Here is a 72089-nt window from a genome sequence, read left to right on the forward strand (position 1 = left end):
TTAGGGCGATTTAGAGTTGGATTTTGAATATGCTGAAGTTGAAGAAAAGATAGACGAGGGTAAGATCTATCCATTTTTGTTGGTTTCGTTTGCATGCATGAAGTTTGTACTCTTTTTGTTTAGTTCGTAACTATGTGTTCTCTGTTGTGTTAGGTATTATTTCTTCACTTTTTGGAGTCATTTAGAGCTTCAGGAGTAGGATTTGTGTAGCGAAGTGAACTACGAAGTTGAAGATCAAGGTATGAGCTTCGCAATACATTGATTTTTTTGTGCATGCAGAGTGGTAATTAGTTCATCTTTTAGCTCTTCATTAGCTATGTGATGTTAGTGCTTAGAGGTTAGAAATAATTTCGGACGGCAGATGTAGCATTTATACTATTTTCTTAGAAGAGTGGGTTGAAGATGTTGTATCAATGTTGGGTGCGTCCATTAGTATTGACATGCGGAAATCTAATTACGGTAATTAACAAAAAAAATGTACTGTAATTGTTCATTGCATGTGGTATGTTATTTCATGTGGTATGTGTATTAATAAGTCTATAGTTAGGAAATCGTAGGTCTTCTTTTTTATGTCGCAATAATATAAATTTTGTATGTTAAGATTATGTGCTAATGTACTTAATGATGTATGTAATTAGGTAAAATAATTCATCTTAGTAGCAAACAAGGAGGAGATGACGTGATTGAAGAAATTGTGTTTGCACCTTCGCTGTCCCTTTTGAGGTGATGACCACATACATGCAAGTGCTATTTTCATATTTTTGATAGCAGAAAGAAAAATCCGTGTGTAATATTGATGTTCATGTGATAATAGGTTGACTCCGTTCATATAGTACTGGTGACGAAAATTTATTCGAACTATTTGAACTCTTAATTGCATTCGGAAGCACTATATTGGAGCTAAGGTATAAAATGACACCGTAATTTTGTTAATATTTTTTTATATTGATGTACTGTTGTGAATAATGTGCATGCCGCTGCAAATATTATTATTTGTAAATAAATGATTGCTATCGTATGATATGAAAAAAATTATATAAAGCCGAAAGAAATTAAATGTTTCACTCATATGATATTAAAATGTTATTATCGTACTATTATGTTTAGTGGTTGTTTGGATAGCGAGTAATTACCATCGGTTTTGTCATAACCTGTTGTAAGAAAATTAGTTTTTACTAATAGTTGTTTTTACTCTCTTAGACGAGTTTGAGAAAAAATAGATCTTTAAATACCTGTTAACCAAACAACCCCTTAAAGTCTAAGCAAATGATTAGAGAAAAAACCGAATATTTGTAACGAAAATATGGTTATTATTTTAGTCGTATGATATGTAAATGTTGTCATCATTACTAAATGTTCAGTTACTAATTATTTGAAATGTAAACATGTATGTTGGTTAGGTACTATGGAAAATTTAGTAGTGTACTATGGGAACGTCTTACGCGACGGTCCATTCGGGGTGAATGTGTCCTTGTGCGAGTCGACTACAGTTGTAGTGAGAGACATGGTCAACGTGGGTTACACAACAGTTAGAAGGTGCATCCGAGCGGTGTTTGGCCCTGGGATGTAGGGGGGAAAATGACAATGGAGGCCTTCGTCGTTGACGGAGGAAATGATGGGACAGTTGCCCGTTAGGGTTTGCGGCCGGTCACAGGTGATCGGTCATGGGGGTCGTACATGAGGTTTGCAAGCAATCCCAATAACTCAATGTATGGTCAGCCGATGGTGTATGTGGAGTTCATTTCAGTCACTGATGTTGCTGGATGCAGTAGCAGGGGTGGTGAGGTCGAGTTGGCCATCACATCAGCCCCTAGCGTCGGCCCATCGGAACCGACGGGCGGCCAGCCTGTGTATGACACAGGATATTGGTCTGCGGCCGTTGACATGAGCAAACACGTGGAGGGATTGCCGGAGGCGCTAGATGATGATGATCATTCTTCTACGTCTTCGGAGTCAAGCGAAGAAGAAGATGTTCCTCCTCAGAGGGCGGTCGCGGCGGCACTGCAACCTGGGTTTTTACAAGATATGAGCATCACCAACGAATTTCACTCTGTTTCCAGCCTAGGAGCGGGGAGCCTGGAGGTTGGGCAAGTTTTCCTAGACAAGAAGTGTGCTTACCAGGCAATGGGTAGCTATGCAATCGGTATCCACCGCCAGCATAGAGTGAAGCAGTCTGATAAAAAAGAGTTGAAGGTCATATGCATCCACACCGCGAAAGGTTGCCGCGGAAGAGTTCTCGCTAGACTGAAGCCTGGGGTATGTCAGTCATGGCATATCAAAAAAATAGTGGAGCATAACTGTGAGCAAACCGAGACTTTCAAATCACTGCAATGTGACAGCAAAATATGTGGCACAGACGATGGAAATGATTGTGCAGGGAAGTCTAAACATTAGTGTTAGGGCTCTGCAAAAAGATGCAGAGGATCTAATTGGCTTCCCTGTTAGCTACAGCAAGGCTAGGCGTGCGAAGGAAAATATATTCAAGAACTTGTATGGTACCTATGAAGAAGCCTATTCTTATGCCTCTAGAATGCTTAATCAAATAGCAAGTGCTAATAGGGGGACTCAAGTTTGGCGGAGAGAACGTCCAAACCCAATAAATTCGGGTGAGCTAATCCTGGACCGCTTATTCTGGGCATTTGCCCAGACTATACAAGCCTTCAGGCACTGTCGCCCGGTATTAACAGTTGATGGTACCTTTCTCACTGGAAAGTATAAGGGCACACTATTGGTGGCAATTGCAGCGGATGCAAATAATCAGCTTCTTTCTATTGCATATGCATTGGTCGAGAGTGAGAACAAAGGTAGCTGGTTGTGGTTCCTGAGCTGTGTGAAGATAGGTGTCGTGAAAGAGCGTAAAGGTGTTTGCATCATCTCTGATCGCAACACTGGATTATTAAGCGCTCTTGAAAAAATTAAGGCGTCGGAAGAAGAGTGGGGCTGGCCCGATCTAGAGGGAAGATGGTGCATGAGGCATTTGGCAGCAAACTTTTACTCCAAATTCAAAAACAAGGATTGGTTCAAGTTATTCAAGAGGATGTGCATGCAAAAAACTGAAGCCAAAATGAATGCGATCTGGGCAGGTATCAATGGTGAGATCGACCGCGCGGCCTTGTCGCAGAGAGAAGACCGGAGGGGTCGTAGGACGCCCATAAATTTGAGCCAGTGGATCATCGAGAATTGCCCTCATTTGGACAAGTGGGCGCAGGCTCACGACACCGGGGCTCGGTATGGAATAATGACCAGCAACATGTCAGAGGTGTACAATGGTGTTCTTAAAGGGGTGCGAGCACTGCCTATCACAGCCCTAATTGAAGAAACTTGAAACCGGACCCTGTCATACTTTGCAGACAGGGTCACCGTCGCCAAAGCACAAGTTGAATTGAACAAGCCATGGTCCAAGAAGATGTAAAGACATCTGGACAAGAAAGCAAAGAAGTCCCAAAGTCATGGCTGCAGGAAAGTGGACGTACTTAGGAATAAGTGGGAGGTCAATGTGCGAGCCAAGTATGTTAAGGGTCACCATAGAGGATCAAAAAAGCAAGTTGTCACCCTTGGCTCAACCTCCTGTGAGTGCACTTGTAACAAGCCCAAGCTTGAGGGCTACCCTTGCAGTCATGTGCTCCAGGCGGCTGCTGGTAAAAAAATCAGCGTCGAGCCATACATATCGCCGTACTTCAACATGTACAATCTGTACAACACTTGGAACGGTGAGTTCTGGGCTTGGGGCATAGATATGAACTACAAAATATTGTGGCTAGATGGGCCGAAATGGGTTCCGAACGCCGACTTGATGAGAACCGCAAAGGGACGACGTCAGTCTAGGCGTCATCGCAATGACATGGACCATAGCCAGATGGGAGAACCAAGGTGATGCCCCGTTTGCAGGTGTCCTGGACATTCACGCAGAGAATGCCCGTATCGAGCCAACAACAACGCATGATGTTGATATATATGTACTCGCTATGTCTATTTATATTTGTACTCATTATGTGTACTTATATTAAATTTAAATTGAATCTCTTTGTATTATTGTATCGTGATGTTAACTTCAGATAATTCATGTAAATCGTATATCTTTGTATTTTTTAAGTTAATTTTGATTTGTATTTGTATTTGTGTCTTCCTTGTAATTTATATTTGTATGTTTGTGTGCAGGTTATGGGTGAAGTGCCAGTGCTTTTGCAGGGGCCACATGACGCCGGCCACCGTTGCCACCTATTTTTGAACCCAAATATTAAGCATGATTATCGGCCTTTCAGACTTTGAACCATAAAAAAAACATGGCCAATACACAATGCTTTCCTTACTCACCTTGACGCTTATGGACTACAAGGTTTTGCTAAGCTCACATCATGCCACGACCAAGTACGTTCGGACGCATCCCTTTTGACATCCCTCGTTGACCGGTGGAGACCTGAAACCCACACCTTTCACTTTCGTTTTGGGGAGCTTGCACCTACACTGAAAGATGTTTCTATGATCACTGCTCTACCAATTAGAGGTGAGCCATTAGTCTCTCCATGAGTGTCTCCATCTTGGGCATTAGATATAGCAACCTATCTTGGGATGGAAATGCCAGAATCACAACGTTCTGGTGGCCCTCGGGGCATCCCACTCGTCTGGCTTCGTGATAACTTTCGTATTTTATCTAGCTTCGCTAATGAGGAGACGAGAAAACGACATCTGTTTGTGTATTTGTTGTGGCTCCTCGGGACTCTGTTTCCAAATTCACATGGGGACGTTGTTGTCCCTGGTCTCATCTACATTGCAGAGAATATGGTAGATGAACCTTTACCTGAGCAGCCAAAATACAGCTTCGGTTCTGCCATGCTATCTCATACATACAGAGGCTTGTGTGATGCCACGCTAAAAACCTCTTTCGCACAAAAAACTCCATTACTTTGTGTTGCCTATGAGTTTCTACAGTTGTGGTCCTGGGAATACCTCCCTGTAAGACGACCTCGTATAGTACAACATGTACACCCATACGACTTTAGCGAGGGTGGCAGCGCAACTATGGCCACCAGGTGGACAAAGGCACGGAAACATTGGTCTCCAGATATTGCAAAAAATTGTTGCCCTATGTACCACCAGCAGTTTGAGATACTTGATGAGGCAGAAGCCACATGGAACCCGTGGACTCAGGACCAGCTACAAATGGTCTTTGATGCTCGACCCTTCACACCAGGCATGTTGACTGATAGTGCATTCTGGCTGACTCGCTGCAACTTATTGTTCCTGTGGTGTGTTGAGTCTTACAACCCAGAGCGTGTAATGAGACAGTTCAGTCTCTATCAAGAAATTCCACCACCTTTTCCAAGACGTATCGATGAGGAAACCCATAAGTAAGATGTGACCTCCCTAAATAGCTAGTGTCTATTTTAATTTACTAAACTCACACTTTGTTACATAATTTGCAGGCTAACCAATATGGGCAAGGGTTGGAGTTTATACGATTGGAGTGAGCAGAACATTGAATGGATACACAAGTGGGAAAATGAAGCGCTAGCAGATATAGTGCATCAACTTAGGTATATTTTATTTACATTATTTTGTTACGATGATCATACGATGCGTGAAGATGCTTTGCTTTCATCACAACGGTTTATGTAATTATTTAATTTTGCAGACCGTACGATAGAAGTACAGATCAAGCGTACAAGCAGTAGTACTGCATGAGCACACGTGCTAGCCTGGCCAGTCAGCCAGCTACTATACCAACACATCTCACACAGGAGAAGCAGGCGCGGGGACATATTGAGCTGCATGCAGCTTACTATTGTGACCAGATGATAATCACTTGTAACTTTTTTAGGTCCATCATTCCATAATCATTTGAACTAAATAACATCCAAATATTGTTCAGCTTGAAAGTTGCAACGAAGTAGGGCAGATGGCTACGGATAGCATGCCGGCCCAGGGCCCAGCTCGCCCATCATTCCAGAAACGTTTTCAATAATACATGACAACAAAGTTCAGATGCGGTAGAGGCGACGACGTTGTCACTGGAGCGTACAATATGCCGGTAGCGAGGTCAGCTAGACCAAGTGCGGCGCCGTCATCCAGACCGAGCGAGGCGCGTACGAGCCATGGGCAGTGGGGGGAGGGTCCGCGTACTAGAACGACATTTCCACGACATGACTCATCTCTGCCACTTCATCGCTCTTCTTCGGTGCAGCTTCGTCAGGGGTAGACATCTCAGGACCATGGCACGGGCTTGGATTCGATGCCCGAGCAGACTCTTTCCCCTAACCCATATGCGTACACAGGATATGATGCATACACTCAAGGTGAGGGATCTCAGTCGTATCTCTCCACGCGAGGGATCTTCATGCCCGAGGAGACTTGTGTACCAGATTTAAACCAGCACCACGTACCATGGCCAGACAGTACAGGCGAGGGATCTGATCAGGTAGTCATGTTTACATTTTAATGCATTTACAATGTTATCATATATTATCCTCTAACAGTTTGTTTACAATGTTTCTATGTGCAGGACATACCTGATGTTAATTGGGGCGATGAGAACACCAAACGTGGCGTCAACACAGGCGTCCTGGGAGCATCATATGATCATGGCGACCCGGTTACATCATTAGTTACATAGTTTTTCGGAGGGGATGTTATTGGCCCATCTTTTATCCCAGGGGCGGCGGTAGGGGTATTTTTGGGTCCTCATGTGAATACCCATGATTTTTACAAAATAGTGTTGATTTTGGCAAAACAATGACAATTTTCAAAAAACAGCAATGATTTTGGCAAAATGAATACACATGAATACCCGGTTGCAAATTTCTGGAGCCGCCACTGTTTTATCCCCGCGGAGTCACAACCATACGCCTACAATTACGCTTTAGGTTCGCAACAAGGATTCGCGACTCCACCACATACGCAGGACTCGCAGACCAAGCTTCAAAATATCGGATATCGGGTTCGTATCGGTATGGCTCTGACATATCGGATGTCGGATATCGGGTGATATATCGGACGATATGTAGATATATCGGTGAACACCTGTCTAGTTTTTTTCATTATTCTTGTTCAAAACATTTACTTTTAGTAAAAGAAATTGTATGATGTCATTACTTTAACATAACATTTTTAGGTTCCTAGTTTACTAACTTGTTGATTAAGAAACAATTAAGGAAAGATTCACAAAATCGTTACTCTATGATTAAAAAAATATGATATATATGCATTTGTACGAAACATTATGAATGACTTTGATAATATATAATGACGTTGTAAATTCATAATCTTATTTCACTGTTATCCAATAAAGAATTGTTGTCATCTATGTATCGTTCTATATTGGTGGACATATCGGGCTAGATATCGGCCATATCGGTCGATATTTCGGTCGATATCGGATGATATGTTGGGAAATGATATTTGCAAAATGATATGTTATGTTTATATCGGTGGAGCCCCAAAAGTGATATGTCGGCCTAGATATCGGTTGTATCAACGTAGATTTAAAAGCTTGTCGCAGACACATGAAGCCGAATTGGAGTACAGCCGCGGTCTTCGTGTAACTCGGTCACCTAATCGTTTGTCGCCTTCCGGTCGTAAGGAAAGACCAGGTGGTCGTCGTAAAGTAGGGTGATTCATCTATCCACGTGCGCGACCCATTGTATCACATATGTCAGTATCATACTTTTCGATTTGAACATCTATGTATGCTGAAATATAAATGCACCAGTCAGGAACAATTTTTCCCGCCTATATCTCCGGTCATACTATTCCGCTCCACTCTTCGGCTTATGTTAGGCCGAAATGAATTTTTTTAAAAAAAATTGGCTGATGAATACTGTGCAACCATTGCCCATCTTAAACATTGAAAAAATATATTTTCAGGCAACCCTTTCCCCTCAATATTTTCCCGTCAACGCTTTCCCTTCATATGTTCCCGCCACCCGTTTCCCGCCAACCCCTTCCCGCCATATCTTCCTGCCACCCATTTCCCGCCAACCCCTTCCCACCATATGTTCCCGCCAACCCTTTCCCGCCATACTGCAGTCGTTCTTTCCCGCCATTTTCTCCTCTCTACCTATAAAACCCCCTTCAGACGGAGGTGGATAAGCATTCAAGTGTAGTGTAGTCGAGATGTCCCATTATCCTTTCGATCGTAGTTTTCACCCTGAGATGAGCAGGACTCTTCTTAGGCTAGCTACCGATTTCAGGATGGACAATAGGATAGTTCCATGGGACGAACTCACCAGTAGTGACACCATAATGAATGAGTTGGCTCACCAATTACGTAGATCTAGGTGGCCTGAAAGGACCTATGAGGAGGTACGTAAAGAACTTCTTAGGTTGAATGGAAGGTGGAAGAAGGTAGTGGAGCCGAAGAGCGAAACTTTTAGAAGGACTGCAGAAAAGCATCCATTTTTATGGACTGAGGAGAGCGAGGACGAAGATGATATCTTCATGTCGCCGCTTCCCGGTTCTGCATCGTCAAAGGGCAAGAGTTCTGCATCGTCTAAGGGCAAGAGTATTGCATCCTCGAAGGGCAAGATTTCTGCATCGTCGTCCAAGGGTAAGAGTTCTGCATCCTCAAAGGACAAGAGTTCTGCATCCACGGAGGATGACGATGATGCCTTCATGTAGTTTTTAAGCTGTATTCCAGTTCTACCGTTTAATTCAGATGTACTTGCATTATTAGTTTGTACTCTCTTATTGTAGGACATTATGTTCTATCTTAATTTCATTCTGTAGTTGTTGCACGATGTTTGATATTAGTGGAGGGCAAGAAAATGCCACTACTTTTATTCTAAAACTTTATGTTTTTCCATTACGACACGGTACAACTGAAAATAAGATACACCGTAAAATTGAAATAAAGCTACATTTAACTACTGAAATAAAGCTACATTAAACTGCAGAAATAAAGATACAAATGATTGCGAAATTTAAAATACTACCACAGGAATCTACTGAGTCCAGCGTAGCTTTTTCTGTTGCCTTGGCCTCACGAGCCCTTTCTTTCTTTCTCTGCCTCTCCGCCTCACGAGCCTCCTTTCACTGCCGTTCCTGCTCCTCCATGCGACGAGCCTCTTCCCTATTTTTCTTTCCTTAATCCTGAAAAAAACGGTGTTGCTCTGCATAATATTCTTTTAACTCTCTCTCTTGCTCTGCTTTCTCCTCAATTTCCGCCTTCTCGCGTCGCTCTTCCGCATAGAAACTATTCCACGCACGGCGACTTCTTTCATGAATCTCAGTCACTGCCCAAGCCGGCATCTCCGTGTCAATCCAACGATAGTACATACACAGAGGCGGAGGAGACTACAACAAGAAACAAGAATGTTATTAAAGAATCTATCAAAATACCAACAATATCTATTTGTGATGGTTAAAGCATACCGGAGGCTTGTCGTACTCTGAAATAGCTATGGGTGGATCTTCCTCATAATTGACGCACATGAAAAACTTCATGCCTAACCAATCTGAAAAATCCGTAACCTCCTTCACCTTACAAAGATCGCCACACCAACACCGCAGGACTGCCACCCCCGGAGGCAAACTTGCGTTCTTCATTTTCCTCGGCCTAATGCTTTGATCCGAGCAAGGCAAACTCATACCGACTGAAAAAATGTGTTATACACTTTGCGCAGTGGCGATTTTAAGGATGGCTGGACGAGAGCCTCGGTGTCTCCTTTTATAAGCTCAGACGATAAATAATGGCGAGAAAATTAAGCGGTAAATTTTAGGATCCGTGTAGTGTCGGCATAACAGCTTCCCGCAGCATTGGATTCCCGCAGCGAGTGACTGATGCCGTCGCATCCGCTCAAGCAATAGCCAGAGCGATTCTCACAGTGCTGTCCCATCCGCTGAGGCAAAAGAAGCTAAAGCAGGACTGATTCCCGGGCGAAAGAACCTAAAGCAGGGCATCAGCGTGCATTTTCCCGCTCGTGGGAATCACCGCCGTCAATGTCGCTGTTGCACATGGGAATCAGCGCCATCTGCAACAGGAAATGTGTCGGGCGTGCGAAGGAAGAAAGATGCCGCCTCCTCCGATGGCGGCCTGGCCCACGCCTCGGCCCGCGCGCAGCAGAGGCTGTCGGACGGGGAGCGACAGCGGCAGCGCTCGCCGCCTCACCTAGTGGCGGCCGGGCCCACCGCTCCTGGCCCGTTCCGTCCCAGCTGCTGCACTGTGCAAGAACCCGTTGTGCCCCGCGCGGCTGCCTCCTGCGGTGGCGGCCGGGCCCGCCGCCTCCTGGCGTGGCGGCAGGTGCCACGTGTCGCCTGCCGCGCCTGCCGCCACTAGTGAAGGAGTCCTTTTTAACGTTTTTATCTGCAGATAATCCTTTTTGACAATAGCATTCGGCAGGGGTCTTTTTGGATAAAAAGTCGATCGAGTGCACCATCAGACTGCTTTAGCCCTTGGGTCGACTCAACCTATGTGCCACAGATATCTTCAGTGGTCATTTTGAACTCATCGAGTTTTCTTGGCGATGCAGATTCCGTCTTGCCGGCTCTTGATGCTTTGTTAATTACTGCCGCTCGCGTATCTTTGTAGCTGGATTAGCCGGCCATTGTATAAAAACTTCAGTGGCATTCCTCACACTTTGCATCACATGACCGAGCACGTGCTTAGTACAGCATTCTGGTATTATGTAGTACTTCCTTCATTTCAAAATAAGTGTCTCAACTTTGTATAATTGAAACTCGTAAACTGAAGCTCAAGTCAAATCCTTACTTTTCCTGTCGTCTTCAAGTACAGTACATGCTCAGCTATAGAGAGTACGAGATAGGTCAGCCAATTTTGCCTTGTACTGTCTGTAACTCTGCATGATTGCAACTTGCAAGCCGCCGGCTGCTAGTGATTTCTTTCTTTTGCAGGGTATCTTCTCTAAGGAAACAGCTGGGATTTATCTGGGCCGGATGGAAAGAATCCGGTTCGATTCGGCGGCCACTTGGGCAACGAAGTCCATTGATCAGAATGACGCTCGTTCTAGGTTCGTTTTCTATTTTACGCCTATTCGACCGTTCTAATAAGTTCCGGTTTCGCTCTCTCTTTTTTTTCCTTCTAAAAGGACTTGCCATTGGACGAGATCATATCACAAATGAGCAGGTCAGAACTCAGAATCGAGTCGGAGGGTCTAGCGAATAAGAGAAACAAAAGAAAAGAAGTGGCAACCGGCAGATGAGTGGTCCCACATGAAAGTAGAATTTTAGAGTTGCATTTTAGTATATCTGACTTTTAGAAAGAACAGTGTTGCTAGGTTGTTAATTAACTACCCGCAAAAAAAAGTTGTTAATTAACTGCAACATCTAGCCGCACAAGAGGTACATAAGTGCACAGAAGCGCCGATAAAAACTAGCACGACATCCTAAAAGGTCTAGCCAAGTCTGAGCAGGTTGGGTTCAAGAACTAACACAAATATCATAAAAAAAAGATACACGGCATCCTGTTCATAAAAAAGGTACATGACATTCTGTTGGCAAAAAAACAAATACACAGTTGTGAATTAGCACTACATAATCAAGATTCCTAGGTCCCATCAGCCAATGAATGTGAGAACAAAGGGACATACGAAAGATAAGGACTCTTGCAGTCACATCCAAGATCACCATAGAATGCAGCTCCCTAGAATCCATGTCGTATGACATCATTTTCGTAAATGATATGTGTCTCGATATTCTTCTCGTAAATAGTATGAATATAACCTTGTATTCTGGGTGGATGATAATATCGTAGTCCTGCCCATAAGATGAATCCTCTGCTCCAAACAATTGCAAATGGCTGACATTATGCTTCAAGGTCCAATTTTCAGTACTAGAATTTTCAAGAGCCCACATTGACAGTTCAGAATTATTAGAGTATATATTCGGTTTGTATATTTGGTAGTTCAAGTTGTAATCTATCTCTATTATCCTTGGCCCTCAAGTTTTATATCCTATATAAACAGCCCTTCAAGGCCCTAATATATATTCAAAATTCAATAATCTTCATGGTATCCGTCGCCTAGGTTATCTCCTCGACATGGCCTCTCCGCCGGCCCCTCCACCTCTCCCAGCGCGGCCTCTCCGCCGGCCCCTCCACCTCTCCCGGCGCGGCCTCTCTTTACCGTGGCTGAGTTCAACGCTGCCAGATCGCCATCCGTCTTTTCTTCCTCCTCCAACCCTAGTTCTCTTACCCACCACCAATACACCCTTTCGCCACCACAAATCTCCCTAGCAGATACAATTGCCGATGTTGCGCCGTTCATACCCATCTCGCTTGATCTCGCTGCCCACAATTACTACCACTGGCGCCATCTCTTCCACATCCACCTTGGTCGCTGCGGTCTACGCCACCATATACATCCATCCTCTGTCCCGCAGCCTGCCAATCCTCGTTGGGTGAAGGACGATCTCACGATCATCCAATGGATTTATACTCGGATCTCAACCGAGCTCTTCAATCTTGTCTCCAACGACGACGCCACCGCAGCCGAGCTTTGGGCCTCTCTTCAACAGTTGTTTCAAGACAACTCCGACGCCCGCATCAACGCTCTCCACACCGAGCTCCGCACCATCACCCAAGGAGACTCCCCGGTCACCGTCTTCTACCAGCGGATCAAGTCGATCGGTGATGAACTCCGGCAACTTGGTGATGACGTCGACGACCGCGTCCTCATAAACGCTCTTCTCATCGGCCTCGATGAGCAGTTTGAGAAACAGGTGGCCTTCATCCCCATGTTGCGGCCCTACCCTTCCTTCGGCGAGGTCCGCTCTCTCCTTCAGCTCGAGGCTCAGAACCAAGCTCGCAAGGCCACTCGCCCGCAAGTGTTTCACGCCACCACCAAGTCTTCGGCACCAGCTCCATCCACTCCGTCGCCGGCACCTGCCCAGCCACCTCCAGGCTGGCGCCCGAGCCCTAACTACCGCAGGAAGAATCCCGTCTATCGGCCGCCCCAGCCTCGCTCCGCCAGCTCTTCAGCGTCATCATCATCGTCTACACCGGCATCTACTCCACCGGCATGGCACCCGCAGCAAGATCCCTGGACCGGTCTGGTTCAGGCATGGCCCATGCCTTGGTCTGCTCCGTCTCCTTACGACGCTCCTCCAGCATACACGGGATCCTGGAGCCCGGGTCATCGTCCTGCCACCGGCTCTCCTGGTCTCCTCGGACCCCGACCGCCGGCTCACGTCTACACAGCCACCACTACATCGACCCCGCCCGGTGCCCCCGTGCTTCCGCCCGGCTACGCCCTAGTTCCCTATGCGCCCGGTGCTCCTTCGGCCCCGTCAACGTACGCATACGGTCAGCATGCACCAATGAACGTGCCTTCCCCCTCTCCTTCGACAACATCGCCAAGCTGGGATCAGGCTGCCTTCATCGCTGCCATGAACAATTTCACCCTCAACAACGAAGGTACAGATTGAATTTTCGATTCTGGTGCATCCACGCATATGTCTTCAAATATGAATTTTTTGTCAGCTTGTTTTCCTTCTTCTTTTTCTTCCATTACCATCGGTGATGGTTCCACTATTCCTGTCTCTTGCACCGGTGACTCTTACATCCCTTATTATTCTAACAATTTTCTTTTACGTAATATTCTTGTAGTCCCATCTTTAATTGCTAATCTTATCTCCGTTCGTCAGTTTACCATCGATAATCAAGTTATTCTTGCCTTTGACCCCTTTGGTTTATCTGTGAAGGATCTGAAAACGGGGGAGGTTCTAGCTCGGTACAATAGCACAGGCGATCTTTATCCGCTTCATGGCGCCCCCACTTCCACTCCTCGCGCCATGCTTGCATCAGTTGATCTATGGCATCGTCGGCTTGGTCATCCTAATAAAGCTACACTATCATCATTATTACAGGAATTTTGTATCCCTAGTTCTAGTGTCTCTCATGATTCCTCTCTTTGTAATGCCTGTCAATGCGGCAAACATGTTAGATTACCTTTTGGAACCTCCACTACCATTAGTACTTTTCCTTTTGAATTACTACATTGTGATCTATGGACCTCTCCAATTCCTAGTGTTTCTGGTTATAAATACTATCTTGTAATTCTTGATGATTATTCCCATTATGTTTGGACCTTTCCTCTCCGAGCCAAGTCCGACGTACACCCAATTTTTCTCAATTTTCGTCAATATGTTCTAACCCACTTTGGTCTTCCAATACGCTTTATTCAATGTGACAATGGACGTGAATTTGATAATACTCACAATCGCACTTTCTTTCTTTCTCACGGCATACTCCTTCGCTTTTCTTGCCCCTATACACCCCCTCAAAATGGTAAAGCAGAACGCTCTCTTCGCTCCATCAATGATATTCTTCGCACCTTGCTTATTCAAGCTTCTCTTCCTCCCTGTTTTTGGGTTGAAGCACTACGTACTGCCACACTTTTTCTAAATATTAGACCAACCAAAACATGTCCTCTCTACACTTCTTTTCAATCCCTCTTTCTTTCACATCCCGACTATCTCTCTCTCCGCGTTTTTGGTTGTCTCTGTTTTCCCAACATCACTTCTACGACCTCTCATAAACTAGAACCTCGATCTTTACCCTGCATCTATCTTGGTCTCTCCGATGATCATAAGGGATCTCGCTGCTTCGATCCCTCATCCGGTCGTGTCATTATTTCCCGTCACGTCGTCTTTGACGAACACACTTTTCCCTACGCTGCCACAAAAACATCACCTCCGCACCAACCATCCCCTGTCCGTTCTTCATCTTCTCTCCTCCCTCGTCTAGCTCCTACCTCCATTGCCGCGGAGCAACAGCCACCACAGCAGCCTCCCATAACTCCACAGCAGCCTTCCGCGCCGCCCACTCCTCCTTCACCACAGCCTTCCGCGCCCCCCACTCCTCCCTTGATGGCAGCTACCTCTCCTCCCATGCCTATCTCCCCTGTTGTCACTTCTCCTTCTTCCTCTTCTTCCTCCACACCGCCTCTTCCGTCCAATGCTGTTCCTATAATACCTACGGCCAACGATCATGTCATGTTCACTCGTGGTAAGCGTGGTTTTCACCTCCCTACACGACATCTTAATCTCACGGCCATTCCCACTGTCTCCCCTATTCCTACCTCTTATAAACGTGCTCTTCTCGATCCTCTCTGGCATTCTGCTATGCGTGATGAGTTTCATGCTCTTCAGCAAAATAACACCTGGACTCTCGTTCCCAAACCACCCGGTGTCAATGTTGTTTCCGGAAAATGGGTTTTCCGTCACAATTTTCATGTTGATGGTACTCTTGCTCGTTATAAAGCTCGTTGGGTATGTCATGGGTTTTCTCAGCAACACGGTGTTGATTTTGATGAGACCTTTTCTCCGGTTGTAAAACCTAGTACCATTCGTGTTGTTCTCAGTCTTGCTGTCTCCTCCTCTTGGCCGATTCATCAATTAGATGTTAAAAATGCTTTCCTACATGGCACTCTCAATGAAATTGTCTATTGTCAACAACCTTCGGGTTTTGAGAACTCCTCTTCTCCTGATTTTGTTTGTCTTCTTCACAAATCTCTGTACGGTCTTAAACAAGCTCCTCGTGCTTGGTTTCATCGCTTCACAACCTTTATTCACACATTAGGTTTTACCTCATCTAAATCCGATTCATCTCTCTTTATTTTTCGTTCCTCCTCTCATACTGCATATCTTCTCCTCTATGTTGATGATATAATTCTCACTGCCTCTTCTGATTCTTTTTTACAACATATTATCTCTTCTCTTAATCGTGAATTTTCCATGACTGATCTTGGTCCTCTTCATCACTTTCTTGGGATCACTGTCTCCCGTACTTCATCTACACTCTTTCTCTCTCAACGCCAGTACCTTCTTGACTTGCTCTCTCGTGCAGGGATGACTGACTGTCAACCCTGTCGTACGCCGGTCGACGTTGGTACCAAGTTGTCGGCCGACGGTGAACCTTTTTCTGACCCTACCCTATATCGCAGTATCACTGGTGCTCTCCAATATGCCACTCTCACTCGTCCTGATATATCTTATTCTGTTCAACAAGCGTGCTTATATATGCATGATCCCCGTGTTCCTCATTATTCTCATGTCAAGAGAATACTTCGGTATCTCAAAGGTACTATTGATCATGGTCTTCTTCTTAACTCTTCCTCTCCAACAAGCTTGACAGTTTATTCTGATGCAGACTGGGCGGGTTGTCCAGATACTCGACGATCTATATCCGGCTTTTGTGTTTATTTGGGTGACAATCTTGTTTCTTGGTCTTCTAAAAGGCAGGTTACAGTTTCCAAATCTTCTGCAGAAGCTGAATATAGGTCTGTTGCTCATTCTGTGGCCGAGGCGGTGTGGCTCCGTCAGCTTCTGGTTGAGCTCCATCGACCAATCGAGCGTGCAACTATTGTTTATTGTGACAATATTTCTGCAGTCTACATGGCGTCCAATCCTGTTCAGCATCGCCGCACAAAACACATCGAGATTGATATTCATTTTGTTCGTGAAAAAGTGGCTCTTGGCGAGGTCCGTGTGCTTCATGTTCCTACCACTGCGCAATTTGCTGATATTTTCACCAAGGGGCTCCCCACTGCAGCATTCACTAGCATTCGCTCCAGTCTCAACATCGTTACACCTGATGTTGACACTGCGGGGGGGTATTAGAGTATATATTCGGTTTGTATATTTGGTAGTTCAAGTTGTAATCTATCTCTACTATCCTTGGCCCCCAAGTTTTGTATCCTATATAAACAGCCCTTCGAGGCCCTAATACATATTCAGAATTCAATAATCTTCAAGAATCACTTGAAATTACAAAATACAATTGTCCCTGTGATACATAAACCTCATGAGCAAAACAAGAATCATGTGACTTAGGAATATGGATGACCCGACAACTTCCCTCCATGTCGACGGCTACGGCCTTTTTCCGAAAAGGGGCGCTTTATTACTTAAAAGATTTAAGCATTACACCCGGCCTCTTCATGACTAAGATGCACACAGCCAAATAAGATCCTCTCACACAAAATAAAAATAGAAAGGCGAATTACAACGAAACATGTAGAGTTCGTATAACGCCTAATATGGAGGGGGGCCAATCCTTAGATCATGCTGCCACCCATGTTGGGTAAAAGTATCCCTCGCCGTAGCCTCCAATCGTGTACACACCTCCGTAAACAGGCCTCGATTCTCCACGCGTTGTAGAGAGGACCATAAACGAAGAGTCCCGGTACATCTATAGATAACCTGCAACAGAGAAGTACTTTTATCGTTAAAAACCTTATCATTTCTACATAGCCAAAGCGACCAAATAATGGCAAGCGCTCCCACCCTGAGAAGAGTTCTAAACCTGTGATCAATCCCATGTAACCAGTTGCCAAATACATTAGCAACACTACAGGGAGGATACAAGCCAGAAGCTATTTGGATGACTGACCATATAGAACGAGCCAATTTGCATTGAAAGAATAAATGTTTTATTGTCTCCTCATGGTGACAAAATACACACTGCGGGCTTCCATGCCAATTCCTCTTAATAAGGTTATCTTTAATAAGAATGACTCCGCGACGAAGATACCATGCAAAGATTTTATTCTTAAGAGGTATCTTGATCTTCCAGATCTTCTTGTTATTAACAACTGGCACATCGGACTGAATTAACGCTCTATACATAGAATCCATTGAGAATTGTCCATTCCCATGGAGGTTCCATCGGAATACATCAGACCCATGTGACAATTGCACCGTGGACAACCGTTGGAGCAGGATATTCCACGATTGGAGTCTGGGTCCAATTAAGTCTCTTCTGAACGTCACATTTGGTGGAAATGATTCCATTACCGTGGCGATAGTATCACCTTTGCGGCGTACAATGTTGTATAGAGCCGGATATTGTTCCCGGAGTGTGGCATTTCCTAGCCACTTGTCCTCCCAGAATCTAATTTCCGAGCCATCTTCATAGGAAGTTAAATACAGCATACCTCTGAAAAATGTGCTACATGAATACCTGTTTATATCAATTGGACATTCCCAATCGCTCCGATGTGTCCAGGCTCCAGCTTCGGAAGATTAGATCCCTAATGGTCTGACGTGTGTATCATCATCCGCCGGTGCAAACTCAAGTACATGGAAGTGAGAGGAGACGGCCGGGTCGAACCCCAGGCGAGCGACCCGCACCTCGCTGGACCTGTCGGTGCCAGGCACGGCAACCCATTTCTCAGTGGCCGGATTGCACACCACGTAATCCGTTGCCCTCCAGTAATCGGTCTTCTGTCGTCGGCAGAGCAGGAGGCCATTGCAGCAGTCCAGCATGTCAATGTGAATGTCACAGAGTCTGTGTTGGGCAGGAACGAGAAGGAGGGGTCGATGCCAGGGCACCAGCTCCCTGTTAGGCTTTGGTAATGACGGTCCATAACTCGGGCACACAGATTGCCGGTTTCGTAGAAGAAGCCGGCGAGGGTCGACCGGGGCAGTTTCTTGCGGTGGTCGGGGTGGGAGACGACGTCGCGCCATCGCCTGCAGACGCACTTGCAGCAACGGGTGGCCTTGAAGGGCACGCGCGAGATGATCTCGACGAGGAGGTCGTCGGAGAGCCGGGAGAACGGCCTCCTCTCGGTGTGCCTCTTCTTCTTCCTCTTCTTGGAGATCCGGGCTTCCATCGCCGGCGAAACTACAGATCGACCGGTACGGAGGAGGGGAGACTCGTCTATGGGTGCTACCACGCGAGCTGTGAACGGCCAGCTAGGGTTTGTGTGCGCGGCGACGATGCGGGCGGAGGTAGAGCTGCAAAGACGAGGCGCAAGTTTCTGGGATATAAGTGGGCCGTACGAGTCGGAGTCGTCTCTAGTCGTTTTACTTTGTTCCAAAATTCCGTAATCTACAGCTCTACACCATGTACCACTCAAAAAAAAAACTCTACACCATGTTAGCAACCCCTGGGGACTCAGGACACTTTGATTCTATTTTCTACGTACTCCTCATCTTTTGTATACAAGACTAGTTCCAAAATAAGTGTTATGATTTTAGTTCAAATTTAAACTAAAACAACAACACTTATTTTGAAATGGAGTAAGTAGAAGACTGAAGCAACAAACCAACAGAACATGTTTAATGCCAACGAATTGATCAAATTAGGGCAAAGATAACTAAAGGAAATATGCCCTAGAGGCAATAATAAAGTTATTATTTATTTCCTTATATCATGATAAATGTTTAGTATTCATGCTAGAATTGTATTAACCGGAAACATAATACATGTGTGAATACATAGACAAACAGAGTGTCATTAGTATGCCTCTACTTGACTAGCTCGTTAATCAAATATGGTTATGTTTTCTAACCATGAACAAAGAGTTGTTATTTGATTAACGAGGTCACATCATTAGTTGAATGATCTGATTGACATGACCCATTCCATTAGCTTAGCACCCGATCGTTTAGTATGTTGCTATTGCTTTCTTCATGACTTATACATGTTCCTATAACTATGAGATTATGCAACTCCCGTTTACCGGAGGAACACTTTGGGTACTACCAAATGTCACAACGTAACTGGGTAATTATAAAGGAGTACTACAGGTGTCTCCAAAGGTACGTGTTGGGTTGGCGTATTTCGAGATTAGGTTTTGTCACTCCGATTGTCGGAGAGGTATCTCTGGGCCCTCTCGGTAATGCACATCATTTAAGCCTTGCAAGCATTGCAACTAAATGAGTTAGTTGCGGGATGATGTATTACGGAACGAGTAAAGAGACTTGCCGGTAACGAGATTGAACTAGGTATTGGATACCGACGATCGAATCTCGGGCAAGTAACATACCGATGACAAAGGGAACAACGTATGTTGTTATGCGGTCTGACCGATAAAGATCTTCGTAGAATATGTAGGAGCCAATATGGGCATCCAGGTCCCGCTATTGGTTATTGACTGGAGACGTGTCTCGGTCATGTCTACATTGTTCTCGAACCCGTAGGGTCCGCACGCTTAAGGTTACGATGACAGTTATATTATGAGTTTATGCAGTTTGATGTACCGAAGGTTGTTCGGAGTCCCGGATGTGATCACGGACATGAAGAGGAGTCTCGAAATGGTCGAGACGTAAAGATTGATATATTGGAAGCCTATGTTTGGATATCGGAAGTGTTCCGGGTGAAATCGGGATTTTACCGGAGTACCGGGAGGTTACCGGAACCCCCCGGGAGCCATATGGGCCTTAATGGGCTTTAGTGGAAAGGAGAAAGGGGCAGCCCAAGGTGGCTGCGCACCTCCCCCCTCCCCTAGTCCTATTAGGACTAGGAGAAGGTGGCCGGCCCCCCTCTCCCTCTTTCCCCCTCGGGGAATCCTAGTCCAACTAGGATTGGGGGGGAGTCCTACTCCTGGAAGGAGTAGGACTCCTCCTGCGCCCTCCTCCTGGCCGGCGCCCCCCTCCCCCTTGGCTCCTTTATATACTGAGGCAGAGGCACCCCAGAAACACACAAGTTGATCAACGTGATCTATTTCTTAGCCGTGTGCGGTGCCCCCAGCCACCATAGTCCTTGATAATACTGTAGCGGAGTTTAGGCGAAGCCCTGCTGCTATAGTACATCAAGATCGTCACCACGCCGTCGTGCTGACGGAACTCTTCCCCGACACTTTGCTGGATCGGAGTCCGGGGATCGTCATCGAGCTGAACGTGTGCTCAAACTCGGAGGTGCCGTAGTTTCGGTGCTTGATCGGTTGGATCGTGAAGACGTACGACTACTTCCTCTACGTTGCGTCAACGCTTTCGCAGTCGGTCTGCGTGGGTACGTAGACAACACTCTCCCCTCTTGTTGCTGTGCATCACATGATCTTGCGTGTGCGTAGGAAATTTTTTGAAATTACTACGAAACCCAACAATAACAGTAGTACTCGAAGCATATCCTGGCAATCAGGCTGCAAGTAGAAGTGGGTTTAAGTTTTTTTTAGGCAACGTCACGAGGCTTTATTAGTTCGTCATAATGTTTACAGGGACGGAAGGTAGATTCCCGGGATGGCCTAACCAGACACGGCAGCCACCACCGAAAGATAAAGCATACCTCGCTAAGTTGTGAGCTTCATAGTTGGAGCTCCTAAACTCATGTTTAAAATTACAAAACTCAAAAACTGAAGAGTGAGATATTATTTCAATCTTGCGAGCTACGGTACAATTGCACCGTAGCTCGCAAGATTGTCCTTCTGTAAGTCTTCCATGACCACTTTGCAATCCGATGCAACTTCAACCCGCCTCAAATATAGATCATCCGCCAGTGCCAAGGCTTCTCTAATGGCTAGAGCTTCGAGGGTCGGTGGGTCTACAATGTTGCTGAAGCCACAAGTTGATGCGCCGATGAACATGCCTTCATGATTTATACAAATCACTCCAATTGAGCCGAACCCTTGCCTGGACACAGCCGCATCAACGTTCATCTTGGCGTTCCCCGCCGACGAGGCCAGCCACCCCTTATGTTCACGTGTCTCTGTGTCATGACAGCCGGGACTTTGGCATTGATCACCTGCAACTCCCCCAAGTAGCTAGATATGAAACTATCGACCGAGTGAGGAGATTGGAAGATACTCTCATGAATGGCCTTCCTCCCGACTCCCCATATTGCCCAAAGAGACACCACCAAACGATCAAAATGCTCTTTTGTTAATATTTCATGTATAGCAAAGAGCCAATCCTTCGGGTTCTCCTCTCCTCGTTCTATCATGTGTTGCACCAAATCCTCCGGAGCCAGCGCCCATATACTGGCAGACATAGGACATGTAATCAGTGCATGCTTCCATGTGTCCACGGCTCCACAGAGTAAGCAAGAGTTTTCGGTTGACATATGACGGTGATGCAAAACGGTCCCAGTTGGCATAGATTGCCGGGCCAATCGCCATAGAAACATCCTGAGTTTCGAGGGTACTTGGATATGCCAAATCATGGACCAGTTGTTGGTCTCGCTGAACTCATATGAGGTGCCTCCCTCCTCATGCAACCATGCTTCCCTGTCGTGCTTAGTCTTGAGGATCATGTGATAGGCAGACCGAACACTGAATCTCCCCCTAGGGTCATGATGCCACACCCAAAAATCGTCAACACGATGCGTGCACAAAGGGATCTTGAGAATTGCCTCAGCGTCGAAGATAGTGAAAATCGTTCGGACCAGGCCCTCATTCCAGCTAGCCGATGTGACATCAATGAGTTGTGATACTCTTTCCGGTGGATTTTGGACGAGAGCTGTTATAGGGCGCTTGTAATTGTCTCGCGGTATCCAGTTGTGTTGCCAAATGTGAGTGGATGCACCATCTCCTATTCTGCGCACAAAACCTTGTGCTAACATGTCACGCCTGTCCAGTATCGCCCTCCATATCTGTGATGGGTGGGCTCCTAGCTCAGCCTGAAGTAGAGAGCAATCCGGAAAATATACTTCCTTGAGAATCCGAGCGCTGAGAGATGTACTGTCTGTGAGTGTACGCCATGCCTTCCTTGCTAACAATGCAAGATTGAAGATTTCCAAGTCACGAAACCCCAAACCTCCTAAGTGCTTCGGCAAAGTCATGGTATCCCATGCTACCCAGCTCGGCTTCCTCTTCCCTTGTTTTGAGCCCCACCAGAACTGACGAATGATCGATGTGATGCTATCACAAAGACCTCTTGGCAGACTGAAACATGCCATCGAGTAGACTGGGATCGCTTGTGCAACCAATTTAATCAAAATTTCCTTGCCAGCCGCAGACAATAACTTCTCCATCCAACCTTTGATCTTTTCCCAGACACGGTCTCGGAGATATTTGAACGTACCATTCTTCGAGTGACCAACATCTGTTGGCATACCCAGGTAGCGCTCACTCAATGATTCATTCTGGACCTGCAATTTATTCTTTATAGTCTCTCTCAACTATGCCGGGCAGCCCTTACTGAAGAAAATTGAAGATTTATCATTGTTAATCCTCTGCCCCAAAGCGTTACAGTAAATATCAAGTAGGTTTGACACCTGAACTGATCCTTCCCCACTGGCCTTGAATAGCAACAGGCTATCATCTGCAAATAGAAGATGGTTAACGGTAGGAGCCGTAGGAGCCACCTGAATACCTGTCGGAGATGACTGAGAACTTGATTTAAGGAGGCACGAGAGGCCCTCTGCTCCAATCAAGAACAAATAGGGGGAGATCGGGTCTCCCTGCCGGATACCTCGTGTAGGCTTGAACGATTCTAGCCTTTCTCCATTGAAGCACACCGAAAATGAAACTGAGGAAATCATGCCCATGACAATATCTATCCAGTGACCGTCAAAACCCAATTTTGTCATGATACCTCGCAAATAGTCCCACTCTAATCTGTCATACGCCTTCATCATATCTAGTTTTAGAGCACAGAAGCTGTTGGACTTTGATCTGGACCTCTTCATGAAGTGCAAACATTCATATGCGCAAATGATGTTATCAGTGATGAGCCTTCCGGGGACAAAAGCAGATTGCTCCTCCGATATTATGTCAGGTAATATCACTTTCAATCTATTGGCTATCACTTTTGAGGCTATTTTATACAAAACATTGCACAGGCTTATAGGACGAAATTGAGCAAGCACCATAGGAGTAGTTACCTTTGGGATTAACACAAGCACAATGTCATTGATGGATTCTGGGCTCTCCTCACCGCCTACAATTCTCAGCACTATGCTTGTTACCTCATCACCACAAACGTCCCAATGCCTCTGATAGAAGTGGGCAGGAAAGCCGTCAGGCCCCGATGCTTTGGGTGGGAACATTTGGAACATAGCAATCTTGACTTCCTCCTTCGTGTATGGAGCACATAGTTCCATGTTCATTGCTGTTGTCACCTTGCGCGGCACATGATTTAATACAGCGTCCATGTTTTGCACCCCCTCGGAGAGATACAAGGACTGATAAAAATCATGAGCCAACGCCTTTAGCTCTCCAGGATCGGATATCCCCACTCCCAACGAATTCTGAAGCGCCTTGATCATATTTTTCTTCCTTCTGAGACTGGCTCGCAGATGAATTTTTTGTGTGTTTTTGTCTCCCGCTGAAAGCCACTCAACTCTCGCTCTCTGACTCCACATAATTTCTTCTCTATGATACATCTCTATCAACCTCTCGTTGATCTTAAGCTCCGCATGTGAGGGGCCTGTCCTCAAGGGATCGTTCTTTTGTTCATCCAAAGATTTCTTCAAATATTTTATCTCTTTTCTCACACTTCCAAACGTGTCACAGCTCCACCTTCCCAGGTCGCTTGCAAGGTTCTGTAGTTTCTGACGCAGCTCATCCACTGTCGAGCATGGCAGGCTTGCACCCCATCCCTGGTTTATTACATCTCGAAAACGGTCATGTCTCTCCCACATTGTTTCATATCTAAAAGGACGATTGACTCGATCGTTGGTCCCGGCATCTAGATTTAGCAGCAATGGAGAGTGATCCGAAGTGACTCCCGTCAAGTGTGTTACCGATGCCAAGGGAAACATTGACAGCCAATCAGAATTCACTAGAGCTCGGTCAAGTCTACATCATGTGTAAGTTCCTCCCGTTACTTTCTTCTCGAAGGTCCAAAAATTACCTTTATAGCCTAAGTCGAGCAGCATGCAAACATCTAAAACATCATGAAACGCCTGGATCTGAGCATTACTCCGCTGTCCAATACCATGATGTTCATCTGGATGCAAAACTTTGTTGAAATCACCCAAACAGAGCCAAGGAAGGGTGCTCAAAGTACTAACGTTTTTCAGAGTTGTCCAGGTTTGATGCCTCAAGTGTGTCTGCGCCTCCCCGTATTTTGCCTGGTTCCTCGACGGATACATCTAGATGATAATCAGAATAACCAAGGATTACAACATTTATTAAATTGTTCCAAAACAAACCTATTCCTCCACTTCTTCCTGTACTGCTTACAGCATAAGCGCTATCAAAACCCAACGTGCCAGCTAGTGCTTCTACCCTATCACTTTCCAACTGTGTTTCAACAATGCATAAAAGGGTAGGGGAAATTGCCTCGCGAAATCACGAAGCTCTCGAACTGTTGCGGCTTTGCCCGCACCGCGACAGTTCCAACAGAAAATATTCATTGGGCTCGGCGACGCCCCTCGAAGGAGCCCGCCAATGAAGAGACGATCCTGCCAAGACCGGCACTGTTTTCCAAATCATCCTCCCCTGCATCTGTACTCATCTTGGTCCTCTTTTGGTCCTGTTTACTACTCTGACTAGCTGGAACCGTTGAGGGAGCTGGAAGCAAGAGCATCGCTCCCTGGCTTGTGTCGCTCGTTGCATTGTTCCCCGGCTGTATCACATGTTGCGTTTGGGCCGGCGCTCTCTTTCTGTTATTGTCTGCATCATTCATAATCATATCTGACGCACTGCCAAAACTCTCTTTCCCGTCGCCGCCCTTGTCATGATCATAGCGCGGCTCGGTTGCATGACCAGCACGACCTCCTCTCCGGCCGCCTCTACGGCCTCGACCACCTCCCGGCCCCTGTCCGGTTCTGAAAACCCAAGGAGCACGCAAATCTTTGAAAACCAAGGATGACGGAGGGTGGATTCCATTGCCATGTTCTTTGAACTGATGTCCAAGCATACCACAAACCGCACACCAATCCGGGAGTTTCTCATATTTTAGCCTATATATTTGGCGCTTCCCATCCCTTATCATCGACACAACATTCTTCAGTGACTTGTCGACATTGATCCTGATCCATACACGATGGAAATTGCCCATGAAATCCTGTGACTGTGGCTCAGCATATAGGACTTCTCCGACTTTTGCTGCTAAAGATGGCACAAGATGAGCGTATAAGGGTGGTACATCATGGATCTGCAACCAAATCTCAATTGTATCCAACAAAACCGTTGATGGTTTAGCCAATCCATCATACGGTTTGATAATAACAGCATCCCCTCGAAAGTGCCATGGACCATCACGTGTTACTCTCTCCCAATCATCCAAGCAAGAGAACTGCACCGTGTATAGATTATCTTCCAAAGGCTTGAACTGCACCTCCTGAGCAAGATCCCAAGCGGCCCTCATGTTTTTGAAAAACCAATATTGGCTATAGGTCTTTGGCGAGTGAACCCTAGCGAGAGCAATCCACCGCGCCGCCTCTACCGGGGCCTCTTTTTCATCAAACATCACGTCATCTAGATCCTCCTCCTGAAGACCTAGTTCCTTCATCAGTGCCGTCACATCATCCGGATCCGTAGGTCCTGAACGCGACCCCGATGCTCAGTCTGACGCCATTACTTCTCGAACCCTAACCCGATCAACAATGAAACCGTGCCTCTACAGGAACCCTAGGCACCTCCCACCCCCCCCGCCCCACCAAGGACCGAAGAGACTAGCAGCTCTCGGTCGTCAGAGGAGGACCAGGGAGGAGTACGGGGGCAGGGAAGGCAAAGTCTCAACGGCGGCGATCAGAATCGCCCCGAGAGGAAAAAACCCTAGCTACGGAAGTGGGTTTAAGTGAGGTTAACCATCCCATCCCACTTGAACTGTTTTAGTGGGCTCTCACTTGATAGGGAGAAAGCTAAGTGGGCTAGCCCTATTAGCCTAGTGGAACCCCACCTTAACCCACCAGCATCCATCCTCGATAGGTTCTCACTGGACAGAGGATTTTGAAGTAGTATAGCCAGCACAATTGTCGAGCGAAAGGAGGATGTCTTCGTACGTCGTGCTCGTCGCGGCCATCGTCGTCCTTGTCGCCTTCTGCTACGTGGACAAGAAAGCTCGAAGCAAGAACAGCAAGCTCCCGCCGTCGCCGCCGTGTATGCCGCTGCTGGGCTACCTCCACCTCCTTGGCCGCCTCGCGCACCGCTCCCTGCGCGACCTGCACGCTCGATACGGCAGCGACGGCGGCCTCCTGCTCCTGTGGCTCGGGCGCAGGCGGCCGCTGGTGGTGTCCACGGTGACCGTTGTGGCGGACCTGTACAAGAACCACAACCTCGCCTTTGCATGTTGGTGGTGTCCACTGTGCTCAGCGCGCTCGTGCACAAGCTCTCCTACGGCTAGATCAACGTCTCCTTCGTTCAGTGAGGTCGTGGAGCTAAGGGTGCTCCTGTACGGCTACGGCAACGCGGTTGTCACCTGTGCGGCCACCGGCGCCGCGGAGGCCACGACTGAGAGGATGAAGCAGTTAATGGGTCATGGGGAACTGCGGCGCTCATGTCGGGGCTCCATGCGGAGGACATGCTTCCTGGCGTGGTAGCGAAGCTTTCCCACTTAATTCCAGTTATCCCGTCAAAATATTAGTGGACTGTCCACTACCTTCCGAGCAAACAGCCGTGGGATGAAGTGGGCTTGTGGTGCGACACCCACCTATAGTCCCACATGCAGCCTACCTGGTAACTTTGTCATCCAAGTCCTTTGCCAATTACTCTCCCCATAAAAAACATTTTGTTTGATACTGATTCATATGTGCATACAAAGTGTCGACGTTCTCAAATCTGAACTCCCTCCGGTTCTTTCTCTTTGCTAAAGAGACCCCATGGATAGATATAACTTGACAGATACAATGAAAAGTCTAAAGTCGAGCAAACAACGAGAAGTCATTACGTTAATAAATCTTCAAATCATGTATACTTTCACATGCAACTTCAATATAACGCTATCATATCAACTGCGGCCAGACTAATCCATCGTCTTAGAGGAATCTCTAACACTTTCATTTTTGTCTCATATGCATGGTTGTTTTGTTCCTTGATTTCAGTGGTGTGCATGCTCATTAGTATATGCTAGTAGCTTAGATCCATAATTCGCTTGTACAAAAATGGATAGTGCTTTATCGCAAAGGCATATAGGAACGAGACTTGTTCTTACAAATCAAATGCTTTCAAACTTGAGACCTCAATTTCAAAGGGAAGTTTGACCCATTTACACATGGACTATCCGTTCAATTACAATTTACATAGAATTCACCTTAAGTATTATGTTGGCTAGCTCGTTTCCATCCATCCATATGCTACTCTCTTCAGACAAATTGTGCAGGGAATGTAATCACATACGAGTCGTCTAGTGAAACAACACCTTAATTATCCAAAGGGTTTTCGTAGTATGCAATAAAAATATTCTTGGAGCATTTGAGAAATAAATCAAAGGGGGAATTTACTCTGCGTTACACATGTAATATATATCATATTCTCTGAATATTACAAACTTTCAAAAGCGTTAAGGAAATATTGAAGGAGGTAGAATCATTAGTGGCAGTGTACTATTCTAGTATCTAAATGTGCATTGATGCCTAGTATCAGTATGTACAGTGACACGGAGAAAACTGTGGTGCACAAAAAGAACGGACAACACATTGTGTGTAAATAAATGGATTGTTGGAACCGTGGCTAGCCCTAGCTCTACCCCTCTCTCTCTTTCGACCTCTTTCTAGATCACCAGAGGAAGAAGAAGGAAGGAGAAGGAAGAACAAAGACACTGTAAGTTTCTTCCCAGTGCACGAACGCTGCCGCCGCACGTACGGCCTATATTCCGTCGAGCAACAAACTCGCAACCAACCTGTTACAACGCATGGGGTATTTATACGTGGAACTCACCGGGCATGTACCCAGTCTTAGCCCACGCCGAGCGGCCGATCCAGCCCGCCCCATCCACGCCCCCGCGACATGCACGTACATGCCCTGGTCGTGAGCGCCCGCCCATGGCCGACTCCAACGTCCCCACGATCCTGCTAACAGAAAACGCGCACACTACACACCACCGTGCCACACACGCACGCATTAGCCTGACTCACGCACGCACACACATGCACTAACTACCACTACGACTCACACGGCGCCAGGACTCAGCTGGTCCACTCGCCACGGCCGCATGCACGCCATGCACTAACAGCCCACAAGCACCGGATCAGCTTAGCCACGTCCTGCAAGTCAAGATTAAGGCTAACATGGATCACCTGTTAAGATGTAGTATTTCTATAATTTTGTTTTTAATCATTTATGCTTACACCCTGACAATTTGAAGAGAGGTTTATAAATATCTAAACAATGAAGGGAATTTTGATGTATGCCTGTCGATGGATACATGCACGTACCGCAAACAGTGGTAGCTATATAGGACGGTGGTGATGTATCGTGTATCCAGCTCGCCTTTGATCTGGCTTGGAGATGCCCTAAAGTTACTGAATGCTTCGAAGTTCGGTATGGCTGGTCGATGAGCCTGGGTGCAGCATTTTGCGGTGGTATCATGTGATGGTTGCTTTCTGAAGTGAAATCCATAAACTGAAACCACAAGTCACACCTTTGCGTCTTTCTTTTTTCTCTAAATTGTTTTTCGTTGTGGGCATGCGCTTGAATGGAATCGACTGTGTCTTGAAGCACATGATGAGCATCTGTTAGAAAAAGTGTACACGCCCGGTAGTTTCCCTTGAACTTCTTCAGTGGTGATTGCAAGCCGCCGCCTGCTGCCGATGACTGCTTTTGCACCGCGTCTATAAGAAACAGGTTTATTGTAACGGCTCTGCTAAAAATCAGTCGACTGATTTTTAGTGAAGTCTCAGTCAATTTGTTGACCCTTAGATCTTTGTGTTGCTTTAGGATCTGTGCAACCCTGTTGTTTCCTGTATATCAGCCCACATAGGGAACGAACTGGGTGGGCCTGTTTTATTGTCTATGTTTTTTTTGTCGGGGCAGGCTTCAGATGGTGGGCTGGGCGCAGGTCCTTTTTCTTTGTGTGTTGGACTTTATTTTTCCGGTTGTTGTAAAAGGTTTGGGCCCGTTTCTTTTTTTCTTTTTGATTCTTTTCTACAGGATGGGAGCGAACAGGTAGAGTGAAGTGACTTGTGTGTGTCTGTTTGTTCTTCAGTTAGTAGCAGTTCATAGGCCTCGATTTTTTTATTTATTCTACCATTATTTTTATTATTTATTTATTTTTCATTTTATTTTTTCTCTGTTTAGGTTCATACAGGACTGTTTAAACTCAGTCGATTCCCTGGCCGTTAGATCATTGTTGCTTCAAGATCTATGTAGTTATGTCTCTCGTATTGAAATCGACTGCTTAGGTGCGCGATGGGCCAATTTTCTGTTCTTTTGTTGTTTCTTTTCTCTCGTGTTTGCCAAATATGCGCTATGGGCTGGGCTTGAGAGATTGCTTTTTTGTCTAGTTTTGGGCTTAGTTTTTCAACGGGGAAACAAACCGTCCAAGCAAGGGGTGGGGAAGCGGTTGAGAATCTTTTTTAATCTTTTATTTACTTTTAGGTATTTCAAATGATTGTTTCGTTTATGTTCCTTGTCATGTTTGAATTTCTTTTTACATTTTTACATTTTTGTATTTTTGTATTTTCTCCTTTTCTCTTGCTTTTCTATTTTTTTTTCCTTTTTTATTATTGTTTTCAACCCTTTTTTGCACGATTCTAGTTAACTTATTCTTTTTAATTTTCTTAACTGATCAACACGTTTTTATTTTTAAAAATTGACAACATTGTCATCTGGTTGGACAATCTTCCTAACTCCACCGACTGTAAATCAATTGTTCTTTGTCGGGGGAGGGGATAGTTGCATGTTTATCACTAGACACATAACTGCAAGTGTCGCACCCCGACGTAACGACATGCCTTCAATGCAACTGCAACTATGTGGAGTTTTGTCAGGGAAGTGGAAAATTGTTTGTGTGACACATAACTGCAAGTGTTGTATTTCCGACTGAAATTTTGTGGTGTTTAGTCGGGAGGGGCACTTGCATGCATGTCACTAGCCATGCAACTGCAAATATCTCCCCTACGGCAATCGCATATCTTCAACGCGACTACAACTATGTGGTGTTTTTGTCGGGGAAGGGGCAGTTGCATGCATGCCACTATGCATGTAACTGTAAATGTTGCCCCTATTTTACAACTCTGTGTTTTTTTGGGGGAAAGGAATGGTTGCATGCCTGCCATTAGGTATACAATTGCAAGTGTTGTCCTCGACGGCAACTGCATGTCTTCAATTCTACTACAACTTAGTGGTGCTTTGTCAGTGGGAGAGTTTGTTGCATATATACCACTAGGCATGCAGCTACAAGTGTCGCCCCCGACAGCAACTGCATGTATTTCAACATGAGTGCAACTCTATGGTGTTTTTTGTGCGGTTGGGCTAAAAATCAGTCGACTAATTTGTAAGGAAGTCTCAGTCGATGTACTTCACCGTCCATCGTTTTATGTTTAAGATCCAGGATCACTGTTTTCCTTTCCTTGTGTTGTATCGGCCTGTTTTAGTTGTGCCCCCGGCCCATTGTCTTGTTTCTTTTTTCTTTTCTTTGTCTTTGTGTTGGACAGAGATGCCCATGGGCTGGCCGTGAGGGGTGGTGTCGCTTTTCCTTTGTCTATTTTTTGGGCCTTCTTCTAGGCTGAATTTTTTGTTAGTGCTCGTATTGCCTTGGGGCAGGAGCGATTAATAGGGTTGTTTGCTTTGATTTGTTCCCATTTTCTTTTTGTTTTTCTTTATTTTCTATTGCTATTATTATTTAAAAAATATTGTCACTTGTTTACACATACATCGATCACAAACAATTGCATGTACATCGGATCACATGCAATTACATGTTTTATTGTCAGTGTCTATATGCAACTTTTTTTTCTAAAAATATTATCGCCGGCACGCCCATCGACCACACACAGTTTCATGCACATCGGCCACACACAATTGTATGTATGTCATTGGCATGTAACTTATCTTTTTTTCCTTCTCAAAAATATTTGTCACCGGCCAACTAGACTTTGTTTCTAGTTTGAGTTTTTTTAAACTTTCTTTGTGGTTCGAGTAGAGACCAGTAGGGACAGTCGCATGTTCAACACTAGGAATGCAACTGCAAGTGTCGCACCTGACCACAACTCCATGTCTTCTAGCACGACCACAACTAGAAGTTTTTGTTTTGTTGGAAGGGGCGCCGGTAGAGGGGGCGGGCCAGTTTCAAGCCCGACAACATCGCCACAGCTGCAAGTGCCGCACCCGACCGCAACTGCATGTCCCCTAACATGGTTGCAACTGGACCTTTGTTTTGTCGAAGGGGCGGCAAGAGTGGGGGCGGGCCGATTGCATGTCCGATACTAGGAATGCAACTGCAAGTGTCACACCCAATCGCAACTGCATGTCTTCTAGCCCGACTGCAACTGGACTTTTTTGTTCTGTCGGAGGGGGCGCCGGTAGAGGGGGCGGGCCAGTTGCAAGCCCAACAACATCCCTACAACTCCAAGCGCCGGACCCGACCGCAACTGCATGTCCCCAAACATGGTTGCAATTGGACCTTTGTTTTGTTGGAGGGGGCGGCGGGAGAGGGGGTGGGCCAGTTGCATATCTGACACTAGGAATGCAACTGCAAATGTCGCACCTGGCCGCAATTGCATGTCTTGTAACCAGACCGCAACTCGACTTTTTTGTTCTGTCGGAGGGGGCGGGTCAGTTGCAACCCCAACAACAGCCCCGCAACTGCAAGTGTCGTACCCAACCGCAACCGCATGTCTTGTAACCCGACCGCAACTGGACTTTTTTGTTCTGTCGGAGGGGGTGGGCAAGTTGCAAGCTCGACAACATCCCTGCAACTGCAAGCACCGCACCCGACCGCAACTGCATGTCCCCGAACATGGTTCCAATTGGACCTTTGTTTTGTCGGACGGGGCGGTAGGAGAGGGGGCTAGTTGCATGTTTGACACTAGGAATGCAACTGCAAGTGTCGCATAAGGCCGCAACTGCATGTCTTGTAACTCGACCGCAACTGGACTTTTTTTTTCTATCAGAAGGAGCGGGCCAGTTGCAAGCCCGACAATAGCCCCGCAACTACAAGTGTTGCACCCGGCCGCAACTTCATGTCCCCCAACATGGTTGCAACTGGACCTTTATTTTGTTGGGGGGGCAGTTGCATGTTCAATACTAGGCATGCAACTGCAAGTGTCACACCCGACCGAAACTGCATGTCTTCTAGCCGGACCGCAACTGAACTTTTTTGTTCTGTCGGAGGGGACACCGGTAGAGGGGGCGAGCCAGTTGCAAGCCCGACAACATCCCCGCAACTGCAAGTGTCGCACCCGACCGCAACTACATGTCTACCACTATTTCTATTTTCTACTTTTAATTTTATTTTTGTTTTTCTAGGTTTTTTATCTATTCTAGATAGTGTTGTTTTTTATTTTTCAAACGTACCACCCAGTTGCACGTCACCCCGTGTGCGACCACATATGTTGTAGTCCACATGCAATTCAAAGCGACATTAGCCGGGGTATAACTAGGGTGCGGGCGGGGCGGGGAGCTGAGTGCTTGGGCGGCCCGATTTACTTTTCTTTAATCATTTCTCTACCATTTGTTTTCCTTTCTATTTTTATTTTTCCGTTTTGGATTTGTGTTATTTTCCTTTTCTAAATGGTGGTGTTTTGGACTTCTTTTGGGAAAAATGTTGCCACTCAATTAGCACATGTGTGGTATGTACACAGTTGCATGCACTCCGGCCATGCGCAATTACACGACCACTGTCCATGTGCAACTTAACATTCTTTTTCTTTTTAAAAAGTAGTGCCAATGGGGTTATACACATGTCAGTAGCATGTCCGTCTACCATGTGCAATTTCCATGCCTGTGACTTCTATTTTTAAGAAACTGGAGAAAAAAAAGACTTGAATAGAAAAGAGAGAGAGAGAACACAACACCAACACGCACAAGCTGCACGGACAGCTAATCTTACCTCAGCCGATGCATGACGACCTGAAAAGCATTAATGATGCATGGACAGTTAATTGACAGAGATAAAATATAAATGTAAGCCAGCCCAAACCAGTGAAGACCATCATAGAAAACAACAGACAAAGGACAACCGAGCCCACAAACAAGCCCAACAAGCAAACATCATTGGGCTTGTTTGTTTGATCGTAGTTTCTGATCGCTGGTTTGTGATGTTTGCTTGTTGGGCTTGTTTGTGGGCTCGGTTGTCCTTTGTCTATTGTTTTCTATGATGGGCTTCACTGGTTTGGGATGGCTTACATTTATATTTTATCTCTGTCAATTAACTGTCCATGCATCATTAATGCTTTTCAGGTCGTCGTGCATCGGCTGAGGTAAGATTAGCTGTCCGTGCAGCTTGTGCGTGTTGGTGTTGTGTTCTCTCTCTCTCTCTTTTCTGTGCAAGTCTTTTTTCTCTCCAGTTTCTTAAAAATAGAAATGACAGGCATGGAAATTGCACGTGGTAGACGGACATGCTACTGACATGTGTATAACCCCATTGGCACTACTTTTTAAAAAGAAAAAGAATGTTAAGTTGCACATGGGCAGTGGACGTGTAATTGCGCATGGCCGGAGTGCATGCAACTGTGTACATACCACACATGTGCTAATTGAGTGGCAACATTTTTCCCAAAAGAAGTCCAAAACACCACCATTTAGAAAAGGAAAATAACACAAATCCAAAACAGAAAAATAAAAATAGAAAGGAAAACAAATGGTAGAGAAATGATTAAAGAAAAGTAAATCGGGCCGCCCAAGCACTCAGCTCGCCGCCCCGCCCGGACCCTAGTTATACCCCGGCTAATGTCGCTTTGAATTGCATGTGGACTACAACATATGTGGTCGCACACGGGGCGACGTGCAACTGCGTGGCATGTTTGAAAAATAAAAACAACACTATTTAGAATAGATAAAAAAACCTAGAAAAACAAAAATAAAATTAAAAGTAGAAAATAGAAATAGTGGTAGACATGTAGTTGCGGTTGGGTGCGACACTTGCAGTTGCGGGGATGTTGTCGGGCTTGCAACTGGCCCGCCCCCTCTACCGGTGTCCCCTCCGACAGAACAAAAAAGTTCAGTTGCGGTCCGGCTAGAAGACATGCAGTTTCGATCGGGTGTGACACTTGCAGTTGCATGCCTAGTATTGAACATGCAACTGCCCCCCCCCCCTCCAACAAAATAAAGGTCCAGTTGCAACCATGTTGGGGGACATGAAGTTGCGGCCGGGTGCAACACTTGTAGTTGCGGGGCTGTTGTCGGGCTTTCAACTGGCCCGCTCCTTCCGATAGAACAAAAAAGTCCAGTTGCGGTCGAGTTACAAGACATGCAGTTGCGGCCTTGTGCGACACTTGCAGTTGCAGTCCTAGTGTCGAACATGCAACTAGTCCCCTCTCCTACCGCCCCGTCCGACAAAACAAAGGTCCAATTGGAACCATGTTCGGGGACATGCAGTTGCGGTCGGGTGCGGTGCTTGCAGTTGCAGGGATGTTGTCGAGCTTGCAACTTGCCCACCCCCTCCGACAGAACAAAAAAGTCCAGTTGCGGTCGGGTTACAAGACATGCGGTTGCGGTTGGGTACGACACTTGCAGTTGCGGGGCTGTTGTCGGGGTTGCAACTGACCCGCCCCCTCCGACAGAACAAAAAAGTCGAGTTGCAGTCTGGTTACAAGACATGCAATTGCGGCCAGGTGCGACATTTGCAGTTGCATTCCTAGTGTCAGATATGCAACTGGCCCACCCCCTCTCCCGCCGCCCCCTCCAACAAAACAAAGGTCCAATTGCAACCATGTTTGGGGACATGCAGTTGCGGTCGGGTCCGGCGCTTGGAGTTGCAGGGATGTTGTTGGGCTTGCAACTGGCCCGCCCCCTCTACCGGCGCCCCCTCCGACAGAACAAAAAAGTCCAGTTGCAGTCGGGCTAGAAGACATGCAGTTGCGATTGGGTGTGACACTTGCAGTTGCATTCCTAGTATCGGACATGCAATCGGCCCGCCCCCACTCTTGTCGCCCCTTCGACAAAACAAAGGTCCAGTTGCAACCATGTTAGGGGACATGCAGTTGCGGTCGGGTGCGGCACTTGCAGCTGTGGCGATGTTGTCGGGCTTGAAACTGGCCCGCCCCCTCTACCGGCGCCCCTTCCAACAAAACAAAAACTTCTAGTTGTGGTCGTGCTAGAAGACATGGAGTTGTGGTCAGGTGTGACACTTGCAGTTGCATTCCTAGTGTTGAACATGCGACTGTCCCTACTGGTCTCTACTCGAACCACAAAGAAAGTTTAAAAAAACTCAAACTAGAAACAAAGTCTAGTTGGCCGGTGACAAATATTTTTGAGAAGGAAAAAAGATAAGTTACATGCCAATGACATACATACAATTGTGTGTGGCCGATGTGCATGAAACTGTGTGTGGTTGATGGGCGTGCCGGCGATAATATTTTTAGAAAAAAAGTTGCATATAGACACTGACAATAAAACATGTAATTGCATGTGATCCGATGTACATGCAATTGTTTGTGATCGATGTATGTGTAAACAAGTGACAATATTTTTTAAATAATAATAGCAATAGAAAATAAAGAAAAACAAAAAGAAAATGGGAACAAATCAAAGCAAACAACCCTATTAATCGCTCCTGCCCCAAGGCAATACGAGCACTAACAAAAATTCAGCCTAGAAGAAGGCCCAAAAAATAGACAAAGGAAAAGCGACACCACCCCTCACGGCCAGCCCATGGGCATCTCTGTCCAACACAAAGAAGAATAGAAGAGAAGGCAAGAAAAGAAAAAAGAAACAAGACAATGGGCCGGGGGCACAACTAAAACAGGCCGATACAACACAAGGAAAGGAAAACAGTGATCCTGGATCTTAAACATAAAACGATGGACGGTGAAGTACATCGACTGAGACTTCCTTACAAATTAGTCGACTGATTTTTAGCCCAACCGCACAAAAAACACCATAGAGTTGCACTCATGTTGAAATACATGCAGTTGCTGTCGGGGGCGACACTTGTAGCTGCATGCCTAGTGGTATATATGCAACAAACCCTCCCACTGACAAAGCACCACTAAGTTGTAGTAGAATTGAAGACATGCAGTTGCCGTCGAGGACAACACTTGCAATTGTATACCTAATGGCAGGCATGCAACCATTCCTTTCCCCCAAAAAAACACAGAGTTATAAATAGGGGCAACAATTACTGTTACATGCATAGTGGCATGCATGCAACTGCCCCTTCCCCGACAAAAACACCACATAGTTGTAGTCGCGTTGAAGATATGCGATTGCCGTAGGGGAGATATTTGCAGTTGCATGGCTAGTGACATGCATGCAAGTGCCCCTCCCGACTAAACACCACAAAATTTCAGTCGGAAATACAACACTTGCAGTTATGTGTCACACAAACAATTTTCCACTTCCCTGACAAAACTCCACATAGTTGCGGTTGCATTGAAGGCATGTCGTTACGTCGGGGTGCGACACTTGCAGTTATGTGTCTAGTGATAAACATGCAGCTATCCCCTCCCCCGACAAAGAACAATTGATTTACAATCGGTGAAGTTAGGGAGATTGTCCAACCAGATGACAATGTTGTCAATTTTTTTAAAAAAACGTGTTGATCAGTTAAGGAAATTAAAAAGAATAAGTTAACTAGAATCGTGCAAAAAAGGGTTGAAAACAATAATAAAAAAGGAAAAAAATAGAAAAGCAAGAGAAAAGGAGAAAATACAAAAATGTAAAAAGAAATTCAAACATGACAAGGAACATAAACGAAACAATCATTTGAAATACCTAAAAGTAAATAAAAGATTAAAAAAGATTCTCAACCGCTTCCCACCCCTTGCTTGGACGATTTGTTTCCCCGTTGAAAAACTAAGGCAAAAGTCTGAAAAAAACCTTGACTTCGTAGTTGAAGTCTAAAATGAACCCTAAACTGCAAATCCTTGAAATTAGCACCCTGTCTTACATAATCCCGGTCTATCCCGACCCTTCTTGGCTGAGAAGGTGTTTGTCTTCCCTGGGATTACACAAATGGTAGAGAGGGGGGGGAAGCAAGGCCAGCTGGTCTGAACGACGTGGTCTGTACAAACGTTGCTGGTGTTTTTACGCACAAGCACACCATACCACTTCTTTGCTTGCTGCTCTAAACGTGTTGATTTGTTCTACACTTGCACAAATGGTAGTGATCGGAAGTTTTTTTTGCAAAAATAAAGATACATAGAAAACACATTTGGACTTGTACGTGTGACATGATAGGAAAAACTCATTAAAAAAAATTGGGCGCTTATAGACGCCGGCGCGCCGGCCGAAAGTTTGGGTCGGTCGAGCCCAAGCCGTTATACGTGAGCCGTGCGGCCGTTGGATCCAGACAAGAAAAAAACAAATTGTCCCTAACTTCTTCTTCTTCGGGTTGTCGGGGTGGATCCCCATGTCCCGCTCAGGGAGCGTGCCTCCTATCCGGGTCGCAGCCCGGGAGGAGAAGGGAGGGGATGCGCGTGCATGAAGGCTAGAGGTAGGGGATGGAGGTGTATAGGAAAGAAGGCGTGTCACACAGGGCCACTGCGCATTGCACGTTGGGCCAGCATGGTGTGCGAGCGCCCAATGTTTATCTAAAAAAATCTTTAATTTCAACTAAAACTAGCTTCCTCAATTTTACTCACGACTAACACACACATGCATTAATGCTCACCCGTCAGAGCTGTCAAACCAACACCGGGAGACGATGACCACGGTCGCCATGGACCGGAGCCATCACGAACCGGAGCAAATCGAGTTAGAGACGACGCTTCCCATGGAGCTCCGGCAGGCAACAAGGAGTCGCCGCAGCGCCGCCGCCTACGCAATCGTGGAAGGGCACCCATCTTTATCCGTCGGTGCCGACTGCCACACATGCCACACCGCGTGCCACCAACTCCCGGCGCCAACTCCCCACGGCAACCATTCTCCTTCGCGGCAGAGCGCCCCGCAACACCGTAGCTCCGTGAGAGGGAAGAAACGGAGTGCCTCGCCGCCACTGGTACCGTGTGGGCTTTGCCCGGCGGCGCCTACTGACGGCGGTGAGGAGAGGGAGATCTGGGTAGGAGGTAGTTCCCTCGGCGACTAGGGTTCTGCCCGGGTCGCCTGCGGGGTCCTGTTCTCGATTACACTCCATTTGTTTGCCAGTTTCGAGATATATCAGTCTAGCAGGAGATGAACTATACACAAGATTGAGAAATTTTACACCATTACTGATTAACGATGAAACATGGTGAAACATGCACGTTCCTTCACACACCTACGTATTTGGCTTGGCTAGCTAGCTAGCAACAATGGAGCTTGCGTGCACAGGGCAGACGACTGAACGGCCAGTGATTGAGCACACGTACTCGGTACTCACGCCTGCAAGCACTAAAGATTGAACGGCCACTTCGGTAAATCTCCATCTATCCCACTGCAAAACTATTCGGTTTTTCCTAATCTCTGTTACGTGTGCAATCTTGACGGGGACAAACGCCTCCTCGACCAAAAAGGTCGGGATAAACCGGGATCAGATAAGACGGTCTGCTAATTTTAGGGATTTGGAGTTTAGGGTTCATTTCAGACTTCCACTACGAAATCAAGGTTTTTTTTAGACTTTTCCCAAAAACTAATCCCAAAACTAGACAAAAAAACAATCTCTCAAGCCCAGCCCATAGCGCATATTTGGCAAACACGAGAGAAAAGAAACAACAAAAGAACAGAAAATTGGCCCATCGCGTACCTAAGCAGTCGATTTCAATACGAGAGACATAGCTACATAGATCTTGAAGCAACAATGATCTAACGGCCAGGGAATCGACTGAGTTTAAACAATCCTGTATGAACCTAAACAGAGAAAAAATAAAATGAAAAATAAATAAATAATAAAAATAATGGTAGAATAATAAAAAAATCGAGGCCTATGAACTGCCACTAACTGAAGAACAAACAGACACACACAAGTCACTTCACTCTACCTGTTCGCTCCCATCCTGTAGAAAAGAATCAAAAAGATAAAAAGAAACGGGCCCAAACCTTTTACAACAACCGGAAAAATAAAGTCCAACACACAAAGAAAAAGGACCTGCGCCTTGCGCCCAGCCCATCATCTGAAGCCTGCCCCGACAAAAAAAAACATAGACAATAAAACAGGCCAACCCAGTTCATTCCCTATGTGGGTTGATATACAGGAAACAACAGGGTTGCACAGATCCTAAAGCAACACAAAGATCTAAGGGTCAACAAATTGACTGAGACTTCACTAAAAATCAGTCGAGCCGTTCTTTTAATGGAAATCGGAGAGAATGCTCTGTTTTGTCAAAAAAACAAGAAACAGGTTTATTCATCTGAGCCGGATGGCATCGGTTCGGTTGGATGCCTTGATCCACAAAGCCCTTCCACGGACTAGAATGACGTTCATAGATACGTTTTCCATTTCCATGCGTTGAGACGGACAATATCACAAAGGGAATTGAGCAGAAGCGCCCCGGTCGGGTGCAGCACGCCAATGGAGCATCGCAGCTAGGTAGCCCACTGTACGACAGCGCCAGCGACAATGCCAATGGGAAACCAGGTCAGAGAAACGACCGACGACGTGTTTGGTGTTTCCAACCTCTGCCTGTCACGTCATAGCCACTACCAGATCTCCGGCGAGATCTCTGCTCGACGGTGCTCGTTGGCATCTATCTATCTCCATGGGAGATGCTGCGGCGGCGGCCGGCTTTTTGTGTGCAACATTGCGTGCGCATGGTCGACAAAAGCCACCACTAGGCTGAAACGCCGAATTTCACTGTCGGCGAGGAATTCTCACGCGCGCGGGGCAGTGGTGGCTAGGCAGGTGATTGTCTCTTTGGACATGAAGTATCCAGCTCGTACTCCGCAGGCAAGGAATTCACTGTCTTCACGTACATGCTCAGCATCTTTTAGCCAAAGAGCACGAGATAGGTCAGCTAATTTGCGTTATACTGTCTGCATGATTGCAACTTGCAAGCCGCCGGCTGCTAGTGATTTCTTTCTTTTGCAGGGCATCTGAAGGAAACAGCTGGGATTTATCTGGGCCGGATGGAAAGAATCCTGTTCGATTCGGTGGTCACTCGGACGACGAAGTCCATTGACCAGAGTGGCGTTCATTCTAGGTTCGTTCCCCTTCTAAAATGACTTGACGTCTTGGACAAGATCACAAATGAATTGAGCAGGTCAGAACTCACAAGTGAGTCGGAGAGTCTAGCGACGCGGGTATCACACGGCGACGTACTACAAGTACTCCAGGATCGGTTCAACTAGGTAGTCTACTGTACGACAGCGCCAGCTCCAGTGGCAGCTGGGAAACGGCATGCAGCAGCTCAGCTCGGCTCAGCTCAGAGGAACACCAAAGGCAAGCTTGTCTACCACTTGACTCGTCCCTGTCCAATCTACTAGGAACAAAAATGCCATAGACCACATCGACCGCCACTTGCACTTGCAGCATATGTATCTCCGGCGAGATCTGCTCGACAATGCCCATTGGCATCTACCGGGTAGCTCTCTACCCATCAAGACGGATTTGCATTCCATTATGGAAGATGCTGCCACGGCCGGCTTTATGCCGGCTCGTTACGACAGGCAAAAACATTGCGTGGTCGACGGCGACGTAGGCACCGCTACCTGAAACGTAACGCCGATTTGCAGTCGACCAGAGATTTTCCTTGACGGTGCGTCCGTGCCTGTTGATGGGTACGGGCACGTACCGCGGACAGTGGCAGCTGGGATGGTGATGATGTATCGTGTATCCCGCCTTCGATTGGATCCTTGTCTCGCAGCCGTGCAATGAGGATACGGTATGCGCGTCGTATTCCAGCAAGTATCCATTGCTATCTGAAGCTTTTCTGGTGCCCGGTCGCAGCATGAGAGCGTTGGACTCAACTTATTTATGTGCCACAAATATTGTCGTGCAAATTGATATCAAATACAGTTTTGCTAAAGCACATCTAAGTCATATGTCATTGATCTTACATTAAGATTCGTGTAAATATTTTCTTTCTCTTTTATCTTTTTTTTATGCTTGATTCACTCACTTAGATGTGCAATAATTAGGGCACATCTAGATATTTCTTCTCAGAATAAGAAATGGAATATTATGGTGCTGATGTTCCTGGTAAATATATTCAGGTTGTAGAGGAATATTTTTGTTCTTTTAATCTATATGAGTTGCAAATTTCACAAAAAAAATATATATTGTAATGTACACCTGTAGTCATCGGATTATACTACTTGTATGTTTGGCTTTTTCAAACTTTATTTTGTCTTTTGCACTTTTAATGTACAATGGTTGCACAATGTGTAAAAAAAAATTGGAAACAGAATACAAAGACAGACGTTCATATTTACTTAACTGTTTTTGTGCTATTGAATTCTTTTCTTCATTTTTGCCTTTTATTTTAGTCGGCTACTTTTGTATGTTTTAGCAATTCATGAGACTGTAAAATTCAAGTTGAGTATTACAGTGAAACCTTAGTTGTTATGAAGGAAGATGCAAGGCAATGAGGCCAAATATTTTTCAATTAAAGTACATGAAATGACCAACAACAATAGAACCACGACAAGATACGACAAATAGACACCTAGAGTAAGCCGGAAGTCATCTTTCTTCGAAAGTGCTCTTCTCGGCTCGAGCTCACAGACCTCGGATGAATAGTGGTAAAATCAAAGCAAATTGAAAATTAAAATAAAAGAATGAATTTTGTTGTGGCAAACATTGACAAACATTTTGATTGCTTGCATATATCACGAAATGACATTCATGAAAGACGTGGCAAACAAAAAACTGATGGTCCAAAATGCTTTTTAAAATAACATTTTTGAAGCATCAATTTTTTTTGCCACGTCTGTCACGAATGTCATTCCATGATGAAATTGTGCAATCAATCATTTTCATCTTCTCCTGCTTTTACAGCCAACTCGATCGTCATTGTTCGTATTCTCGTGCGAGCATAAGGTGGTTTGCACCTCCAGTAATGCACTGCGAGAAATCCTTATTTCCCCTTGGAAAGCTAAAGATTCCTCATTATTTATTGCCCACGACTGACCTACGGCAGTTTAACACACGAAACGCACTCCGGTCGGCAGTCAACAGGACGGCCTCCTTGGGCGCGCCGGCCGGCCGGAATCGTGCAAAACAAGCCGAAGAGCCAGCCGCAAAGCTGCCGCCGCGCGTTTCCATGCACCCCAACCAACCGGAGCAGGACGCGCGCGCATGCGGACACGCGCATCACGCCGTACGACCAAGTCCGAAAAGTCTCGACAGAAAGAAACCATTTTGTACAGTGGCTCCTGACCTGGCGAAACGCCTTGGAGCAGCCGAACTCGCTGGCCTTGTTGATTAATTATTAAGGAATATTCCTCTTGCTGCGGTCGATTAGCCGTGGCGAGGACGTGGCTGACATGCGGGGCCCGCCCAGTGCGGCCACCCCGACCTCTCCGTCCAGCGGAGATGTCCAAGTCGCAAACCAGTCGGACTTTTGGGCAACTGGCACTGGGCCCTGTGCCGTTTTCCATCCCGTCCGCGGCCTCTACGCGAACGCCACGCGAGCAGAGCGCCGTGGTCGCACGTTCAAACATTGCGTGTTCAACGGTCAACATTCAAACGCTTCGACCCAACCACAACCGAACGAACAAAATAATCCTCCGCCCCGCGCAAGTCCACGAGTCTCCGTCTCCGTCTCCCTCCCAACCCCGCGTACGTACGTCACGCCGCTTCCCTCCCCCCACTCCACAACCTATATATCCCGCTCCACCGCCGCACTACCTCCCCAGCTCTTCCCCTCCCTCCGTTCCAACCTCCAACCGACGCCAACGACTTCAACTCCAATCCATTCCGTTCAACGTTTCCGGCCGCCGCAACGTGCGACTGACTGACCGACTGGAAGCTCCGCCTCGCACGCCTCTTGTCTTTGTCTACCGGCTCGCCCAGAAGAATATGGTTCTTCCCATGTCGCGGGCGACGAGGCTGGTGCCGGAGCTGCCGCTGCTGCGGCGGGGCAGGCGCGCGCAGGTGGCGGACGACGGGGAGCTGGCCGTGCCGGCGCACTTCCGGTGCCCGATCTCGCTGGAGCTGATGAAGGACCCCGTCACGGCGCCCACGGGCATCACCTACGACCGGGAGAGCGTGGAGGGGTGGCTGGCGCGGGGGCGAGGCACGTGCCCCGTCACCGGCGGCCCCGTGCGCCTCGCCGACCTCGTCCCCAACCACGCCACGCGAAGGATGATCCAGGACTGGTGCGTCGCCAACCAGGCCGAGCGGGTGCCCACGCCCAAGGTGCCCGTCGCCGAGGCCGACGCCGCCGAGGTGCTCGCCGCCGTGTCCACCGCCGCCAGGCGCGGCAACGCCCCTGTGTGCGGGCAGCTCGCCGCCAGGGCTAGGGCGATCGGCAAGGAGAGCGACCGCAACCGCCGGTGCCTCGCGGCCGCGGGCGCCGCTCGCCAGCTCTCGTCGGCTTTCCAGAGCCTCGCCGGGGAGCCCGTGGAGGGTACTAGCGCCGCCGTTCTGGGCGCGCTGGGGAAGATCCTGGCGGCACTCACCGTGTTCTTCCCGCTCGACGACGAGGCGCGGCGCTGCATTGCCTCACCGGCCTCCCTCAAGACCCTCGTCTCGGTGCTCTCCCACGGCGACCTCGCCGCGCGGGCCAGCGCCGCCATCGTCCTCCGCGAGCTCGCCTCGTCCGCCGACCGGCACACCGTGGACGTCATCTCGAGGACGCCCGGCGTGTGCAGCGCGCTCGTCGGCCTCGTCAGGAACCCCGTGTCCCCGCAGGCCACCAAGGCCGCGCTCGTCACGGCCTACTACCTCGTCTCCGGCAGCGACCGCGCGGCGGCCCGCTTCGCCGAGCTAGGCGCGGTGCCCGTCGTGGCGGAGCTCCTCGTGGACGCCGACAAGGGGACGAGCGAGAAGGCGCTGGCCATGCTCGACGGCGTCCTGTGCGCCGACGCCGGCCTCGAGTCCGCGCGCGCGCACGCGCTGGTCGTGCCGGTGCTGGTCAAGAAGATGTTCCGCGTGTCCGACATGGCCACGGAGTTCGCCGTCTCCGCGCTCTGGCGCCTCTGCCGCGGCGCGGACGCCGGCGCCGGCGCGTGCTGCGCCGAGGCGCTGCGTGTGGGCGCCTTCCAGAAGCTGCTCCTGCTGCTCCAGGTGGGCTGCGGCGGCGTCACCAAGGACCGGGCCAGCGAGCTGCTCAAGCTGCTCAACGGCTTCAGGGGCAGCGTGGAGTGCATCGAGACGGTGGACTTCAGGGGGCTCAAGAGGCCATTTTGATCGGCGTAGATGCTGGATTTTTTGGCGTCTGCTTTCACCTTTGTTTAGATTGTTTTGGGAGCTAGATTAGATGTGTGCATAAAACATACTCCAGGATGACTAGATTTTGATTTTTCTTTACACTGTAATTGCATACTCGCACACAAAATGATCAACACAGAAGAGGACTGAACATTGTTTAATTGTTGCCAATATTTGATTTTTGCACAATTTGAAAGTTATTCCGTGTAATTTGCGTTTTTGAAGTGATCATCCCATTACAGTAGTGCTCAGAATTCCACGAGTTGGGAAACATGAGATTAAAGAAAACACACACACATCAAACTGAGCTGTAATCCATAGATCGGCCCAGGCTCATCTACTATCTATGATCAATAAATTTGAAGAAAAATAAATAGAAACACAAGTAAAAAAATGTGAAATGTCTTGCCACGGAAAGATGCTCGAGTGGCCAAATGTCATTTGAAGGTTCTTGGGGGGGGGGGGGGGGGGGGGGGGGGGGATCAGGTCTTCAAAATGTTTTTAAGTTTTTTTTTTACTTTTATTATTATTCTTGCCATGGGCACCTCAAATGTCGCTCCTACCACACTCGATGCTATTCTTGTTGGATTTTTTCTATTTTTCTGACAACAGATTTTATTGTTAGAACAGAAGATATTTTTCTGTTTTATTTGAATGTATCTGACGCCGCTCTCCAAGCCGAGACACGTTTCTCACGCCATCTTATCTCTGCCACTTTGTTGTGCTCGGCCAATCTTCAGACTGCCTTCATCTGATCGTGGAGCCGTGTTTCGCATTCTTTTCGTTTCCTTTAGGAAAAACCGAGTACGTAGTAGGTACGTACGTGTTTCACATTCATTCCTGAACCAAAACAAACAAGTACGATTTGATGATCCCAACAGCTCCCTTTGCTTTACTAGAACAGATCGAAAGGCGCGAATTTCTCCCATTTATTCCACACACACGTTCACAAAGAGAGATGGAAGGACAAAAAAAAGAAGGCTTTCGAGCTGTAAGGCTCGAGCTTTCCTCGCCATTCCAATGGCCGGCACGTACGCCGACGAGCCGTCACGGCACTGGCCGCCAGGTCGTCTCGTCGACCACCGTTCGCCGTGCGTCGACCAGCAACGAGCTCGTTCCGTGTCCGTCTGCCTCCGTTCAACGCCTACCTAACTACTCTCTCCATTTTTATATATAAGGCCATTGTCGAATTTACAATTTGCAACTATACAAGGCCATTAACATCAATTGAGGTAAAATTGATAAGGCTTGCCTCGTAGTAGCAACCAAGGACATTAATACCCCTTACATGCATGTTGGAGTGAGAGGGTTCGTGTGCATGCACCACATTAATCAGACTACCCACAATGAAAGTAACATAGGTGATAACATCACATTTATCTAGGCAAAATAGATAATGTGACATGTAATTAATGAAGAAATAGATGCATATGGTAACATAACTAGTTACTGTAACATCACACATATCAAGAAAAGATGAGTCTACAACCTAATAAATGAAGTTATGCATAACACAACACATATGTTACTACCCATTGTGGAGGTAGTAATATACACTAGTAACATGTGCATGTTACTACTCTAAGTTACTCCCCACTGTGACTAGTCTCAATCAACAAGGAGTGAGAGTTGTCTTGTTGTGCGTTGAAGAGCAAAATGCACATTGATTAACACGTCTAGCAAGAAGAAAAGACTAGCTTGCAACATTAACTTAAGTAGGCATCAATTTCTACCTTGGTACCTGTAATATGAGTTTGTGGCCTTGTATATAAAAATGAAGGAAGTAACTAAAGCACTCAGATGTGAGCTCAGCTACGACAGTCGACAGCAACCTATACGCGACGGGGTAGACCACGGGACCCGGTCGACGCGACACCCGTGGGGGCGCGATGGCGGTGGATGGCCGGAACCCATTCTGCACGGACCGGCGACGACGACGACTCCTCGCTGCCGATCGGATCACGAGCCTGTCCGGTCCGCCTCTCCCTTTCTGCACTTGGTCCGGTCGGCCGCTGCTCGAGCTAGCGCCATGCGAAATGGACATGGAATTTCAATCTTCAGAATGTGGCTACGGTTGATTTGCACGTTGGAGTGGAGTGGAGCCTAGTTTGGCCACGACATGCATCAGTGTGTCGGTCAGGAGCCATGAGGATTGAGGCCGACCGACGAGCGGGATACGCTACGTGTGGAACGTGTTGCCAGCGGGCTGCGTAGGTGCACGATGGTGTTTCGTTGGGTATGAGCTGCTGACCAAATCAAGGATATGGATTTTTTGTTGAGCTCTGTTTGGTTTGCAGCTAATTCACATGCCTATTTTTTTTCACTAATTCCAACTGCCCAGCGGTTGGCTTGGTATTGACATAGAGATTTCAAGACGACATTTTTTTTGATAAAGGACGCTTTTATTATCTCAGAAACATAGCATCAAATGAATACAAAGCATTATGAGTAACACCTGGCCTAGCAGTATTTTATGAAGAGGGATAAAAGAAGAACCCTTGTTCCTAAATAAAGAGAGAAAATGTACCTGCAATGAAGCTGAAAAATCAGGCGCTTAAAGGACGGACTTGAAAAGGGTTTTGAGATGGACTAGCGACGTCCTACACACGACGAAGACTCGTCCTCGTCGATGTCCCTGCTGTCAGACTACTTACCCACCCCTCTTCCCTCACACATTAGAGAATTGCCATGCTGCCACAGAAAAGCTTGCAAAAAAAATTGTTTAGAACTTGTTGTACTGCAACATAGAGAATTGCCATGCCACAGAAAGAGAAAAGTTCCCACATGACTTTAGGAAATGCCATGCTACAAGAGGTTAATTATCATGCTACATCATAGAAAATTTGCCATGCTATAGAATAGAGATTGAAATGCTACAACATAGAGAATCGTCATGGTACAGTGCAGAAAGTCATCACCATGTTCAGAAATTGCGGATGCTATATCAGAGGGATATGTGGTATTTTTCAGAAAATGAGCTGCCATGCTATAGCATATATAGTTGCCAGGTGTACGTCTAAAGAAACAGAAAAATTGTCATGCTATCGCTGACATAGTTGCAAACTTGTAATGTGCAAAAGGCCTAAAAAACTGAAATTGTCATGCTCAAGATAGCCACTTGTTCAGGATTTAAATGGACAAAAACACAGAAAGTTGCTATCTGAAAAAATGGGATTGGGGGCAGATAGAGCAGCAATGCTGGGAGGATGCTATGTCACGGAAAAAATAGAATCGGAGCAAACGATTATGTTCTCGCACCAAGATTCGCGCACAATCGGAGGAGTGGTGTTGCATTCGCACCATAGCAGCTTGAGATAGGGCTGGGAAAAACTTGAAGATGTTCATCTTCTTTCCGTAGTTTGATGCACTTGAGAAGAGAGATTAAAGCAATGGGAAAGCACCAGGTCCATGGCCTGCAAGTATTCTATGCCTAATTCACTTGTGTCTGATTCAATCGTGAGAGCTGAGAATAGAAAGGGTGACGGAAAGACAGAGGAGAGCACAAAATTCACCAAATTGCGGGCGAAGGATTCATGTAGGGCCTCCTTGGTTTGCAGGATTCAGTACCGCGGTGGCCACTGATCAGGAGTTGGTGAGCTCCAGCACAAACAAGGCACGACTAACCCATATAGCTGAAATAGAGCTCTTCTTGTTAAAATACGGAAAAATAGACAAGAAAAACAACGCAAACAGGCAAGCTCAGCAAAATCCACTGCAATGCAAAATAAAGCCTGAGAACCTTAACAGTCATCGATATCAGAACATGGGGATCCATTCATGAACGAACAAAAAACTACTAGCAGATTAGCAAGGAGAGCAGTAATCCACCACAATGCAAAACACAATCCGGTGATCCATAACAGTCATCAAATTCAGACTTACGACTCCAGTCTATACCTTTGAATTACTCAAAAGCGAAATCTAATCCGCACCTGGAATCTGAAACACTCAAAAGACCAAGAACAACCTGTATGAACGAGCTATGAAAACTAATAACAGCAGAACATCTTTACTGAACTAACCCATTCAGCTAGCATCTCTTAACCTAACACTATTTGATCGAACCAGCGATCACGCTCTCTTGCCGCAAAAACATTCTTACCATCAACACGACGCAATTTGCCAATTCTAGGATGCTCGCGTTGTCACCGATTTCGGGTGATCATCGATACAGTTTCCGGTAAGCTCATCCATCAGTCAATCATGTCCATTATTGCCTTGGTCACCTCCCTGCCAAGGTCGCTGCGGCGTAGCTCCACCTTCATCTGCTGTACCCTCTGCTTCTTGATCTTCTCGTCCAGCAAGCGTGCCTTGTCGTCGTCCATCTTTCCGAACTCCCGCTTGAACATGCTCTTCTTCACCTCCTCTGCAAGGTACGGGTACAACTCACACATCTCCTCAAATCCCTTGGGCTCGTGGTTGTTCGCCTTGGCAGTGGCAGCAGCAGCAGTAGAAGCGGTGGCAGCGCGGCCCCTGTACTTGTGGCCGCTCCAGACGATCTTGCAGAGGTCGAAGAGCCGGCGGTCGTGTTCTTTGGTCGGGAGCTCGTACTTCTTGGCGGCTGACACATACCGATGCTTGAGGCTTTTGACCTTCCCCTGGAGCTCCTTGCTGCTGTAGGCACGGTTGTCGAGCTTTCCGGCGAGGGCTTCGACCAGTGCGTCGGGCTGCGGCAGCACGCCGTGCTCCTTTTGGTGAGCGGCGAGGGCCTCAAGGATACGGACCTCGTCGTTGGTGGACCAGACGCGGTGGAAAGCCAGGCGCGGCTTCTTGGCATCCGGGGCCTTGGCCTCCTGCTTCGGAGATGGCTTCGGCGGCGGCGCATCTTTGTCAGATTCGGAACCCCCATCCTCCTCCTCGTCGGAACTGTCGGAGTCCTCGCTCTGTCGCGCCGGCGGAGGCTGCTTCTTGGGGGCAGTGTTCGGGGCCGCGTGGGATGGCTCCTCCTCCTCCTCCTCGTCAGAGGTCTCCGACTCTTCGCCCTTCTGCGGCGGCGGAGGCGGGTTCTTGGGGGCAGGGGTACGAGAGACGGCGATGGTCTCTTCGTCCTCGGACTCGTCTGCGCCCGAGTGGGTCTCCTCAGAGGAGGCAGCCGGCGGCGGTGGCGGCCTCTTCTCGCCGCGCTTCTTGGCCATGGTCGGAGAAGTAGGGTGAGCCTTTGGGAGAAGAGGTGGGTGGCGGCGCCGGACAAGGTGGGGTTTCCCTTCTTCGGGTATCGGGACATCGGGTGTCCTTTCGTCAAGACACAGTCGGCCTTATAAGTCTCAGGTGGGCTTCCTCTTTCTATTGGTTTCGGTCGGCCTTATTCATGCATTTTCGTGTCAGTATTATATCCAGCCCAACCCAAATGTTGAAATAACATTTTCTCCTTTCCAGTTTAAGATCAAGAAAATAAATGTTTAAGATGAATTCTGTTCAAATTCCTTCCGAGAAAAAGAAACAAGACCAGCTAGGACTAGCCATTGGTTTAAGATGAATTCTGTTCAAATTCCTTCCAAGAAAAAGAAACAAGACCAGCTAGGACTAGCCATTGGCGGCATATTTTAATAGAAGAGGCAACCTGAGCACCCTGACGAGCCCAAAGTCCCGAACATGGGTGGGCAGCGTGCACAACTACATAGCTTGCCAACAGAGCAACGCTCTGTACTTTGTTTGATTCGTACCCTTTCGCTCGGGCGAACCAAGAGCGCTCAACTAGGGTTTACCCTCCCTATCGATGGTGTCGCTGCTGATCTGTCTCATCTCCTGTGGTCCTAGGACCATGGAGGCGCGGTGGATCCCAGCCTTTGTTGGCCAGAGGGCTCCGCTTTTAGGTGTTTTTTTAGTTTAGGGTTTGTGACATGCTTAGGAAGACGAATCGATGGCGACTTCCTAAAGATGAAATAAAGTTCTCCATGTGAAGCCCCCGCCCCGGTGGTGCTTTTAACGTCGTCGGAGGGGTGTGTGGAGGTGTGTCTTCAGCGAATCTCATGGATCGCTCAGTGTTTGTCTTCAGTGGATCCACTTGGAATCGGTCTTCATTCGTTTGGTCCGTGTGTCTGCAGGTTGGATTCTTCATATCTATGCTTCTGTTCATTGATGGTGGTTGTTGTTCTGGTGCGTTGGTCGTATGGGGCCTTAGCACGATGACTTTCTGACTGTCTACTACAACAAGGTTTGCCCGCTCCAATGAGGGAGGGAGATGATGACGGCGCATCTTCGGCTCGCTTCAATGCTTGTAGTCGTCACTAGGTGGTCCATGGACCTAAATTATTTTTTTACTTCTACTAGTGCTCTTTATGCTACCTCGAGAAAGAGCAACACTCTGTCCCCCTTTTCAAATTCCTTCCACATCTATAATCCGAAGAAAACATTATATCGACGTGCAGTAAGCATAGCAGGAAGCACCACATAACTGATGTGGTAAGGGCATCTCCAATGCCAACCCTAAAATGGACATTGTATTTTTCCACGGATAGGTCCGCAGACACTGAAGGAGCCGACCATCCAACCATGTATGCATACATTTGAAAGCAAATTTGAACAAAACGAATGAATTTCATGCAAACCAGATAATGTTCATTTAAACTAGACAAAATTCATTACATTTTTGATATATTTCAACTAAACAAAAGCGTCTGAAGCTAATCTAGAATCTTCACCGGTGGTCATGAGCCCCGAAAAGCGTTCAACCTCCAAGTCCTTGTTGTTCCTCTCTGTGTCCATGTCTGGCGGCTGTGAGTCCCAAAAAGTGAAGGTGCGGTCACCAGCGAAGAAGAGGACATGTGACACAGACTGGCCCACATGGGACATGAGGCACCGCCGTCACGCATGCCCTACTCCTTCTTGTCGGAGTCTGTGACCTGGCCATCGCCAGTGGAGGTGAGGTCAATGATGGACGTGGACGGGTCGGCCACACGGTCGAAGCAGTGCCAATGGGGACCAATTGACGACGTGAACGACGCGTATTTGCTGCTCTCGGTTGGTGCGACTATTCAATGTCGGAGCCAGTGAGAGGTCGTGCCCGCTCTACGCGGGCATGAATGCAATGTGGTGCTTTGGAGCGGCATTGAGCGGCATGAATGTGTGGCAACCGCTTTGCGCGGGAACATGCGTGGACGCGAGAGAGTTCTGTGGCTGGGTTCGAGATGTCCGCGCATACGTGGCAGCGGTCTGGTCACCCGCAAAGCCCCCTGGTTTGCCTTCGGTTGCAAGAAACAGACGTCCGGACCGGTCCATGGATCGATGGGTATCACGTTGGACGACAAATCGTGCCCGAACCACGGTCCTGACGAATGCGGGAGGTTTAGATGTCCATGTTGGAGATGCCCTAAGGTATCTAAAAATAAGTTTAACAGGAAGCAACTGAATCTCTCATGGTAAATGAGTTAATTACCTTGTCTCGTTGTGTTATCACGGACACGGTATCGCTAAATTTATGGTGAGACATATTCTTGCTAAAATATCATCTCTCAATTAAGAGAAGGCAAACTTTTTCTTATTGTTTCTCTCTTCTCCATCTCAATATTTATCTTATGTGGCACTTCCATTGTACACGCCCAAAGAGAGAGAGAGAGAAAGAAAAAAACGCTTATGTTAGCACCACGGGTTCAACAACTTCACCAATCTTAAGGTGTTATTGGTGATAAAGAGCGCCGTTAAGGGTGTGTTTCATAATCGTTCTCATCGTGGCATGGTTACTCTCCTTTGAGACATGTTGAATGCAGACTTTTTGAGTACATGTAACTTCAATTGTTTGGTAGCCTATATTGCTGAGACATGTTGTCCTAAGATTTTTTTGGTAGCCTGCATCGGTTAGGCTTACTAGGCTGAGACTATGTTTGGTAGCATGTATATGAGGTAGCCTGCATCAATGGAGTTTAGTGCCAATACAACATTTGACCAATAATTTGACTATAGGTAAATATGAAAAAACATATTTCTACACTAAAAATAATTTTGGTAATAAAACATCACCATTTCAACATGATCTCAACAACAAAAATAGACAATTACAATAAGAAAAAATAGCGATGCTCCATCTCAGAAACTTTATAAGAAGCAACATATACATTGCAACATTAGCAATGCTTCATCTCTAAAGTTTCTAAAGGCATATATACATAGACATCCAATTCACCATGTCTAAATTCTATAAAAAGGCACATATACATAGATCAAACACTCAATTCAGCATGCTAAGCAAACTCTATTGAGCACATTCAACAAAACCAAAGAACAAATTAGCAACATTGTTCTGCATCTTGCCTATGGGAGGAAATGAGTTTAACATTCGTTGTGCCTACAACTAGCTGACAAAATCAGAGAACATTTTAGCTGATAATGTTGTGTCTGCAACTAGCTACATGTGCGAGAGCTCGTCATGGAGCTGGGGCAGAGGAGGACATCATTGCGGAGCTTGGGCAGAGGTGGACGCCGGCAGGGCTCCACCCGGGCGACAACGAGGAGGGCGCTAGCAGGGTGGCGCTTCACAACCGACAGATAGGGCGTGTAGGTCGGGGCGCCTTTGCTGCTCGGTGCCCCTCGCCTTTGGCGTCAGTAAATGCAGGTGCTCCCCATGATACTGGCTCTTGCAGCGGATGAACTACGTTTTAACCGATTAGGAGCAAGGTTACTAGGTATTTATTCCAAGTAGTTCATTTGAAATCATTTCTCAAACGTATGAATTACTCACTCCATCCCATAATATAAGGGCATCAATTTTTGTAACAATCAAATATATGTATGTTTGACAAAGATTAATAATATATGAAAATATTTTTCATGATGGGTCTAATGATACAAATTTGGTATTGTATATATTTGGAATGGAGGAAGTAATAGTCATGCCAAGACATAGCGGCCAAAAGGGTTAGATCACTAACCAAGATCGTCAAGGACACAATAGTGTTTTAGTTTTTGAGTTGAGGACAACATAGTGTTGAATGGCAATTCTTGTCCATGTCATAGAGGTGAAACAAAAACGACAAACGAGTGAAGTGTTGATTCAACTTGATCGTGGCATCAAGGCATTTATCCTCCCGCCATAACGTTATGCGCCATAAGTGGTGTTTAGCCTATTGTGATGGAGAAGCTATTTGAAAAGGTTGGCTTCTGTTTTTTGCTCTTGATCTAGATGATTGAATCATTTTGTTCTTGAACATATTGGGCGGAGAGCTCTTTGTAAGCACCTCAGGAGGTGAAATTCAGCCTTTGAAGGCTTATTTGCACATTTGGCGACCAAAAATGTGAACAAGAGAGAAATATATGAGCTTCATGTGAGAGCTTGAAGTGTCATATTTTTGCCGAGCATCTAAATATTAAGACAAAATTGTCAAAACTACCACAATTACAGATCCGTTCTTCAAAAAAACTCTGACCTCAGTAAAAAAAACTGAAAGCACTAAACACTTGGTTGAGAGTCGTTTGATGTTGAATCTGACGGTTGGGGCCTGTTGTTAATGGTGAGATGACAACTAAAACTTGCACCTTTATACTATGGCGTTAGGTTGCCATAGGGTCAATGCTTCAGAATTTATCTCTCTCTCTCATGCATTTTATCGAGTACCTTGTGCGCGCTCTGTGGGCGGCCACTGCCACGCCATGGAAATAACCGTAGATGAACAAAGTGTGTGTTGCGGTGTGAGTCTTGGTGAGCTCGTGCATGCAATAGGCAAAGGGGACACATTTGCGACATCCTGGAGTGGTTTGGGCGCTCGGGGTGACTAAAGAGCATGATAGCAACGACCAACGGCCTTAGGCGTGGGATCAGTGGAGATCACGGGATGACAGTTGCACGGTGGCCTCGGCGACGCGACAGGAGTGTGCGCCATCCATGGGCACGAATCACTGTCGCCCTGAACCTGGTGAGCTAAGAGAGCCTCGAGCTCCGGTGCAATACTATGGTGGCCACCCTTCCCCCTGCTCTCCCATGTGCACCGAAGGCCTCTCCAGATGCGTGAGCCCCTGGAGTCTTGGACGTGCTTACCAACGAATGTTGTATGTCACATTCTTTGTACGCTTACTCATATGGGTGTGATGGTTTCCTCTTCATCCGTGGCTAGGGGATCTATATCGTGCTCGTCGTTGTCGCAACCGAGATGACCGAGCCGTGGCCGCTCCTTGATGATTCTCTAGTGACTTGTAGACCACAGAGAATCCGCGACTGCTGACGCACCATACTTCTGGGCCATGTGCCGCCATGGCCGCAAAGTTGTGCACGCTCTCGTCTAACTCGTCCAAGTTGGACATGTTCCCGAATGGGAGGAGGCCGCTGCCCCCAGGACCAAATGGTTGATGTGCTGCTTGTTGGAGGAGAAGGGGCACATGGCCTGAGGAATCAGGACGGTGTCGCTGTTGTTCTGTTGTACTAGAAAGGAAATCCATTCATGGCTATGGCTATTTATGCTTTGTCCTAGTTGGAGAGAGAGGGCGCAGCAAGCGACCTGGGCGCCTATGTGTGATGCGTACCTAGGCTCCTGGTCGGGGGCTAAACAGGAGCAAAGTGGATGAAGGTGTGGGAGAGAGGATGACAGGTGGGCCCTATGCCAACCTGTCATTTGAGTCAAATGGTGTGAGTTTTTCCTTTCCATGTCATCACTTAAAGTGGGACCCATTCTTAATTTCTTGTCAAAACGAGCTCAACCGAGCGTTTTGTGCTTTTAGCAAAAAAACAACATTTTCACACTGTTAACGATTCGATGGCTTTTTGAGAAGTCTCCCACAGCTGTGGTTTTTTGGCAATTTACTCACATAGTAAGATCGCCCCTCCTACTCTATCATTTCCCAGGCCTCTGGGTTGCACGCCCCATATGCCAACAGTTGGGTTGTGGCCCATGTAGACCCCTTTGGGTCATGCGGTCTGCTTTTGCACAAGCTGCATTGCATTCCTAGGTCCACCAATGATCTAAACTGATACAATTTATTAAAAGAGTGAGTGACTGAACAATTGTGTGCTCATGACATTATGGGACATGTCTTTCTCATAACTTTGTTCTATCTAGCATATTCAAAGCTCTTCGACTTTCCTATTTGATAACCACAAAATATTTTCTACCATATCAGCCGATTTATGGACAGTTGGCTTTACCAATTTACTCCACATGTTCTCTATATAAGTCAATCATAAATCTCTAACCCAACATACCTCTCCCTAGCCTTTTGTATAACACATGTGTCCCCTGCCGCCAAGTTTTGTTTATCCTTTGTGTTGGTACAACCACCCCACACTCCCTCCTACATTGTGGCCTTTAGATCCAGCAGCAACACCGACCCCATAACACACCTCCTCGGCTCTTCCCCCTTGACATCTTCTCATCGTTCTCTCTATCGCCTTCATCGTCTCTCTCGAATCAGTGTTAGATCTGGATCTGCCGCCTTCCCAAGAACTAATTCACCACCTATATCCACCACCGCCTTTCGTAGTGACCCTTCTTGTATATATGTCCTCACCTCTCTTGCCATCGCCAAGCAATCGACGCCTTAACCCTATTTTCTAGGCCTTATCGAATCTTACAACGAAAGTTTATCCTCACACAAAAAATGCCCTTGAGATGAAGGTAAAAGTGGTAATGAACAAATGGGAGTACAGAAAGCTTAGAAAATGTATTTAGCACTACGTGTGAATACTTTTCGTATACATGCTTCCATTGTTTTGATTTTGCAACTAAAATATGTTCCAATATTTGTGTTCCACAAATTTGTTTGAATGATATTTGTTGAGGAAGCATCATTACGATCAACCCGTGCATTTGGTTCAATTTTGAGAGGTCGCTCAACTTTCACATCTCCATACACAGTTGCATTTCTTTCTTCTTCTTTTTTTATTCATTGCTTGTGGATTTTGCATTCTATATGTATGTTTAGTTCTTCCTAGAAAATAATGAGGGCCTGAAGAGTTGTTTGGTTGATAAGGCATGGCGTCGAGTGTCGGACGCCACATTACTCCAGCCACAATGTAACAACTAATGTTGGATTTATTTATGAAAATGGAAACTTCATTACCCCACCTTTTAGCGACTAGGATGCATACAACAGTATCTTTAAAAAACCGACAGACTTGGCAAAGAAAGAGCTTGTTACGAGTGAATACAACAAGAAGTTGAAAATGGAAAATGTGATGCACCATGTCCTAACAAATTCCTATTCTCATAGGATCATTACTTTCTAGTAAGAGAAGTCACCTAGAGGCTTACTTGGTAGCACTATGGACGGTCCATGGATTGTTGTCTATGAAGCTTTGGTTCGTCCTTGGCTCTGTATTACCAAAGTCTAGCATATACATCTATCATTTATTATTATTATTTTTTAGTAAGATATTACAACCATACAATGCAAGAAACAAGTTACCATAAAGGAAAACTATTTGGTGGAGTTGTCCATATTGTTTTGTTTGTTGGGTACCATAAAACAATTCTCGTGTTAAAATATGAATACAATCATGCTTGATCTAGTGCAATACCTCGATTCAACAATTCATTTTGTATGAAAACTTGTTTAGATACACTTCTTCCAGCATAGGCTAAATAGTTTTGGTTATCTGCTATGGACTTTGTTCATAATTGTAATGCGAACTTTCATAAGGTGTGTGGGTAATACCTTATTAATATAGTAGATATATTCCACTAAATTTTTAGCCCCATTCACATAAATTACGTTTCCTAATAGCTTTTACCCGCATGTAACAACTTCCTCATATTTTGCCCACATATGAATCAAACCCTTCTAGTTTGATTTGTCTTGACTTGCGATTCCTACATTTATGCCCTCATGTAAAAATGTCTATATACTTGCAAGAGGACTTCACATATGAGTCCCACAGTGTTATGCTCCATCTACATGGCCACTCCTCACCTTGGTAGCGGCCTCCGTAGTGTGTGGATCGCCTCAGCTCATTGCAAACAAACACTTATGACCATCCCGCATGGCCTCGACACCTATTCCACATTCACCTGGGCCGTCTGCCAGATGCTGGATGTGCCTCGCGTCACCCTCCGCACCCTTGACTTTAGGGTTACTAACATGCATCCGTTGGCGTACCATGAGTTCATCACCTTTCTCAAGGGATTTGTGCATGCCATGGCTACCTACAATGGTGATATCAACAACTTTGTGGAAGCGAACAAAGACGAAAGTGGCATAAGCGATATTACTCAACACGTGAGGATGTTCTGCCTTGAGTTCTTAGGCCAGGATGAACCTATTTTTGTTGATCGCCGATTGCCATGACAGTCACCTATTGGGCCGTGTAGGACCTCGAGGGCATTGTCAAGTTGGTGCGTCCACATCTTCCCACGCGAGTTGCTCGAGGAGGGGTAAACTTAACACCATGGTACCACGCTAGGAGGTTTTGACCTCCTACCACCATTGCATTATTATGGAGAGCTCACCACACTCATCTTTAGGACATCAGTCTCCCAATGCCCGTGGCGGCCTACGCTAGATTGTTCTCCAAGTGCCTGTAGTTGTGGTCTATGTAAGCGTTGTCGCACCAAAAACCATGGGCACAAACCAAACGTCATGGAGGAGCACACATTAGCGTCAGGGCTCATGTAGTTCTTTTGTCGACCACTGCTAATTCCATGTGATCCGACCTCTTGCTCTCCCGTTGCTAGAGTGCCTAGCATGCAACATCATACCCATCATGCTAGCATTAGGCAATGTCGCACGCCTCACACACTTAAACATGAACCTAGGCTTATTTAACGTCGAGGGCGAGCCTTGAGACATGTACCGAAACTAATACATGGTGTTACCTGGCTAGGGGTCACTCTCGAGGAAAAATAAGCCTAGGTTCAGGATTATGTGCGTGGAAGTGGGGCATTTCCAAATACTAGCATGGAAGGGCTATCATTGCACACCAGGTGCTCCTAAAGCATTGGTGAGCAGGCGGATCACATGGAATAAGCAGTGGTCGATGATGAGCTCCCTGGGTCCTAATGTGCGTGCATCCAAATATATGATGTTGAGTAGTTATAGGTTTTGGCATGACGACACCTGAGATTCACGGATCACAACCGGGGCACCTGGAAAACACGCTAGTGCAGGCCGCCACATGCATCACCCAACTGATGTCTTAATGGACAAGCATGGTGTGCTTGCTATGCTCATGTGATGGCGAGGGGAGGTTGAAACCTTAGAGCTTGAGGCCGATGAAGAGTTGTGTCGACCCATTGTCAAGGACTCATAGGGGGAGAGATAGGCGACATTTGATCCTGGTGTGCATGCAGCACGGTAGGTGGATACACAGGCTTGACGCGGACCTCCAGGTCCTCCACGCCCATTAGGTGAACGTTGTGGTGATCAAAGAATCAATGAAGATGGGATCCTTCACGGTATGTTCAACTTATTTTTCATACTTCCATTTTTAAAGGGGCAGGTTGGAACATAAATCACTGACGATCTTCGTCTCTTTAGCTCTACCATCCCGGCACCTCCTTTGATCTATAATCAATTGCATGCCTCTGCCCTTTGCACCGCCTTAGATGAAATGAGAGGTCCTCGATGCGGCACGTCATATGCTTGTAGCGTTGGCTGTCTAAGCCATATTGTTGGAGAACGCAGTAATTTCAAAAAAATTCCTTAGCACACGCAAGATCCATCTAGGTGATGCATAGCAACGAGAGGGGGTAGTATGTCTACGTACCCTCGTAGACCGAAAGTGGAAGCGTTATGACAACGCGGTTGATGTAGTCGTACGTGTTCACGATCCGACTGATCTCAGCACCGAACGTACGGCACCTCCGTGTTCAGCACACGTTCAGCTCGATGAAGTCCCTCGTACTCTTGATCCAGTTGAGGCCGAGGGAGAGTTTCGTTAGCACGATGGTGTGGCAACGGTAATGATGAAGTTACCGGCGCAGGGCTTCGCCTAAGCACTACGACGATATGACCGAGATGGAATATGGTGGAGGGGGGCACCGCACACAGCTAAGACAACTGTCAACTTGTGTGTCTATGGGGTGCCCCTCTTCCCCGTATATAAAGGAGGGGAGGAGGAGGAGGGCCGTCCTCAAGGGGCGCGCCCAAGGGAGGGGTTCCTACTCCTACTAGGAGTAGGTTTCCCCCTTTCCTAGTCCATGTAGGAGAAGAAGGAAGGAGAGGAGAGGGAGAAGGAAAGAGGGGGGCGCCACCCCCTCCCTAGTCCAATTCGGACCAGCCCATGGTGGGGTGTGCAACATCCCATTATGGCCCTTCTCTCCTTTTCACTAAGGCCCATGAAGGCCCAATACTTCCCCCGGCGAATTCCCGTAACTCTCCGGTACTCCGAAAAATAACCGAACCACTCACAAACTTTCCGATGTCCGAATATAGCCTTCCAATATATCGATCTTTACGTCTCGACCATTTTGAGACTCCTTGTCATGTTCGTGATCTCATCCGGGACTCCGAATAATCTTCGGTCATCAAATCACATAACTCATAATACAAATCGTCATCGAACGTTAAGCGTGCGGACCCTACGGGTTCAAGAACTATGTAGACATGACCGAGACATATCTCCGGTCAATAACCAATAGAGGAACCTGGATGCTCATATTGGATCCTACATATTCTACGAAGATCTTTATCGGTCAGACCGCATAACAACATACATTGTTCCCGTTGTCATCGGTATGTTACTTGCCCGAGATTTGATCGTCCGTATCATCATACCTAGTTCAATCTCGTCACCGGAAAGTCTCTTTACTCATTCTGTAATGCATCATCCCGCAACTAACTCATTAGTCACATTTCTTGCAAGGCTTATAGTGATGTGCATTACCGAGAGGGCCTAGAGATACCTCTCCGACAATCAGAGTGAAAAATCCTAATCTTGATCTATGCCAACTCAACAAACACCATCGGAGATATCTGTAGACCATCTTTATAATCACCCAGTTACGTTGTGACGTTTGATAGCACACTAAGTGTTCCTCCGGTATTCGGGAGTTGCATAATCTCATAGTCATAGGAACATGTATAAGTCATGAAGAAAGCAATAGCAATAAACTAAACAATCATAGTGCTAAGCTAATGGATGGGTCTTGTCCATCACATCATTCTCTAATGATGTGATCCCTTTCATCAAATGACAACACATGTCTATGGCTAGGAAACTTAACCATCTTTGATTAACGAGCTAGTCAAGTAGAGGCATACTAGGGACACTTTGTTTGTCTATGTATTCACATATGTACTAATTTTCCAGTTAATATAGTTCTAGCATGAATAATAAAAAATTATCATGATATAAGGAAATATAAATAACAACTTTATTATTGCCTCTAGGGCATATTTCCTTCAGTCTCCCACTTGCACTGTCAATAATCTAGTTTACATCATCATGTGATTTCACACCAATAGTTCACACCTTTATATGATTAGTTCACATCTCCATGTGACTAATACCCAAAGGATTTACTAGAGTCAATAATCTAGTTCACATCGCTATGTGATTAACACCCAAAGAGTGATCATGTTTTGCTTGTGAGAGAAGTTTAGTCAACGGGTCTGCCACATTCAGAGCCATATGTATTTTGGAAATTTTCTATGTCTACAATGCTCTACACGGAGCTACTCTAGCTAATCGCTCGCACTTTCAATATGTATCCACATTGAGACTTAGAGTCATCTAGATCAGTGCAAAGCTTGCATCAATGTAACCCTTCACGACGATCTTTTTGTCACTTCCATAACCGAGAAACATGTCCTTATTCCAGTAAAGATAATTTTGACCGTTGTCTAGTGATCCACTCCTGGATCACTATTGTACCCTCTTGCCAAACTCATGGTGAGGTACACAATATTTCTGGTACACAGCATAGCATACTTTATAGAAACTATGACTGAGGCATAGGGAATGACTTTTCATTCTCTTTCTATTTCCTGCCGTGGTCGGGTTTTGAGTCTTTACTCAACTTCACACCTTACAACAAAGGCAAGAACTCCTTTTTTGAATGTTCCATTTTGAACTACTTCAAAATCTTGTCAAGGTATGTACTCATTGAAAAATATATCAAGCGTCTTGATCTATCTCTATAGATCCCGATGCTCAATATGTAAGTAGCTTCATGGAGGTCTTTCTTTGAAAAACTCCTTTTAAACACTCCTTTATGCTTTCTAGAAAATTCTACATCATTTCCGATCAATAATATGTCATTCACATATACTTATCAGAAAGGCTGTAGTGCTCCCACTCACTTTCTTGTAAATACAGGCTTCACCGCAAGTCTGTATAAAACCATATGCTCTGATCAACTCATCAAAGCATATATTCCAACTCCGAGATGTTTGCACCAGTCCATAGATGGATCGCTGGAGCTTGCACACTTTGTCAGCACCTTTAGGATTGACAAAACTTTCTTGTTGTATCATATACTGTTAGAGTACGTAATGGGCCTAATGGGCCTGGGCTGGCAGTATATCCCGTTAGTCTTAGGGTTAATTAGAGATAAGGGTCACTGATACGTCTCCAACGTATCTATAATTTTTGATTGCTCCATGCTATATTATCTACTGTTTTGGACTATATTGGGCTTTATTTTCCACTTCTATATTATTTTTGGGACTAACCTATTAACCGGAGGCCCAACCCAAAATTGCTTTTTTTTTGCCTATTTTAGTGTTTCGAAGAAACGGAATATCAAACGGAGTCCAAACGGAATAAAATCTTCGGGAACGTGATTTTCTCACCGAACGTGATCCAGGAGACTTGGACCCTGCTCCAAGGAACAAAAGAGGCGGTCACGAGGGTGGGGGGCGCCCCCCCCTAGGGTGCGCCCCCTGCCTCATGGGCCCCTCGTTGCTCCTCCAGCGTACTTCTTCCTCCTATATATACACACGTACCCCCAAACGATCAGAACAGGAGTCAAAAACCTAATTCCACCGCCGCAACTTTCTGTATCCACGAGATCCCATCTTGGGGCCTGTTCCGGAGCTCCGCGGGACGAGGGCCGTCATCACGGAGGGCTTCTACATCATCCTAGCCCCTCCGATGAAGTGTGAGTAGTTTACCTCAGACCTTCGGGTCCATAGTTAGTAGCTAGATGGCTTCTTCTCTCTCTTTGAATCTCAATACAAAGTTCTCCCCCTCTCTTGTGAAGATCTATTCAATGTAATCTTATTTTTGCGGTGTGTTTGTTGAGACCGATGAATTGTGGGTTTATGATCAAGTCTATCTATGAATAATATTTGAATCTTCTCTGAATTCTTTTATGTATGATTGGTTATCTTTGCAAGTCTCTTCGAATTATCCGTTTGGTTTGGCCAACTAGATTGGTAGTTCTTGCCATGGGAGAAGTGCTTAGCTTTGGGTTCGATCTTGCGGTGTCCTTACCCAGTGACACAAGGGGCAGCAAGGCACATATTGTATCGTTGCCATCGAGGATAACAAGATGGGGTTTATTTCATATTGCATTAATTTATCTCTCTATATCATGTCATCTTGCTTAAGGCGTTACTTTGTTTTTAACTTAATACTCTAGATGCATGCTGGATAGCGGTCGATGAGTGGAGTAATAGTAGTAGATGCAGAATCGTTTCGATCTACTTTTCACGGACGTGATGCCTATATACATGATCATGCCTAGATATTCTCATAACTATGCTTAATTTTGTCAATTTCTCAACAGTAATTTGTTCACCCACCGTAGAATACTTATGCTCTTGAGAGAAGCCACTAGTCAAACCTATGGCCCCTGGGTCTATTCTCATCATATCAATCTCCATCACTTTAATCTTGCTTTGCCTTTCATTTTTCCTTTACTTTTTTACTTTGCATCTTTATACCAAAAATACCAAAAATATTATATCTATCAGATCTCACTCTTGTAAGTGACCGTGAAGGGATTGACAACCCCTAATCGCGTTGGTTGCGAGTAGCTATCGTTTTGTGCAGGTACGAGGGACTTGAGCGTGGCCTCCTACTGGATTGATACCTTGGTTCTCAAAAACTGAGGGAAATACTTACGCTACTCTGCTGCATCATCCCTTCCTCTTCGGGAAAACCAACGCAAGCTCAAGACGTAGCAAGAAGGATTTCTGGCGCCGTTGCCGGGGAGTCTACGCAAAAAGTCAATATACCAAGTATCTATCACAATCCCTATCTCTCGCATTACATTATTTGCCATTTGCCTCTCGTTTTCCTCTCCCCCAATTCACCCTTGCCGTTTTATTCGCCCTCTCTCTCTATCCTCCCTCTCTATTTGCCTCTTTTGCCCGCTTGCCTTTTTGTTTGCTTGTCGCCATGGCTATTCTCATATCTTCCCCATTGTCTCCCGAGAGTGAAGTTCTAAATTTTAAACAAATGGAGGGAGAAAATCTAAAAGATGCTTGGTATAGAATTTGCAATGCTCAAAATAGATCTACCAGGAAGCAATCTACCTTAGTTATTCTCCGCAATTTTTATGTAGGTGTTAATCCTTGGTATAGATATATTCTCGATACCATTACCGGAGGGAACTTCTTGGGTAGCCATACTTTTTATTCTTATAATGCTATGCTAAATTTATTCGGCTCACCACCTCTTTTGGTTAATGGAACCACGTTAACTTTGGAGCATGTTATGCAAAGACTTGAAATTATTGAAAATAAAGTTGCTACTATTGAATCAATTGAAAATCTAGATAAAAAGATCCACAATCAAATTACTCAATATGGTTCTAAGGTAGGAATGACTCTGAAAAATATTAAGGAAAAGGGACCCATATTTAATGAGAAGATAAACTTAGATTCACTAGAATTGATAAACTTGAGGGTATCATTACAAACTTGGGAACCGCTTTTTCTTCCGTAAAGAATACTCCAAGTCCTCCTACTAAAATTGCCAAGCTTATGTATGTTCCTAAAAATAAGGGTGAATCATCTAGTAAGGAAACTGCGGATCTTAAATCTATAGGTATTCATCCTAATCTTTTTGCTATCATTAAGGAACCGATTGCTACAAATGAATTTTTCGATCTTGTGCCTAAAAGTTCGATAATCACTAGAAATAAAGAAATTCCTAAGGAAAATAGATGCCTCATCGAAGAATTTCCTACCAAAGATGGCAATACCTAGATCTATCCTTGCTTTTATGCCTAGCTAAGGGCGTTAAACGATAGCGCTTGTTGGGAGGCAACCCAATTTTATTTTTATTCCTTGCTTTTTTCTCCTTCTTAGTAATAAATAAATTATTTAGCCTCTGTTTTGGTTGTGTTTTTTGTGTTTAATTAGTGTTTGTGCCAAGTAGAACCGTTGGGAGGACTTGGGGAAAGTCTTGTTGAACTTGCTGTAAAAAACAGAAACTTTAGCGCTCACGAGAACTACTGTCATTTTTATTTGAAGAGTGATATTTAGTTAATTCTTTTTGCATATTATTAATAGATAAATTCCTCACGTCCATAAATTTATTTTAGAATTTTTAGGGATCCAGATCTTGCGCTAAATACAGATTACTACAGACTGTTCTGTTTTTGACAGATTCTGTTTTTCGTGTGTTGTTTGCTTATTTTGATGAATCTATGGTTAGTAAAATAGTTTATAATCCATAGATAAGTTGGAATACAGTAGGTTTAACACCAATATAAATAAAGAATGAGTTCATTACAGTACCTTTAAGTGGTCTTTTGTTTTCTTTTGCTAACGGAGCTCATGAGTTTTCTATTTTGAGTTTTGTGTTGTGAAGTTTTCAAGTTTTGGGTGAATTCTTTTGATGGATCATGGAACAAGGAGTGGCAAGAGCCTAAGCTTGGGGATGCCCATGGCACCCCCAAGATAATCCAAGGACACCAAAAAGTCAAAGCTTGGGGATGCCCCGGAAGGCATCCCCTCTTTCGTCCACTTCCATCAGTAATTTACTTGGAGCTATATTTTTATTCACCAACATGATATGTGTTTTTATTGGAGCATCTTGTATTATTTGTATCTTTGTGTCTTAGTATGACACAATCATCCTTGCTGTACACACCTTTTGAGAGACCCATATATGAATTAAAATTTGATAGAATACTCTATGTGCTTCACTTATATCTTTTGAGCTAAGTAGTTTTGCTCTATGTGCTTCACTTATATCTTTTGAGCTAAGTAGTTTTGCTCTATGTGCTTCACTTATATATTTTGAGCTAGTTAATTTTGCCCTATGTGCTTCACTTATATCTTTTGAGTGTTATAATTTTGCTCTATGTGCTTCACTTAGATCTTTTAGAGCACGGTGGTGGATTTGTTTTGAAAAAACTATTGATTTCTCATGCTTCACTTAAATTATTTTGAGAGTCTCTTAATAGCATGGTAATTTGCTTAATAATAATATGCTTGGTATTCAAGATTTGTGAAACTTTCTTTTGAGTGTGTTGAATACTAAGAAAAGATTGAAGCATGATAATTGTTTTGAGATATGGAGGTGATAATATTAAAGTCGTGCTAGTTGAGTAGTTGTGAATTTAAAGAATACTTGTGTTAAAGTTTGTGATTCCCGTAGCATGCACGTATGGTGAACCGTTATGTGATGAAGTCAGAGCATGATTTATTTATTGATTGTCTTCCTTATGAGTGGCGGTCGGGGACGAGCGATGGTCTTTTCCTACCAATCTATCCCCCTAGGGGCATGCGCGTAATACTTTGCTTTGATAACTTCTAGATTTTTGCAATAAGTATATGAGTTCTTTATGACTAATGTTGAGTCCATGGATTATACGCACTCTCACCCTTCCACCTTTGCTAGCCTCTTTAATACCGCGCACCTTTCGCCGGTATTATACACCTACCATATACCTTCCTCAAAACAGCCACCATACCTACCTATTATGGCATTTCCATAGCCATTCCGAGATATATTGCCATGCAACTTTCCACCACCTAGTTCATCATGACACGTTCATCATTGTCATATTGCTTAGCATGATCATGTAGTCGACATAGTATTTGTGGCAAAGCCACCGTTCATAATTTCTTCATACTTGTCACTCTTGATTCATTGCATATCTCGGTACACCGCCGGAGGCATCCATATAGAGTCATACTTTGTTTTAGAATCGAGTTGTAAATAAATAGAAGTGTGATGATCATCATTCAATAGAGCATTGTCCCAATAAAAAAAGAAAGGCCAAAGAAAAAAAAGGAAAGCCCCCCAAAAAATAGAAAATAAATAAAAAGGGGCAATGCTACTATCTTTTTTCCACACTTATGCTTCAAAGTAGCACCATGATATATCGTGTCTCATATATTGTGCTTCAAAGTAGCACCATGTTCTTCATATAGAGAGTCTCATATGTTGTCACTTTCATATTCTAGTGGGAATTTTACATTATGGAACTTGGCTTGTATATTCCAATGATGGGCTTCCTCAAAATTGCCCTAGGTCTTCGTGAGCAAGAAAGTTGGATGCACACCCACTTAGTTTCTTTTGTTGAGCTTTCATACATTTATAGCTCTAGTGCATCCGTTGCATGGCAATCCCTACTCACTCACATTGATATCTATTGATGGGCATCTCCATAGCCCGTTGATACGCCTAGTTGATGTGAGACTATCTTCCCCTCCTTTTTGTCTTCTCCACAACCACCATTCTATTCCACCTATAGTGCTATATCCATGGCTCACGCTCATGTATTGCATGAAGATTGAAAAAGTTTTGAAAAAGTTAGAGTATGAAACAATTGCTTGGCTTGTCATCGGGGTTGTGCATGATTTAAATACTTTGTGTGGTGAAGATAGAGCATAGCCAGACTATATGATTTTGAAGGGATAACTTTCTTTGGCCATGTTATTTTGAGAAGACATAATTGCTTTGTTAGTATGCTTGAAGTATTATTATTTTTATGTCAATATACACTTTTGTCTTGAATCTTTCTAATCTGAATATTCATACCACAATTAAGAAGATTTGCATTGAAATTATGCCAAGTAGCACTCCGCATCAAAAATTCTCTTTTTATCATTTACCTACTCGAGGACGAGCAAGAATTAAGCTTGGGGATGCCTGATACGTCTCCTACGTATCTATAATTTTTGATTGCTCCATGCTATATTATCTACTGTTTTGGACTATATTGGGCTTTATTTTCCACTTTTATATTATTTTTGGGACTAACCTATTATACGGAGGCCCAACCCAGAATTGCTGTTTTTTTTGCCTATTTCAGTGTTTCGAAGAAACGGAATATCAAACGGAGTCCAAATGGAATAAAATCTTCGGGAACGTGATTTTCTCACTGAACGTGATCCAGGAGACTTGGACCCTGCTCCAAGGAACAAAAGAGGCGGTCACGAGGGTGGGGGGCGCGCCCCCCCTAGGGCGCCCCCTGCCTCGTGGGCCCCTCGTTGCTCCTCCGACGTACTTCTTCCTCATATATATACACACGTACCCCCAAACGATCAGAACAGGAGCCAAAAACCTAATTCCACCACCGCAACTTTCTGTATCCACAAGATCCCATCTTGGGGCCTGTTCCGGAGCTCCGCCGGACGAGCACTACTAGGGAAAACCTTATACACAGAATCTTAGCAGCAGCGTGGTTTGAAAACAGACGCTACTGCTAATTAGCAGTAGTGAGCTCCAGAGAGCAGCGCTACTAATATCTAAGTAGCAGTAGTGCTCTATGCGGAACAAGCGCTACTACTATATTTTCCACGGTGTTGCCTCCTGGCTAGATATAGTAGTAGCGACCTTCCGGGGGATGCGCTACTGCTAAAGTACTTAGTAGCAGCGTTTTTCTTAAAAACTCACTGCTGCTAAGTATCACCGCAACTAATTAATTTAGTCCCATACTGCTAAGTGAACAAGGTGTTTACCACCTTAAATATGTTACTTCTCAACCTATCTCGAGCACTTGGTCTTCATTGAACTATATGTGTATGATTTGTAGCTGCAATATGAATCCTCGCCTGTACCTATACAGGTACAGTGAGGATTCATGTTGACTATTTAGATTCTACACAAAAAGATCAATGATGACCAATGTATATTTTTGATGTTTTCACATTGCTTAGACTTACAACGTTTTTTCAGGACAAAGCGTTACTAATTTTGGGATAAACAAAAGAAATAACTGCTTCCATTAGCAGTAGCGTTTTTACATAAAACGCGCTATAGATAAGTTAGCTATAGCGCGTTTTCCTTACGAGCGCTACTGCTAGTTCGACTTAACCACCACCCCGGCTCAAAATTTCGCCAAGTCCTCCTTTCCCCCCTGTTCCCCTACTCTTGTCACGCCGCGCCGCCCGAGCCCGATCCTCCCCTCACCGGCGCCGCCCGAGCCCGCCCTCAACCTCACCGTCGCCGCCCGCCGCCGCTCTCGACCTCACCGCTGCCGCCCGAGCCCGCCCAGGACCGCCGCCTCCCGATCCCGAGCCCGCCCTCGCCGCCCCTACCTCCGTCGCCGAGCACCTCCCCGCCACCGTCTCTCCCCTCTCTGTAAGCCCCCCACCCCTCCCCCACCCCCTCTCTCTTTGCTTAGTTAGTAGATGATTTTAGTAGTAGTAGATGTTAATTTAGGGTTCATAGAATATGATTTTTAGTAGTAGTAGATATTAATTAGTAGTTGTGATGGTAAACTAGTTGTATAATTAGCAGTAGTAGATGTTAATTAGTAGTAGATGTAGTAGTAGATGTTAATTCGTAGTAGTAGATGTACTAGTTTCTTTCTATTTATAGTAAGTTTATATTTAGTAAGAACGAGTTGAATTAATAGAACTAGTTTAGTTTTAGTTGAACTAGTTTAGTTTTAGTTGAACTAGTTTAGTAAGTAAATTAATAAACTAGTTGAATTAATAGAACTAATGTATTTTTAGTAAGAAAATTAAAATAACTAGTTGAACTACTTTATTTTTTAGAAAGAACTAGTTTTTTTCTATTTATAGTAAGTTTATATTTAGTAAGAACTAGTTGAATTAATAGAACTAGTTGAACATATCATATTTGTTGTTATCTTTTAGTTTAAGCAATTATTCGGGATGTACTAGTTGAATTAATAGGGTTTTTGCTTTTGTAGAAATCAAGGAGCCCCTCCATCATCCCCGCCGTCGTCCCCGTCACCGACCCCCTCCGACCTCGAGGTGAGACCAGGCAAATCTCCATGTCAATATGAGTCCTTTATGAGTTTCAGGCGCTTGTTTTGCCGGAGTGCCCGGTCATGTTTTGGTTACACCTCCGAGTGGCCTATGTTTTGCCGGAGTGTTGATTAATTTCCGCTCCGGCAAATTTCAGGCGCTCGATATGTCCTTTTTTAGCAAAGGTCATGCCGGATTTTTCCCTGAATTCTGGCATGACTTGTGCTAGAATATGTAGGAAATATCGAGTGGCCTGGATTTTCTTGAAAAATAATGATCTAATTTAGGTTTTTTAGTACATATATTTAATTGTACAAGTTTAATCTTTGAATTATGAACGTAGGAAATGTCGTACTAGGATGACGACAGTCTCCCGGGGGAGTGCAGCTGGTGCCACGATGATCGAGGTATGTGCGACAGGTTCGTTGAGCTGGATGAAGATCGACGCTTCAGCATTTAGCTCGAGGAGACCTTCGATGTTGAAACGGTACGCAACAACGACAAGTGTTTTTTCCATAATTAAGCATGACTTCAACTATTTTAACGTCTAATTTTCATCTTTTACAATTCGACTAGCTTATCCCATGCCATGCAAGACGTTATGTCTTGGAGAGGATGGGTTTTGAAGACCATGAAAATTTTGAAACAAAGAAAATACACCTAAGGACCCATCATGATATCGATTTTGAAGTAAATCTGTACAATTCTCAGAGCGTAACCCATTTTGGTTGCCAAAGTTGGGAAGCACTTTGCAAAATGTATGGTTTTTATGAGGGTATGATTGTCACCATGGATCTTGGTAATCCTGACATCGAGCAAGACAATATGGACATTTGGGTCCTTGTTGATACGCTTCCGATTCTACTGCAATGTGAGTTTCTCAAACATAGTTATTAACTAATTTATATTGTTTATTTCAAAATAGTTGACAGCTTATTTCCATTGACAACTTATTTTTAATCTTCAAAGAATGTGCAGAAGATGGTAGACAAAACCCACTACACTGATGGTTCCGAATTAACTTATAAGGAGAAAAGTCATCTGATTGCTTATTGTACTTTTCTTGAGAATTACAATACCTATATCGAACTCCTCCAAATTATGGTGAATACGTGCCACTAGTGCACGTGTTGAACCACGGTAACTTCTATGGAGATACCCTGGTAAGATTTTTTACTATTACGACATCCGTGCATCTTTTGCATACTTCTAAAACTAGTACATCATTGCTAACTATGAAGTTATTACTATGTTTTTCAACAGGAAATCCTGATGGATTGTGTGCCTCATCTGATGTATCAGAATGGTCGCCTTGCAGTTATGAACCTACAGCCAGGTCAATCTAAGGAGCTCACCTGTGCATATCGGATTTCTAAAACCAGTGAACACATGCTAATCAAAGAATGGAAAAAATGTTTGGACATTCGCAAGGAGGTTCTTGGAAGTAACGTTAAGCGAAAGGAAAGAATTGGAGACAGGATAATCTCCATTCTCCATAATGGAGAGTCAGGGGCTATCTTGTTTTTTTCTATTTTACCTTAGAGAATATAGTAGGTCCTAAGAGAATGTAGTAGGTCCTATGAGGTACAATATGTTTATTATGTGATACAATGTGTTAGAGTTGATGACGAGTAGTACTTGTGATTACGACTAGTGATCAATTTGCTATGTGATGTCTCATTGATGAAAATGATGATCTTGAGGAGGTGTTATATGACAATGATGTATTATGATGATAAGTTGTTAATGATATGATGATGATGTTATTTATTACATCACGGGGTGAAAGAACCGCGGATTAGTTTCAAGTGGATGTCCATCCACTTGAAACTAGTCCACGGTTCTTTCACCCCGTGATGTAATAACTCATTATGATTTCAAAACAATTTCTAAATTCCTGTTGTATGAAAACTTGTGTAAAGGTGTACGAATACAACATGAAATAAAAAAGAAATAAAATACGAAATAATAGTAGCAGCGCGGGAAGGGAGAAGCGCTACTACTAATTACCAGTAGCGCACCTCCAGGAACACGCTACTACTAAGCCGATTTAGCAGTAGCGCGGGAGGAGGCACGCTACTGCTATACGTTAGCTGTAGCGCCTTATCAGTAGCGCATCGACCCGCGCTACTGATAGGCCTAAAACCCGCGCTGCTGCTAGGCTTTTCCCTAGTAGTGGAGGGCCGTCATCACGGAGGGCTTATACATCATCCTAGCCC

The 72089-nt window shown here is 45.6% G+C and overlaps 3 protein-coding genes and 3 pseudogenes across 3 annotated transcripts; 4 read left to right on the top strand and 2 right to left on the bottom strand.

The window, feature by feature from the left end:
• Positions 1-4161: 4161 nt before the first annotated feature.
• Positions 4162-5352, top strand: LOC147958877 (serine/threonine-protein phosphatase 7 long form homolog; annotated as a pseudogene).
• A 5993-nt stretch (positions 5353-11345) lies between these two features.
• Positions 11346-18563, bottom strand: LOC147958878 (F-box protein At5g07610-like; annotated as a pseudogene).
• Positions 11989-13688, top strand: LOC147958879 (uncharacterized; the record flags this gene model as incomplete). Its single annotated transcript, XM_087537187.1, has 2 exons — positions 11989-13363; positions 13651-13688. Coding segments are annotated over 2 exons (1413 nt in total), but the record flags the coding sequence as incomplete, so codon positions are not given.
• Positions 18564-26551: 7988 nt separating the features above from the next.
• LOC147958880 (cytochrome P450 71A21-like) lies at positions 26552-27268 on the top strand (annotated as a pseudogene).
• Positions 27269-43355: 16087 nt separating this feature from the next.
• Positions 43356-45047, top strand: LOC125523259 (U-box domain-containing protein 21). The gene has a single exon (XM_048688307.2). It carries the CDS (start codon positions 43534-43536, stop codon positions 44863-44865), a length of 1332 nt encoding a protein of 443 aa, XP_048544264.1. The 5' UTR covers positions 43356-43533; the 3' UTR covers positions 44866-45047.
• A 3617-nt stretch (positions 45048-48664) lies between these two features.
• On the bottom strand, positions 48665-50130 carry LOC125522874 (uncharacterized). Its single transcript, XM_048687921.2, has one exon. It carries the CDS (start codon positions 50019-50021, stop codon positions 49080-49082), a length of 942 nt encoding a protein of 313 aa, XP_048543878.1. The 5' UTR covers positions 50022-50130; the 3' UTR covers positions 48665-49079.
• Between the last annotated feature and the right edge of the window lie 21959 nt (positions 50131-72089).

Source organism: Triticum urartu, chromosome 7A (genome assembly GCF_056163025.1).
Source record: "Triticum urartu cultivar PI428250 chromosome 7A, HENAU_Tu73, whole genome shotgun sequence".
Lineage (NCBI taxonomy): Eukaryota > Viridiplantae > Streptophyta > Magnoliopsida > Poales > Poaceae > Triticum > Triticum urartu.

Bases quoted from the DNA above. Each gene is read 5' to 3' on its own strand.
- LOC125523259 (XM_048688307.2), top strand. From the start codon at position 43,534: ATGGTTCTTCCCATGTCGCGGGCGACGAGGCTGGTGCCGGAGCTGCCG.
- LOC125522874 (XM_048687921.2), bottom strand. From the start codon at position 50,021: ATGGCCAAGAAGCGCGGCGAGAAGAGGCCGCCACCGCCGCCGGCTGCC.